The following is a 72,089-nucleotide window of genomic DNA, read 5'->3' as shown; positions in this document are numbered from 1 at the left end:
CTTTTGTCAAGGTTCACAAAGATGTTCTCATATGTTAAAAGTCACAAATGAGGGTATTTAGCCATGAGCAAGACTTAGAAATTTGAAAACAAAATGGCACATGTATTTTCTATTAGTTAGCCAATCCTTCTCTCCTATTCTCTACTCCCAAGTTTTGCATTTTCAAAAGATTCTTTACTTGTACGAGCAGTGCGGTCAGGGCAGGTGTGGTGACAGGGAGAGGGAGGTTGTGGTGAGCACACTGGTCTTGATGAAAAGATTTATCATCATTAGTCTGTACAGGTCACTTACTCTTTCTGGACTTCACTAATATATATTTTACAAGGCTGTTATAATGTGGATACATTAAATATAGAAGTATTTTTTCATCAGTCTTTTGCTGTGAATTTTTGGTGCAGTAAGCAACAAAACCCTAGGAACTTTTAGAAATGTTTACTTCTAAATAAGTCTGACAGGTTGACTCTGGTCTTGGCTGGCCTCAGTTGGCCTAGGCTAGACTCCAAGGTTTAGGAACTAAAAGAGTAATAGCTACCTGGGCAGCTCTTCTCATGACTGAAGGCAGAAGCTCCAAGAGAGTGAGTAGAAGTTACCAAACTCCAAAAGTCTTACCTTCCATCCACATTCTATTAAGCAAAGCGATATGCACAAGATCAAAGTCAACAGCAGATGAAAGACACACATGCAAATAACTCAATCTAACAGCAGCTAAAATATTTTAGCTTATTTTCAGTTTATTAGGTGTTTAGATTTCTTTTTTTAATATTAAAAAATAATAATGTTTATTTATTTTTGAGAGAAAGAACACGAGCAGGGGAGGTACAGAGAGAGAAGAAGACACAGAATCTGAAGCAGGCTCCAGGCTGAGCTGTCAGCACAGAACCTGATGCAGGACTTGAACTAACAAGCCATGAGATCATGACTTGAGCTGAAAGCAGACACTTAACTGACTGAGCCACCCAGGTGCCCCTATGTGTTTAGATTTCTAAGTATTTCTCTTAAATAAAAGAGTTTATATTTTAAAGATTCTAGTATTTAGATCACCAGTGTAATGAACCCTTCCACTTAAAAATAGGGCCCCTTTCAGTTCTTAAAAAAACATGTTCTTACCATTGAAATTGGTTTTCCTTCAATGTTTTCAGATATACAAAGATTTTAGATTATAGACAGAATACTTTCATATGAGGACAATCAGGACAATGTTTGAGATGAAACATTGAAAGGGGCAGAAATATCCAATGCATCAATGAAGAACGTTATGATTTGGGGAAGAATTTGGGCAAGGGGCGCACAGACAGGAATATTTAGGAGGCAGGGAGACGCCAAGAATGAGTCCTCAAGTTAAAGGCACAGCATGAAGCAAGACAAGGACAGAAGCAAAAGTGTCTTTGTGTAAATGCAGTTACATGATACTGAGGTTATGAATGCCAGATTTATTTGTGAAAGCTGTTATTTCAGCATGTTTTTTACTTGCCCATGTGCTGTTTATTATTTGTCAGGTTATTATTTACCAAAGACTTATTTTGTTGTAATTTCAATTGTTTTAGACCAAAGCATTTATAAAATCTGTATTCACTCTTAGGTTTATGCTCAGGAGAATAGCCAGAAATAAAATACAACAAATGAAACACTGCACATTTTCTTCCATTATTTCTAGTATTTTCCCTTACAACTTATCTACTTAAAATGAAATTTTCTTAATTTCTCCTATTATCTAGCAATATAATGTGTTTAACCTTCAGATACTATATACACATATGCAAACACATACTTTATATATAATTTTTAATTGTTGAGATATGTATTTGCAGAAGACACCAGAGATTTTAATTATTTCACTTTTGTTAAATGCGAGTCTTCAAAATTACCATTGAAGTGGATTGCAGGGTTTTTGTTAACTAACGATACTGCAGAAAGTTTTCATTGTCCATATATTAGGACGAAAACCCTGTCTCTCACATTAGTTCTGTAGATGAAAGGGTGAATATTTTTCCTTTTATAGTACTCACCTTTCAACAGTCCCTTCTGGTAAACCTGAAAGACAACTTCTAACCCAGGCTCATTGTGAAGCACTTCTGCAGACCTAGAAGGAAAAGTGATTATTAAAACATGAAGCTGCATCCATTTGTATCAATATTTTTGGGTAAAAACCTAGTAGTGCGATGGCTGGGTTGTAGGGTAGTTCTACAATAGCCAAATTACGGGAACAGTTCAAGTGCCCATCAACTGATGGATGGATAAAGAAAAGGTGACATCAGTATATATATATGAATAATATATATGAAATATGAGTGAAAAACTATATGAATATTACTCAGCCATAAAAAAGAATGAAATCTTGCCATTTGCAACGATGTGGATGAAGCTAGAGAGTATAGTGCTAAGTAAAATAAGTCAGCCAGAGAAAGACAAATGCTATATGATTTCACTCATATGCCAAATTTAAGAAACAAAACAAATGAACAGAGGGGGAAAAAACAGAGAGAGAGAGAGAGAAGCCAAGAAACAGACTCTTAGCTATAGAGAACAAACTGATGGTTACCAGAGGGGAGGCAGATGGGGAGATGGGTAAAATAGGTGATGGGAGTTAAGGGGGGCACTTGTTCGGACGGCCATCGGGTGTTGTATGGAAGTGTTGAATCACTCTCTGGTACACCTGAAACTAATATTACACTGTATATTAACTAACTGTAATTTAAATAAAAACTTAAAAAGATGATGCTGCAGCCTGATTTCTTAGGCCAGCCTAAATGTACTTCAGAAACAGTCCTTGAATTTTCAAAGTTTTTAGCATCACTTACTGTCCTGGATATTCTAATTTAAAGAAATTAAAATATAGTGTTTCAACCAGACTGGACAGTTTTATACCAATAAATAGCTCTTTTAGTGTCTCATCTCTGGCTCCTGCTGCAATTTACAATGTTGCAGATGCCAACATCATACAGGTGCCAGGTCTTCACATAAGTTGTAAAGGGACCCATGGGATTGTAAGCAAGATGTCAACAGGCAATATACATAGTAGGACATCAGCCAAGTAGTACATCGTTCTGAAATATAATTTTTAATAAATATTTGGCCTTTCTCTCTTTCCTTTAGTCAACATCATTTTCCTATGAATGTGTCGAAATGATATATTGAAAAGAATGCATGGCTTAAAAGTGGATTGGATTCTGATTCTTCTTTTTTTTTTTTTTAAGTTTGCCATGCTTGGTTTTCATTTTAAAATTAATCTGAATTGCCCATCTGCTTTGTAATTTGTTTATGACACAGACAGGTGTTTCAATATGCTTTCCCTCAAAAAAAAAAAAAAAAAGAAAAGAAAGCTTTAAATGAAAATTGTCTCTAGCATAATGTGCTTTGTTTTGTGGATTCTCGTTTTCCTGCCCACAGGTTTGTACATCCAGGCACATGTGTCCTTTTCTGTGAAATACTGACTTTTCCAAAATCTCAGCTCATTTATTTATTTAACATAAATGTAAGTAATACAAAGGTCACATACACATGGTCTCTTTTCTCTAGGAGCTCTTAGTATTGTTGGAGAGATAAGGCAAGTACACCAATAGCTATAATTTATACAATAGATATTGATAAGAGTTAGAGGAAAATGAAATAACAGATAATGGTTGGCTGGATCAGTTAAAATCTTTGTGAAGAGGAATGGTTAGAGAGTGGGTATTTAGAGTAGATGGAGAAGACTTCAAGCACTGAAAACAGGATCAAGAAAGGCACAGAAGCATGTATGGAAATAATTGAAATTTTGTTGTTTTTTTCGGATAATAGGAGAGCACTTCTATCTTATATATAGAAGAAGTTATCTTAAAAACTAATTACTGTAGTTAGTGATTGTAGATCAGTCAGATTTCAAATGGATGACAAAATAGGTTCTCTAACAATCTAATAATAAGCTTAAAATAATTACTTTTTTTAGACATTAAGAAACAGGTTAAAGGGTTTTCAGGCTATGGCATCGATATGGGTCTCAGTGTTTGTTTTAAATATTATGATTGAAGCATTAAAATGACTCTAGATTTCAAACACAATGACATTTTTCTATCTTTTCATTCTGAAATTAATACTTTTTTCAGAACAAATTCATAATTTTAAAGTGATAACTATAAGCAACACAGACTTTCAGTATAAACATTGCATTCTTTCTTAAAAATAACTATTCTCTTGACATAGCATAACAGAAAAACCCTTTATAGATGGGTCAAAGACCTGATTGTAAAGTGTAAAATAATAAAGGCAGAAGATAACATAGAACTTTCTTCATGGCTTTGGGATAATAAATATTTCTCCCACAGGTCACACACATCATTTACCAAAAGGAAAAGACTGATAAAATGAATGTCATTAAAATTAGGACATGTTCATCAAGTGAAAAGGCAATGAAAGGAGAGAAATAAGAAATGTTTAATATATTTTATGTCTAAAAAAGACACATGCCCAACACAAAAGATTCCTGCACGCCAAGAATAAAAAGGTATATAATCCAGTTTATCTAACAGAATTGTGCACACGTATACATTAGGACATAGCATTCTACTCTTAGACATATAGCCAATAAAAAAGTATAAATATGTGCACAAAAAAACATGTACAGGAATGTTCTTAGCAGCATTAGTTTAACCCTAGTAAACTGGAAACAACTCTAATATTCATCAACAGAATAGGTTGTGGTATGTTCACCAAAGAAAAAGAACAAATTGCTCCTATATACAAAATGGATGACTTTTGCAGCCACACTGAATCTGAAAGAAACAAAACATAAAAGATTCCAAGCGATGGAATAATCCACTGTATGTTTCCATTTATGTCAAGATTAAAAACAGGTAAAGCTAATTTTATTTATTTTTTTTAAATATTTTTATTTATTTCTAGGAGAGAGAGGGAGAGACAGACAGCGTGAGCAGGGGAGGGTCAGAGAGAGAGAGAGGGAGACACAGACTCTGAAATAGGCTCCAGGCTCTGAGCTGGCAGTCAGCACAGAGCCCGACGCGGGGCTCGAACCCACGAACTGAGAGATCATGACCTAAGCGAAAGTCGGACACTTAACCGACTAAGCCACTCAGGCGCCCCAGGTAAAGCTAATTTTAGATAAAAAGTCAGAATATTTGTTATCTTTGGGGAGGATGTAACAGGAAAGAAGCACAAAATAGACTTCTAGAGGATGGTTATGTTCTCTGTCTGGATCTGAGTGATTTTCACACAGGTGCAAAAGCTTATCAAGCTGCACACTTAAGATGTTTGCATTTTAATGCATGTATATTACATTTCAATAATCAAGATTTAATAACAGATTACAAGCCCACAGTTAGAGTAGAAAGATTGTATGTCATTCACTAAAAGTCTGTCATATATATGAAATACATACATATATATATACATACACACACATATACATACACACACACACACACACATATATATTTTAAGATGTTATGCAGGGACAAAGGGCTGCTTTGAGTAAGAATGGAAAATGTTTCCTATGGTAAGCTGAATTAAATACTATTCAGCAGTGAGTAGACAATTGACTACACATTGCCAGAAATACCATAGATTGCTTTCATCAGGTCTATAACCAGTTATTTGTTTTTTATTTAAAAGTTAAGCTTTTAAACTTCACAGTACTTTGATTAAATCCCATTGAATTTATAAAAAAGCATATATAGAGCCTCTAGTTCAGTTCTTATAATGATATTTAACTCTTGGTGAGTACTTTCTACTTATTTGTTGCTGTTTTAAGTGCTCACATGTATTAACTCACCTTATTACACAAAGTCACAATGTTTAAGATAGCTACTTTTATTATTTCCTTTTAAAGAGGATCAAGGGCTCATATATGCCATGTGGCATGGACTAGTAACATATTGTGGAACTCCAGCACCTTAATTTAAAATTTCATGCTTTAAAACATTGCACTACCCTGAGGCACCTGGGTGGCTCAGTTGATTAAGCATCCGACTTCAGCTCATGTCATGATCTCGCGGTTCAAGGGTTTGAGCCCCAAATACAGCTCTGTACTGATAGCTCAGAGCATGGGGCCTGCTTCAGATTCTGTGCCTTCCTCTCTGTCCATCCCCTGTTCACACTCTGTTTCCCTCAAAAAAACAAAACAAAACAAAACAAAAAGAACAAAAACAAATAAACAAAAAAAATTGCACTACCTTGACTCCACCCCTAAAAACAAGACAAAGAATTCTATTCTTGTATTGTCTACTGGAGGATGGGTTTATCAACGAAGTCCTAACAGAATAGCCAGTGCTTTGGCTTGAGATTTAGGTTTGAGGGTCATGAAACTATACAGTCAATGAATTACCCACAGATAAATATATATACACATGAATATATAAAGATATATCTCATTTTACTGTGTTTCATTTTATTGCAGATATAAAATTTGCAGATGCTGCATATTTACACATACTGCATTTTTTACAAATTGAAGTTTTGTGGCAACCCTGTGTCAAGCAAGCTATTGTGTCATTCTTCCAATAGCCTTTGCTCACTTCCTGTCTCTATGTCACCTTTTGGTAATTCTCAAAACATTCCAAACTATTGCTTTGCTTTACATTTGTTATGATGATCTGACACCAGTGATCTTTGATGTTACTACTACAATTTTTTGGGGAATCATGGTGCTATGGAACGATGCCCATAGAAGACTGTGAATTTAATGTATGTTGTGTGTTCTGACTGCTCCACTAACCAGCCATTGTTTGGTCTCTTTCCCTCTTATTGAGCCTCCTTATTTCATGAGACACAACAATGTGAAAATTAGACTAATTAATAATGGCCTCTAAGTATAGATGGCCTCTAAGGACGAATCACCATCTCTCACTTTAAATAAAAGACTAGAGATTATTAAGCTTATTACGCTGTTTTATACCAAAAAACAGAGATAGGCTGAAATCTAGGCCTCTTGTACCAGTTAACCAAGCTGTGAATACAAAAGAAATGTTCTTGAAGGAAATTAAACTTGCTGCTCCAGTGAACACACAAATGATTTTAAAGCAAACAGCTCCATTGCTGATATGGAGAACGTATTAATCGTCTATATAGAGGACCAAATAAGCCACAGCTCTCTGTTAAGCATAAGCCTCATTTTGAGCAAGGCCTCTACTCTCTTAAATTCTGAATGCTGAGAGAGGTAAGGAAGCTGCAGAAGAAAATTTTGAAGCTAGAAGAGATGGGTTTATGCGGTTTATAGAAGAAGCTGTATCCATAACATCAAAGTGCAAGGTGAAACAGCAAATGCTGATGTAGAAGCTGCAGCAAGTTATCCAGAGGATCCAGATAAGATAATTAATGAAGGTGGTGACACTAAACATCGCATTTTCAATGTAGACTAATCAGCCTTCTAAGTAGAAAAAGATGCCATCTAGGACTGTCATAGCCAGAGAGGAGAAGTCATCACCTGGCTTCAAAGTGTCAAAGGACAGGGTGACCCTCTTGTCAGGGGTTAATGCAACTGATGAGTTTAATTCAGAGCCTCTGCTCATTTACCATTCTGAAAATCCTAGGGTTCTTAGGAATTATGCTAAGTCTACTCCCTTGAATTGGAAGCCAATCCAGCAATGCCTGAATGATAGCACATCTGTTTACAACATGGTTTACTGAACATTCTTAGCCCACTGTTATGACCTATTGCTCAGAAAAAAGATTCCTTACAAAATATTACTGCTCATTGACAAGCATCTAGTCACCCAAGAACTCTGGTGGAGATGTACAATGAGATTAATGTTGTTTTCATGCTTGCTAACACAACATCCATTCCTCAGCCTCTGGTTCAAGGAGTAATTTTGACTTTCAAATCTTATTTAAAAATACATTTCATAAGGTTATAGCTGCCATAGATAATGGTTCTTCTGATGGGGAACTGGGCAAAGTAAACTGAAAACCTTTGGAAAGTTTTCACCGTTCTAGATGCCATTAAGAACATGTGTGATTCATAGGGAAAGGTCAAAATGTCAATATCAATAGGAGTTTGGAACATGTGGATTCCAATCCTCATGGATGACTTTGAGGGTTCAAAACTTCAGTGGAGGAAGTAACTGCAGATGTGGTGGAAACAGAAAGAGAACTAGAATTAGAAGTGGGCCTGAAGATGTGATTGAATTGCTGCCCTCTCATGTTAAAACTTGAGTGGATCAGGAATTTCATCTTATGGATGAGCAAACGAAGTGGTTTCTTGGTGAAGATGCTGTGAAGTTTTTTTAATGACAATAAAGGATTTACAATATTACACAAACTTAGTGATAAAGCAGCAGCAGAGTTTGAGACGACTGACTCCCATTTTGAAAGAAGTTCTACTGTGGGTCAACTGTTATCAAATAGCATCACATGCTACAGAGAAATCGTTCATGAAAGAGTCAATCAATGTGGCAAACTTCTTTGTTGTTTGAGGAGATTGCCACAGCGACCCAACCTTTAGCAACCACCACCCTGATGTGTCAGCAGCTATCAACACTGAGGCAAGATCCTTCACCAGCAAAATAAATCATGACTCCCTAAAAGCTCAGATGATGGTTAGCATTATTTAGAAATACTTTTTAATTAAGGTATGTACATTGTTTCTTTAGACATAAGGCTATTGCACACTTAATAGACTATATTATAGTAGAAACCTAACTTTTATATCCACTGGGAAATAAAAAACTCATTTGACATGCTTTATTATGATATTGGCTTTATTGCAATGGTTTGGCAATTAAACCACAAAATCTCTGAGGTATGCCCGTTCCTACTTTTGGAAGTGCAGGGATATAAAAACACATACACATATATTTAAAGATAGTACCTAAGTATGCACATTAGCATAAAATGATAGCAGCATGGAGAAAGTGACATTGCCAGAGGAAAGTATCTTCTTTGTTGAACATGTCTATTAGAATACTCTGAGCTACAAGTAACTGAATATGCAAGTCAACATGGTTTAAGAAATACATTTATTATCTCTTGTAGGCAGAAAAATGGAGACTAGGTATTCATGGTCAGGTCAATGGCAGAGAGACTCAGACACATCTGTCTTTCCATTCTGCCCAGTTGGTAGTTTTCTGCTCTCAGCTCTGCCCATCTTCTTTGTACAAGAACAGCTGCATCTTTACATTTCACAAACTTATCAGCACCTGTAGGGGCATTTTCTCTTTCTGCATCTCTTTTTAACACAAAAGAAAGCCTTGCCAGCCCTCTTCCTCATACCTAAGCAGATTTTCTCCATCCTTTTAATAGCCACTGTTGCCTATACATCCAGGCTAACTCAATCACTCCTAGCAGGGATAAATTGTGTCCATTGGCTTTAACCAATCAACATTCACCTCCTAAGGATACCAGTTTGACAGCATGTGAGAGGGTGACCATTGCAGTATACTGGAGGCTTGTTAAAAAGGGGTTGAAGGCTGGTTGTTGGTTAGGTAATCAATAGTGTCTGCCACAAGAAAGCAGTAATCATAAATATAAACATGGCTTTCCAAGTAACATCCTTAGCCACAAACAAATGTGTCATTTTCACATGAATTCAGTGTGGAGATGTTTACTCTCCCTACATGTAGATTTCTTAAAAAACAAATAAAAATGTGAAGTGTATCATGTTTAAGTATTCAAGAATACTATGTTTCATTTTGCTCTTCAAAATATTTCCAGCACATATATTAAATCATATATGACCAGATGTACCATCAAAACATTAATATTTAATACAATGATTGTTTGAATTACTCTTTTACATAAAAATATGAACGGCAGCACCAAATTGGAAGCCAATTTAAATGTTGAGCCAAGGAATATAAACTTTTTTCCTTGTCTGGAGAGTTTGGAATTAAAACCTTAGAATCAAATCTTATTTTCTTTAATCTAAGCCTTTAGCCACCTGATTTGTACATTGTGTGGAAAAGTTTTTAATGGATGCATTCAAATATCAACATATTTAACTTCAGGTCCTTATCATCTTAACTTCCTTCTTCCCAATTTAAATTCACTTTTAAAATGTTTTAAGTAATGGGGCGCCTGGATGGCTCTGTTGGTTAAGTGTCTGACACTCGATATCTGACTCAGGTCATGATCTCATGGTTCATGAGACCGAGCCCAGCATTGGGCTTTGTGCTGACAGTGCGGAGCCTGCTTGGGATTCTCTGTCTTCCTCTTTCTCTACCCCTTTCCCACTCTCTGTCTTGTGTTCTGTCTCTCTCTCTCTCTCTTAAAATAAACAAATAAGCATTTAAAAAATTCAAGTAATGCTATTACTTTTAAGATTTTTAAAATTTTATTTTTATTTGTTTTTTTTTTAAAGTGTATTTATTTATTTATTTTTTTTGAGACAGAGAGTATGAACAAAGGAGGAGTAGGGGAGAAGAAGAGAGTATCCCAAGCAGGCTCCATGCTGTCAGCACAGAGCCCCATGCGGCTTGATCCCACAAACCATGAGATTACCACCTGAGCCAAAATCAAGAGTTGGACATTTAACCTACTGAGCTACCCAGGCTTCTCGCTTTTAAGATTTTTTATTTGATATTCCGTATGCTTTTCAATACCACATTAAAACTGTAGTTTCCAGGAGGGAAAGCCAGTTTTCTGAACCCTGAGCAGAAGAGTTATAAATAATTTTGAAAAGTATAAAGCAACAGTCTTTTCGTGCTTAAACTGCTACAAAGTTGCAAAATTACACCTTCTGTGAAAGTCCTATGCGCACCAAAATCTTTCACCTTCTGTGCCCTTGATAGGCAATGCTTCCCTATCCCTATTGTGAGAAGAAGCAAGGTCTCATGTTCAACTAGAGGCTTAAATCTCAGTTTTTAGGCTTGAGAAAGTATACTAGTATGGTGGAAAGAGACAGATAGCAGTTTGGGATGATTTGGTAGTTACTATCAAATGTTTTACTTCCTTTGATCATGGCTCACTATAGAAGGGAAGCAAAGGTAAATGAATTAGACAAATGCTTCCTAAAAAACAACAAAAAACAAAACAAAACAAAACAAACTTCTTGTAGAAGGAGCACCACATTCAGAAGGGTGAGTCTCCGTGAATTTAAAGTTAGTAATTTTACTACTCCAGATTATAACCCTCACAACAGGGAAACTGATACTCATTTCTCTATCAGTTCAAGGGCTGGGTTTTACGGGTTTTTAAAATTTTTTTTAAATGTTTATTCACTTTTGAGAGACAGAGAGAGAAAGAGTGCAAGAGTAGGGGAGGGGCAGAAAGAGAGAGGGAGACACGGAATGTGTACCAGGCTCCAGGCTGTCAGCACAGAGCCCGCTGCGGGGCTTGAACTCATGGACCACTTGATCCTGACCTGAGCCCAAGTCCCGACCTGAGCCTAAGTCAGACGTTTAACCAACTGAGCCACCCAGGCGCGGGTTTTGAATTCCTGTTAGGATAGCACTGATAAATTAATTGAGGCTAGTACCCTTTATATGTCAACTCCAAAAATATCTACATTCCTAGAAAGGAAAAAAAAAGTGGTCACCTTGGGAAATCAATGTCCCATAGCTTATGGAGGACGAAGCGGGACTCTCCACTGTCAGGCAATCCCAAGTGACAGATCGTAACATCATTCTATGAAACCCCTTCCCCATCTGGTCATCCTAAAGTGTTAATGGAGCCAAGAATAACAACATCTCTATTCTAGAACTGGGTCCTGGAAAACAGAAGTGATCAGGAGAACGTAAAGGAAAAAGCCTTTCTCACCTCCCCCCCCCCCCCCCCCCCCGGTACCTCTTCTGCATCTCCAAAGTCTAAGGTGTTAACCCATCCCCACGCCCGCCGGCTCTCTGGGGCGCCTCCTTTTCTTCAGCATCTGAGGAANCGGTACCTCTTCTGCATCTCCAAAGTCTAAGGTGTTAACCCATCCCCACGCCCGCCGGCTCTCTGGGGCGCCTCCTTTTCTTCAGCATCTGAGGAAGGAAGTGGGAAGAAGACCTCGGAGAGCCGAGGCGCTGGGAGGGGCGGGAGGAGCGGGGGCCCTCCGTGCTAACGCCTCCCACACGGTCCAGACCTGCATTCGGGGCCTCTGAGTCCCACAGCACGCCCGCGAAGGCCAAGCGTCCAGGCTTCGCTGGGCCGGGGGAGAAACAGGGCGGCTGCTCCACGCTCCACAGCGGGCAGCTGGCCAGGCCGGGTGGAGGAGGGGGGAGGGGGGGGCGAGGAGCGGCGCTCACGTCACGTGCGCGCGCAGGGACCGCAATAAATGCCCGGGAGCTCGCGCGAGCGGCGGAAGCGCTCGGCGCCCGGCTCTGCGCAGCGCGGCGGCTGCGAGCGCGAGCGCGAGCGCGAGGTCGCCGCCAGCCTGCGCCTCCCAGCCGCGCTCCTGTCCCCGCCCCTTGCTCCTGCGGAGACCGCTCGGAGAAGCCCGGGCGCCCGCCCCGGCTAGCTCACCGGGCGCCTCCCTTTCGGCCCCAATTTCGGGCTCTAACTTTGGAGCGCTTCGCCTGCTCCAGGTCCTGCTGCAGGAGCCGAGGAGGCCCGGGCTCCAGGCCACCGCAGTCGGCGCCCTCGTCGCCCCCGGACGCGCCGCGCGCGGGTCCGTCCCGACCCGGCTGTCTGTGTGTGTGTGTGTGTGTGTGTGTGTGTGTGTGTGTGTGTGTGTGTGCAGTCGTGTGCGCGGGCTGGGGCGGCTGCGGGAGGCTAGCCGTCGTGTTGGGCCCCGCGCTCGTGGGGGACTTCACGCTGGAGAGGTAAAGGCATTTCTGAAACGCTTTGCTGAGTCGTCAGGCTCCACCTTTTCCTACCTTTTTTCTTCTAAAGCTCCGCTTAACCAAAAAAAAAAAAAAAAAAAAAAAAAGCCGGCTTGTAGAAAATGGGCGGACTCGGAATGGGGGTGTGCTACTTGGAAAGCTGCAGCGATGAGATTTGTGGGACCTCGTTCTTGCAAGTGACTTTGTGGGCTTGTCCGCCTTGTGTCGCGCGCTTTCCGTTTGGGTTAAGTGGAGAGTGTGCGCCCGCGGCGCGTGGGAGGAAAAGCTGAAGTTGTCGACGGACTGTTGGCTTTTTGGGGTGCAGGCCACAGGTTGGGCGCACACTTTCCAGGAAATAATGATGGAATTCTTCTTGCCCCGCGCCTGGTTCAGAGGAGTCTTCTTTCCTCTGAAGGACAGAGGAGTCCTTCAGAGGACCCTTTCTTTCCTGTTAGTTCCGTGGGCCCTCTAGATGTACCCGTGGATATATGTGTGGATGACATTTTGTCCTTCTTTAAAACATTCACGACTTCAGAATGTGATGGACATTCTGAGTATCTGCGAACTGGAGCTAGGACACTGGTAGAAAATAATACCTTACAACAGAGAGAAACGTGGGCCTCTCGATTGATAGAAAACACTGTAATAGATAACACGCTTTGCAGGCTGTATGTGATACATACACAGAGCTCTTTAAAGCTTTTCAATTCAGGAATTAATTTGAAGCTTTGACTCTTTTTGCCGTTTGTTTGGTTCTCGTGCATGTTATTTTGGTAAATATAGTTGTCTATTTTGTGAAAACAATGCATTATGAAAAATCCTCGGGGGGGGGAGAAAAATGGATTGGAGTTATTTCAAAAAGTGCATGGCCATTTGTTGGCATTGTATAAGCAAATCAAACTGGCACACTGCCTTTGTTACTGTTATTTTTCTTTTGTTATTAGAAAATTAACATCTGCCTAGATTTTCACCTTAATCACACTGCATGTCGTTATAGCCAAAAGGAGTGGAAGAGCCTGTCTTGGAGATTTTCCCGGGGAAATCCTGAGATCATTCATTATGAAGTGTACCGCGCAGGAGTGGCTCAGAGTAACCGCAGTGCTATTCATGGCTAGAGCAATCCCAGCCATGGTAGTTCCTAATGCTACTTTATTGGAGAAACTTTTGGAAAAGTACATGGATGAGGATGGTGAGTGGTGGATGGCCAAGCAAAGAGGGAAAAGGGCCATCACAGACAATGACATGCAGAGTATCTTGGACCTTCATAATAAATTACGAAGTCAAGTGTATCCAACAGCATCTAATATGCAGTATATGGTAAGGAAATTTTTCAAATGGTATGTACAAAAAATGTTTATTAAGGCTTTTAGTCTTCCTGGTAAAATTCCCTCATGCTATTATTTAATTTTTACCTTATGTCTTGTATGAAATTAAACAAAAATTTTTCTTTGGGAGTATATTCCTCTGCATATTCTTTTATTAGTATTCTTTTTATTCTAAGAGCCCTTTGAATTTCATAGTAGAATTAAATACCATTAGATACAGTGTTTCTACTAAAAGCCCCACATTCTATTCTTACCAGGAAGATTCCTGTGCTGAAAATCCTGAACAGCTGATGCATTTGCTTTTAAGTGATTTAGTCGAACAGTTGCTTCCTAATTCCTAACTGATGGAACTTTCTTATAAATGGTGGATCTGAGAAATCAAGGACGAGTAATCTGAAGTAGTTTTCTGGATTGTCGATAACTTTATCAATGAGTCCTTGCTTACTAACAGTATGTAAATGACATATTGTAAAGGGTTTATTTCTGTGGTTGCTTTATGCTATGTGTACTTTGGCAATGACTTTTTTTTCTTCTGGATTTATTTGTGCACTTTGACATGTGAAAATAAGCCTGGACAAAGATTAAAAAAAAAATACCTGTGACATCCTTAATAACCTCATAATTATTTTTAGAAATAAGTACCAAGTTTGGGATACAAACTTACTTTTTTTTTTTTAAATGTTTTATTTCTAGGAGAGAGAGAGACAGCGTGAGCAGGGGAGGGTCAGAGAGAGAGGGAGTCACAGACTGAAACAGGCTCAAGGCTCTGAGCTGGCAGTCAGCACAGAGCCCGACGCGGGGCTCGAACCCACGAACCACGAGATCATGACCTAAGCGAAAGTCGGATGCTTAACCGACTAAGCCACCCAGGCGCCCCATACAAACTTACTTTTTAAAGGCTATTAATCTATAACTTATTAATGTACTACTCTACCTGAAATATTTAGAAAAATTTTCAAAATATCTATTATACTAAAATTAGGAAGGTGCTAGCAAAAACTGAGAATAATCATTGGTGATACCAATGCTTATGCAGGGTGCAGTTAATTTTAATGCATTCTAGTTTTTCTTTCTGCATTCACATTAGTGCTGATGGGTATTTCCTACTTAGGCAACTTTCATGCTATATGGAAGTTGAAATAAGTTCATATTACCCATTACAAAATATAGCATTATATTATTTTAATTTTCACCAGAAAAATAAATTTACCCTGAAGAAAATGGGTGGCACTCTAGAACTCATCAGAGGTTAAGAATCAGGGCCTGGCAATCAAGTGGTCTGGGCTTGAAGTCTGGCACTGATAACCCAGTAGGTGTATGACTTAGGGCAACTTAATTTCTCTCTACTTCAGTCTCCTTATGGTCAGCATGTGTACTCACCTCAGAGGGTTGTGGAGTACTGAGGAGATAACCTACGTAAAGTTTAGTTCATTATCAGGCATATTGCAAGATTTCAGTAAGCATTACTATGACATACAGCTAATGTGTCTCCCCATACTGCTTCAGTAAAGTGCCTAAGAAAATCATTAGCTCTTTGCAAAAATCTATGCAGGATATGACATCTGTAATGTCTCACATTTCTGCTTTTTGTGTATCTTAAAGTGTTTGTCCAAAGTAAAAATTCTATGACTTCTTCATTTGTGAGCTTTCAAACAGAAAGAGCCAGTTACAGAACCTTTGCAAGTAGGCCACCGTATGCTTTTTCCATGTGCATAGGGATTCCATTGCTTTGTATTTAAAATCAGGAAGAACTTGGGAATTCAAACCCACAAAAAGAAACCTGAAAATATTTGTGTGTGTTTTACGTTATATGGAAATAATGAAAGAACAGTTCTGTAATTCGTTTTCATGTCTCACTTCCAAAACAAATAACTACCTATTGTATGATGTCTGGTCCGGGCTGTTTCTATGAGTTTCTTTTTAGTTTCGGTGGTTTCATTCTACCCTTGAAATGCAGATTTAGAAACCAGCCAGGGTTTATGTTGTGTTGCCCTTAGATACTATTAGCCCTGGAACTGTGTCTTGGCCATTAATGGGCTGCAGAGGACCTCACTGTCCAACTGTAATACTGGAACACATTTTCTAGAATACACATTTAAGGGAAGTCTAAAAGAATAACACTACTTTTTTTGAAATGTTCATTTATGTATTACATAACAATGTAAGTACATACATTGATCAACCTTGTGAGAATATTACTTACTCTCTATTATTCAAGTAGTCATTTAAAGTGTATTTATTAAAATTTGGCTTTAAGAGCTGTTTCCTGTAAAATCTGCAATACCCTATAGGTGCCACTGCTTTGTTTATTTGTATGCTGTATGTCATATCACATTAAAAATGTGAATAGCCGGTGACCTTACTTATACTTGGTGCTTATTTAGTCTTCTCTTTGTCCTTGAATTTATGGCAGTCAAGCCACATCCTCATTTATTAACATCCCATCCCTATCTCTGTTCAAATCCTCATTTAACTAATAGGGTTAAAAATTGAATCTGGAAAGCCACATCTTCCGTTGAATAGCTTATAGGCTGATTGAGAAGAAAGAGTAGACACATTTGAAAATGTTCGAGTAGGGGCCCCTGGGTGGCTCAGTCAGTTAAGCGTCTGATTTTGGCTCAGGTCATCATCTCCCAGTTCAGTGAGTTCGAGCCCAGTGTCGGGCTCTGTGCTGACAAACAGCTCAGAGCCTGGAGCCTGCTTCTGATTCTGTGTCTCCCTCTCTCTCTGACCCTCCCCTGCTCACGCTGTCTCTCTCTCTCTCTCTCTCAGAAAAAAAGAAAAGAAAATATTTGAGTAGAGAAGGACACAAAATTCTCTGTTCTTGTGTGTGAATAAATGTCAAGAGAGCAGAGGTTAATGGAATATTCCTCACGGTGGGAGTTAATTAGTGGGAAAGATGAGTTTTATGGTGTTCCTGGAAGGTGGTCAGGACCCTGAATTGTTACAAAGAGGGGAGGGCATATCTCAACTGAAGGAGAGAAACAGACACATGCTGGATCCAGGGAGATTTCTAGAAGAAGAGCAGGTGGAAGAAAGCACAGACCTGTGGCAGAATTAGTACGGGGAGAGAGAGATGAATTATTGATTATAGAAACTAGTGATGCTTGGAAAGGTTCCATAATTGGCTTTCTCTTTGAAAGCTCATATATAAGAAGTCATACAGTTTTTTACTTTAGACAGACATTTTACAGAGAGAGATTACCCATGTTTAATTTAGGGTAAATTGAGAAACTAGAGCTTTTAGGTCATCAAATGAAACTGTTGCTGAAGAGGCAATGAGTTTTAAAGGGAAAATACTAGTTTTGTACCTAGATAGCAACAGGTTCACGTTCGCCTCTGCTGCTCACTGGTGTGTGAACCCTGGCAGTCAGCAACCACTCTGGGCATTGCTTTTCTCAATGGTAAAATTGATGTAAAGAGGGGAGCCTGGGTGGCTTAGTCGGTTGAGCATCCGACTGGCTCAGGTCGGGATTTCATGGTTTGTGGGTTCAAGCCCCACCTTGGGCTCTGTGCTGATAGCTCAGAGCCTGGAGCCTGCTTTGAATTCTGTGTCTCCTTCTCTCTGCTCCCCCACTCCCCTAATTTTCTCTCAAAAATAAATAAACATAAAATTTTTAAAAAATTGGTGTAAAGAATAAAACCACAAGCTGTAATGAGATAACACATTTGATACAGTTGTGCATACTGTTTTCAAGCCTTTCCTTTCCATGGGTTTTAACCTTATCATTTGGTCTTTTACTTTTCTGGTTATTTCATCAACATATTCTTGTTTCCTAATGGTCTCATAAACTTTGTTTCTTAGGTTTTTCCTTTTGGCTTTCTCCCTTCCTACGACATTATCTATTCCTTTGGCTTAAAAAAATTTTTTTCTTTAAGTTTATTTTTTAGAGAGAGAGAGACTGAGAGAGTGCACAGGTGGAAAGGGGAGGGGCAGAGAGAGAGAGGGAGAATCCCAAGCAGGCTCAGCACTGTCAATGTAGAGCCTGATGTAGGACTCAAACTCATGAACTGTGGGATCATGACCTGTACTCACACATTTAACCAGCTGAGCCACTCAGGCACCCCCTTACTCCTTTGACTTTCAATACCATCCATATATTGACAGTGTTTAGTATGTGGCATAGTCTTTATCTCTATCTAACAATCATCTCTTTGAGCTTAATTTACATATTTCCTTCTGCCTTCTGGGTCATCTCCGTGTGGTATTACTCCACAGTTACTTCGAGCTTCAGATGTCTGAAAAGAAAATGAACTGCCTTACTTTTTTCCCACTACCCTTGCCTGCAATCCTACTTCCTTTCCTGGATTCTTTCTTAGTGGATCTCATTAACATCTACTCAGTCCTCTGTAAACAAACAAAATACCCCACAAAACAGAAAATTAGGCCCATCCCCAGCTCTTGCCATGCTCTCGTTCTTTCTCCCCACTTTCACATAACATACACATGCAAACATGAGTACACAATTACTTGCCAAATTCTGTAGATTCTGACTCAGAAATGTTTTCTGAATTCATCTCTTCCATCTCATCCTAACCTTTGCTCAGTATCTTGCCTGCAGATTGGTACCACAGCTTCTCACCCAATAGACTCTACCAGTCTGTTCCTACTTTATTTTTACTTTAGTCCACCTTCCTCACTGTTACTAAGTCTGTCTTTTTTTTTTTTTTTACAAATAGTTTATTGTCAAATTAGTTTCCACATAACACTCAGTGCTCATCCCCACAAGTGCCCTCCTCCATGCTCATCCCTCCTCCCCCCCACATCCATCAGTCCTCAGTTTTTGTCAGCATTCCAGAGTCTCTCATGGTTTGCCTCTCTCCCTTTCCCCCACCATTTCCCCCATTCTTCTCCCCCTTGTTCCTCTGTCAAGTTCTTCCTAATCCTCCTATACGTGGAAACATATGGTATTTGTCCTTCTCTGCCTTATTTCGCTCAGCATAAACCCCTCAAGGTCCATCCATGTTGCTACACATGGCCAGATTTCATTGTTTCTCATTGCCATGTAGTATTCCATGGTATAGATAAACCACATCTTCTTTATCCATTCATCTGTTGATGGACACGTAGGCTCTTTCCATGTTTTAGCTATTGTGGAGAGTGCTGCTATGAACATTGGGGTGCATGTGCTCCTATGCATCAGCACTTCTGTATCCCTTGGGTCAATTCCTAGCAGTGCTATTGCTGGGTCCTAGGGGAGTTCTATTGTTAATTTTTTGAGGAACCTCCACACTGTTTTCCGGAGGGGCTGTACCAGTTTACATTCCCACCAGCAGTGTAGGAGGGTGCCCGTTTCTCCACATCCTCGCCAGCATCTCGAGTTCTCTGATTTGCTCATTTTAGCCACTCTGACTGGCGTGATGTGGTATCTCAGTGTGGTTTTGATTTGTATTTCCCTGATGAGGAGGGATGCTGAGCATCGTTTCATGTATCTGTTGGTCATCTGGATGTCCTCTTTGGAGTATTAAGTCTGTCTTTTAACTCAAACAAATCTGCTGTGGTTAGTCAGCTGCACAAAACTTCTGTTAACTTCTGGATGCTCACAAGTTAAAGCTCACCTTGATAAATGCATAAAAGGAGGCAGAGCCTATCAATTCTGCCCCATGGCCCTCAACTCGCTTGTGTATACCTGAATCTGTGTTCACACTGAACTATTCACTGTTCTTAAAGGTGGTTGTGCTTCCTCATGTCTCTTCGCCTCTCTGCTAACCATTTCTTCTGTGAGCAGAATGTCTGTGCTTCCCGTCTCCTTCTGACAATCTCTTACTCAAGACTAAGTTAAGATGTTGTCTTTCTGAAAGCTTTCTCTGGGACACCCATTCCTTGGCCTTACTCCTGCTGTGCTCCTAAAATATTTTATTCAAACCTATTTATAGTGTGAAAATTTTGTTGCAGTTAATATTCACAGGTATGATTTCCTTTCTAAGACTTTACATTCCTTGAAGGGTAAGCATCGTGCCTTATTTATGTTCTGGCATGATGCACAGAAGTACTCAGTAAATATTTGCTGATTGAATATTGTTGGTTGTTTAGTAAATATGTGTTGAATGACAGGATGGATAGAAGAATAGGTAAGATTATGTATGAGGTAAATATTAATATGAGGACAGGTAAGAAAGAGGAATTAAAATAAGAGTTCTGAGAGTCAGAATATCAGTAGCACCAGAGATACTGACATAGAAAATGAAAATACTAAACACAAAGGTAAAACTGTTTCAAATAATTCAATATTTTAAATATTTATTATATACTAAAGATTATCCTGTAATATAGAGCACCTGAGATAATAGTAAATATATTCAAATGTTCTGGAATTCAAATAATAAAATGAGTTAATGGGTATTTACCTCTTGCTTCAAAATTTTACCTGGAACATTATAAAGTGACCGAAATCTGAAATAGTTCACTGGGATGCAAAGTGTACCAAACTCTAGAGAGTGCCTTAACAACCACAAATTTTACCTAAAAAAGGTTCTATGGGCCCATTATGTAAGCCATTTTCTACTATGATACTATTTCTACATCTTTTAGGCACCTGTTGACAGTCACTCAGTTGGGAGGGTTGATGGCTGTGCCTGTTTGTTCTTACCTCATATATGGACGAAACTATGGGTAGAGCCTTGGCATAGCATGTTTCCAAATGTAGAGCAGGTGCATCTGGATACCAGTCCTTCTGCGAGGCAGCCAGTGTTCGCTGAGCCAAACAACCAGCCGTTCTTTTGGTCCCTGGAGCATGTTGCAATGACATGGTTCCAGCTTGTCACTTAGTTTCTTTCTAAGGCCACATTTAACATGGGAAGTTGGGTTATGCTGTTATTGTTCATGTTTTTTCACGTACTTTAACATAGCAGATGATCCCAGAAACTAGACATGAGGCAACCTAGTTTGCCATATTTTTAAGATAGGAAAAATGTACACAGATCAGCTTTTTTTCTTTTTTTTTTTTTGGTAGTCTGGGTTCTGCTCTATTTCTGTCTATAGCCCGAATCCAAGCCTGAAGTAGTGATCTTTGTCTTGTGAGTTGCTCTGTTTACTCTCATAAATCCATGTTATGACATTATTTACCACCTGTTACATATACTCAGAATATGATGGCCTCGTAAGTTATTTGGCCAAAGCTCCACGTTTACACATTTTTTATCTTGCTCAAAGTGGCAGGAATTTACATCAATTAAGATTTTTGTTACAACTCTTGATTCCCCAAATGGTAATTTTCTCCTTGTATATTGATGTTTGTCTGGTAATTTTCAAAAATTAAATGTTCGCATCTTTTATTGACATACAATATAATCTACATTAACTTAAAAGTACGTGAAATATCTTTCTTGATTCAAAAAATGTTATCATTATTTAAAGTTAAGATGTTTTACTCTGTATTTAAATTAGCTTATTTAGTTTTCCTAAAGTGTTTTTACTTTATCTTAATAAGATTGTTTACATACAATAAAGTTATGTTTTATTTTCAGTATCTTAGTCTACAGAAGTTAAAAATTTACAAAACCTTTATTTGAGTAGTTGTTTTTTAAAGACATTGGCACTTGGAATTAATGTATTTTTTTCTTTTCAAAAGTTGCATTGTCAATGATAATACCTGTAGGAAGAAAGTGACATTACAGCCCTGCTTTATATAATTTAATAATTACCCTGGAATTTTAGGAGATTAAAGATACCTCCTTAATCAGCAAATCTAGGGTCTTAAAAAGGAAAGAGAAGATAAGTAGATTCAGTAGGAGATGGAACACTCAAAGCCAGAGAAAAATGCCACAAATTTTTGAAATTGTTGTTTATTCCTTTAATCGGCAGGTATTAGAGGTTTACGATTATGGCAGGCACCATCTAGGGCCCAGCAGTAACCATAACAAACATTCTTCCTTGCCTGGAATAGGTATGAAGTCCCTGAATCTCCATACTTAGCAGAGGGCCCGTGTGGTTGACACAGAGTGAGGGGAGAAGGAAAGTAATGTAGGAAATGAGACTAGGACAGATAAAAATCATTTCAAAAACTCACTTTCAGTCTGAGTGGTAAGAAGCCATTTGAACTGTTTGAACAGAGGAACAGTATGATCTTATACTTCTCTGGCTTTATTGAGAACAGAAGTTAGATGGTGGTAGGTGGGGCAAGAGTGTGAGCAGGGAGATGAAGCTATTGCAGTAATCCGTCTAACACTAGAGTGGGTTGGAAGCCATGAAGGTGGTGAAAGGTGGCAAGAGTGTAAACACACACTAAAACCCCTTTGTAATCATAACATCAATCTGGAGATTTTCAAGGAAGTCTTGTTGCAAGACCAATGAATTTGCCTGGTGAGCCAGACAGCAGCAGGCTGGGAGTTTCAGCATCTGGTGCAATTTTGAAATCCACTCAGTACCTGGCTGTGGATTTTAAAAACTGGTGGCAGTTTCCATTCTGGTTTAAAGATCAATGGGGAAGATCCTATATCTTTCAACTGATAGTGGTTCCTAGAATGGTTTTACAGATCCTAGAAATCACCCAGTTACTAGATACACACTTTGCCAACTGAAATTTAAGAGATTAGAGGAAGTAGAACCAGTCTCTGCTGCCTGCTTTCCAGGATAAGGATGCCTCCTGTTTTCCCACATGGTTTGCTCTCCTCTCCCACTCTCCCAAAATCCAGTCTACTTTCTCACTCCCTCCATGAATGGTAGAAGATGAGAACTTTAGCTTGAGAAGCAGAACAGGACGTTGTAATCATCAGATTTCATCCCATTGCTGATGGTTTGGTTGATAGCTTTAATGTGAGGGTGAAGAATATGGAGGAATCTGGGATGTTATTAGGTTTTACCTAAGCACATGGGTAGATGGACAGTTTTTAAATCAATCTTCAGGAAATTAAGGATAGCAAATATTGTTCATGGAAAAGCAGTTAGGTATGATTTTGGGAATAGGAATAAGGGTGCTTTAGCCCAACACTGCTAAGACTCTAATGTGCATCATTCATAATCATAATCATATGAATCCCCTGGACATCTTGTTAAAAATACAGATTTTAATGCAGTAAGTCTATGTGGGCCTCAGTATTATGCAAGCTCCCAGGTGACATGGCTACTGTCTGGGAACCCCACTTTGAATAGACTTTAGGCTCCCAGGGGGACATGAAATATTGAGTCTGGAATTCAAATTCTTTATTTTTTCCCTCCTCAACTATCACATTCACCTTCTCCCTTTTTATAAGGTAGTGGCTGTCACCACTAATGGCAGACAATAGAAATTCCTTTTCACTCTTTCAAGAAGTACTTAGAAACCAAAAAGATGAAGACATTTGAGTGATACAATCCCCCAATGCCTAATGTTTAAATCAGTCTAACTGGAGGAGAAATGGAAAATGAAATCTTAAAATTAGTGAATGGCACAGCTCTGTGGGATAGTGAAAAGTGAGGTGTAGTCAATGATAGGATGAACGATAAAGGCCATATGGGTGAAGAGGGAGGAAGTAGAATTTCAAATTGGGCAAGTATTGAGGCACAACTAGATTAGACCTAGAATGAGCATGAGAGTTCCTGTTCAGAGACTTCCTCATGTGTGTTGTTGTACCTCAGACAATAGAAAATAATTCTGCAAATGGGGCAAGTCAGTGTTCAGTCAGGTGTTCAGAGTAAAACATAAAACTATATCCTATATTTCCTTCAGACATGGCAAATCCATACCTGAAATACTGAATGGTTGGCTGTATATTGTGAGATCAGACATTGTCCAGAGAAGGGAAACCAAAGTTCTAGGAGTATTGGGGGAGGCGTGGCTCTGGATTGAGATGGAATAAGAGCATCAAAATTCCTGCCTAGAAAGAAAGGGCAAGAGGTCTGTTCACCAAAAGTTCTGTGAACATAGAAAACTAAACAAATAAAAAGAAATCAGTATTTCACAAGAGCACCTGTGCCATTATTCCACATACCTTGTTTTTTTCGATGCTGTTTTCAATGTCTTGCCAAGCCTGCTTACCTTTGCACATGTTAGAACTCCCTCCTTGTCTTCTCTGCAATGAATTTCTCCTCTTAAGAATTGGCTTTTGTCTAAACCCTTCCATACAGAGTTAGGTTCACTCCCACTCACTTCCCTGGCTTCTGTAGCATTTCATATTTGCCTGTGCCCTGATATTTGCATCCTGTCTCTTTCTCTAACCTTCCATTCCTTTATGGAAAGGGGCTGTGCTTTAGTAATTTTTGTATTCTCCAGCTAAGTTGCTGACAGATGCTTTAAGCTCAATTCATGCTAGTTGGAAGGGGAAAAAAATGGAATGAATAAATGAAAAATGAAAAGATGACTAGATTTCCAACAATAGTTTTAAATTTTATTTAAAAAAATTTTTTTAAATGTTTTTATTTGTGTGTGTGTGTGTGTGTGTGTGTGAGAGAGAGAGAGAGAGAGAGAGAGAGACAGCATGAGCAGGGGAGGGTCAGAGAGAGAGGGAGATACAGAATCTGCAGCAGGCTCCAACGCTCTGAGCTAGCTGTCAGCACAGAGGCTGACGTGGGGCTCGAACCCACAAACTGTGAGATCATGACCTGAGCCAAAGTTGGATGCTTAACCAACTGAGCCACCCAGGCACCCCTCAACAATAGTTTTAAAATGGGTAGAATGCAAAATAATTTCATTAATTCTGTTCTGATGACAAAATGATCTTAAAAATGGCAAAAGCATTCTTTTCAGTGAAGTATAGTGTTATGTTTTACTTAATTTTATGTATTGGTTAGGCATATTTTTTTGCATTTTGGTTAAGTAAAATCATTCTTTAGTAATTATGACAGGTGGCTAATGTGGCATTGGATTTCAGTGACTTTCAGAGTTATAATGGTTTATGTCTCATGAAGTGAGGATGGCTAGACCCCTCAGCAAGTAGGGAGACTCAGGAGATAGAGGGATCAGAATGCTAATAAGGCTTTTGCTGGAGAACTGCTTTTAAAATGTAAATCACAAGGTGGTAATAAGTACAAATTAATATATTTTAAAGCGCATATAAATGTTAAAGAATTTCAGAGTAAAGTAGCAATCAGGAAAGGCTTCTTGGAAGAGGTATGTTTTGAAATAGTATTTGTAAGAAGTTGTAATCATTGTGTGGTGGGGAGTCTGGAAGAGAGCATTTGGATGATGAGAACCTTCTGAGTAAAGGCGTGGATATGAAAATATATGTACAGTTGATTTGAAGGCAAGGATGTGGCAGCCACAATTTGTTAGAACTGATCCAAGCCTCTATTATGGAGATATTTGGGACATTTTTTTTTTTTATATGATGAAAAGAATCTTATTCAAGTGTGTATTATGACAGCCTGGAGCTGCCTAACCCTACTCATCTTTCTATTCATATCTAAAAGGAAAAAAAAAAAAGAAATCTGTCTTTTGACATAATTTGGCAGTATTCATTTGATTTTTGTAAGTGAAAGTGATTATAATGGATTTCTAAGCTTGGTGTTTATGAACACTTTTTAAATTATTCCTGTATGTATTTATGTGTGTGTATCTTGTATATATATCATCTTACCTAAACTTTGGAGGTACTTGGGAGCTTCACTGGATATATCATCTTAGAAATTTATTCTGGGTGCCTGGGTGGTTCAGTCAGTTAAGCATCTGGCTTAGGCTCAGGTCATGATTTTACAGCTTGTGAGTTCAAGCCCCAGGTCTGTCTGGCTCTGTGCTGACAGCTCAGAGCCTGGAGCCTGCTTCAGATCTGTGTTTCCCCCTCTCTCTGCCCCTCCCCCACTCATGCTCTGTCTCTCTCTGTCTCTCTCTATCTCTCAAAAATAAATAAACATTAATAAAATTTTTAAAAAATTAATAGGAACAAAGGTCTTAAGTTCAAACGTTTATTGCTAATAGACTGAAAGCAAAGCTAGGAATAACTTACTCTTGTATGTAAAAACAACAGTCTGTTGAATTTGAGTTATAGGATTGTTTACTTTTTCACTAGGACTTTAGGTGGCAATGATTATCTTGTTTTTCAATTATTCAAAATCTTGGATTTGAATTTCTTCCTTAGTCACATAAATATCAGTAATGTTCCCTTGAAAGGCTATGAGAATCACAGTAGATTAAGCAGATCCTTAAAGGAACAAGGGAAGAAGAGAACATTCATTAAGATCTCATAGGTTAGCAGGTAATATGGTAAGCAGTTTGCTAATATAAATTCTGTGAGATTGTTTTATTTTCAAATATTATTTTTTAGCAGGAAACAATGCCACAATAACAAGGGTTCACTAGAAAAAAAAGGGCTATACGCAGAGTTGTGGACAGGGCCAACGTGAGCCCTAAGGGATGGGGGGTGCATCCAGGCTTGAACGGTGATGTCACACCCTGGTGAGGACTGGCATCTGGAAGCAGGCTGTGTGATTGGACACTGTTGCCATCAGAGTGAGGCAGAGGATTGAAAGGCGATGAGTAGCGTTGGTGTTGGTGAGGGGGTAATGCATACCTAAATTCACTTCCCACCCTCTGACTTCCTGTTTGTGTCCTCCATTAGCCAAATCCAATTGGAATCCAGGGGCAAGAGAACCTAAAGTAAGTTAATATGTAGATTAAGTCTTTTGAGACATAGAGAATGATACTTAGGGACTGAGAATGGCTTTGTGGAAACAAATGAAGACTAGTTAACATAATACTCTTTCTCACATTTTCAAATAAGGAACTTTGTTAAGCCATATTTCTTAAAATATTCATCTTAATCATTGTTTAATTATTGAAGAAGACAGACCTAAAGGCATAGTCCTAAAGGGCATCTAACAACATGATTGCTTTGATTATTAAACTTGCTTTGAGTTTCCTCATAGCAGCCAAGTAAAACTGGAAACTATGTTTAAGGAGCTCCTGTTGACTGCTTGGAAGCATAACAATTCATCATTCTTGAAATGGGAGTTCTTAGTGAAAAGTTAACGCAGAATTCTCACTATAGGAACAATGAGAAACTAATTATAGCAGTTTCATTAAAACTATGTCATTTAAATGTTTCTTATATTAACATTCGGTTTAAATTGAAGTTATACTGTTCAATTTTAGGCTTTGGTTTCTATGTGTCCATCAACGTTTTCTTTTCCTAGTTTGCCTAAGAAGTGTTTTATTTGTTAATCCCTCTCTTTCTTTCTGAAAACTGGAAAAGCATCCCTAGGTACAATAAATAAAAGCAATTAATATTTTATTTACTTACAAAACCCAAGTTATATTCAAATATTGAAATAGAAAATTATTAACTAATACATAAGTAGATACTATGGAGTGATTTATTATGAAAGTTTATATTTCCTATCATATATTTTTCCAGGCTTGACTTATTGATCAATATTCCATCTCTCTAAACTCTATGAGCTATAAATAAAATAAAACACAGGTGTTAATTCTTATAAATTTATACGGTGCCATAAATCAAGGCTTATATAACTGATAGATGGTACTTTTTAAGTTACTAAAAGATTTCCTTAAATACTGAAGACTCCTCAAACATCTAGAACATAGTCTCGAAGATTATTAACTACTACTCTCATAAATGACAATAAAAATAATGAAGGCATCATAGCCTTGGATTAATCACAAAGTCAGTACAAAGGTATGACACTTACAAAGCATGGGCACATTATAAATACCCTTCCATCTGAGTTTATATCACACATGTATGTTTGAGGCAGAGAACTTTGGTCCTGGATCTTTGATCTAAGTTATTGCCCATTTCCATGCCAGCTGTAAGACAAGAGATAATTGATGGGTACATACCGGCAATGTATAATATGCCATGCTTTATATTAGGTGCCATGGAACACACACACAAAGAAGTGTGAGACAAAGTCTTTATTTTAAATTCTAGCATGGGTATAAAGACCCAAAACAATGGAGACAGATCAAGAGGAACATATAATAATTGGTAAAGTACATGTTTAAGAAGGTTCAGAGAAGAGTATGATAAATGGAGTGTCATAGTTGGAATGACTTCCAAAAGGGGAGAGATTATGAACAGGACTTTGGTGAAAGGATGAAGTCTAATAACTAAGTAGTAGAGCAGAGAAATAGCAGTTCCTTTTGGGGAAAATATCTAATGGATTCAGTTGGCCAAGAAAATAGACAGGTGCTAGAAGCTTGCAACTCTGAGTGTAATTATTCCTTGTATGGTCTTAGTACCAGGTCTTACAAATGTTACAGCTTAGAGCTGTCTCCTAGCCTACAAAATCGGAATCTGCATTTTATTATTTATTTAACATTTGTTTATTTTTGAGAGAGAGAGAGAGAGAAAGAGAAAGATAGCACAAGTGGGAGAGGAACAGACAGGAGAGGGAGGTACAGAATCTGAAGCAGGCTCCAGGCTCTGAGCTGTCAGCACAGCCCGATGTGGGGCTCAAACCACAAGCTTAGAGATCATGACCTGACCCCAAGTAGGCTGCTTGACCGAATGAACCACCCAAGCACCTCTGGAATCTGTATTTTAAAAAGATTTTCTGGTGATTTATAACCTCTTTAATGTTTCAGAGAGTCACTATTGAGGGCCCCTGCCGAATAGGGGTAGGATACAAGTAATGTAGTTATGGCTGGACTGGGGAAGACCTTGGGAGTGAGATGAGATGAGATGAGATGAGTCAGGTGTTTTGTAGAAATGTAAGGATTATGTCAATCTGATGGCTCTTCTTTCTCACAAGGACAATCTCCCCTACATCATGCATTCAGTCTCTCTGTATAATACCGAAACTGTGGGTTTAATTGAAATCATCTGTGTTTTATTCCCATACATTAAATTACCATTTAAAAAATATTTCAGTTTTAATGAAGTGAAGAGACAAATCCCTAAATTACGGGTTGCTGCTTTCTAAGGTTTTAAGGCTTCGTTTTAAAGTGGAATTTAAGTGAAATACTACCACATCTGCCTCTTACCTCTGTAACTTCCAGGAGCCCCTCAGAAGTGCGTTGCCCAGAGGTGATGCTGCTTTCTCAGTACCTGGCCTCTGTGCATTATGACACAGATGTTCCCTTTGAAATCTGAGCCTCGTACATTTTCCCTGTCACTACAAAGTCTTATCACAACAGGTGAAGCACAGTAGTTAAACACCTGGGGTAATTTCCGAGTTGTAGTTACTGCGGTTTCCCTTAGTGCTTTTCATACCAGCTGACTTTATCACAAAAAACATCATACACTCCTTCAGCATAGATTGGTTTGCTAATTAATTTATTTCCTTGACGTCAGTTTCTTCACTGTAATTCTGATAATACCACAAACAGGGAGCAAAATAAAGTGACTTCAAAAATTTTATACTAAGGCTTATATTTGGAATTGAAATCTGAAATCTTGTGAACTATCAAATGTGTGACTTTCATAGAAGAACAGATTCTTTCTTGGAGGTCAAGTTATTGCTGTTGAGAGGATCATGTTGACAACCTAGCCTGTCAGATTTTTGGATTACACTTTCTGATTATATAGGAGAATGCAAAAGTGATCTGGGGAGGGATTTAGTTTTGACATATGATGAATAGTTTATAAACCTGTTTTTTCAGAAGTGGTGGCACAGCAAGAATTATCTTGTAAAGATGGTATTTAGAAAGACATACCTCTATATGTCTTTGATTTTCTTCAACCACTTCTACATTCAGGAGCTGGCTGAAACATCCTTGTTCTTTTTAGCTGTGCAGAAAAATTTCATGTAGATCATGTGTATTTCTATCTTGGAAATCCATAAAATTATATCAGTTTTACAAAATGGTATGAGCTGGCTGAAGAATCCTTGTTCCTTTTAGCTGTGCAAAAAAATTACATGTCTATGTCTTATTTCAGAGATCTTACCCTTATGTTTTCGGGATTAAGCTGATGGGGTCCTGGTTTTAACTTCTTACTGAGAATATATTCTTTTCATATTCATTGAAGTTTCAGTTCATTTATCTGTTTTGGACAATATTAAAACTTTCTCATCTCAACAGAGATTGATTCAGAAACAATAGAGCTCTTCTCTAGACTCGTAAATAGAAAATCTGAAACCTTTCTGGTTTTGTAATCTTTTAAGTCACAATATGGCTTTAATTTTTTAAAAATTTAAGTATACCTGGTATACAATGTTATATTAGTTTCAGGTACACAACAAAGTGATCTGACAATTCTACAAATTACAGCTTGACAATTGTGTATATTATGCAATGTTCACCATGATAAGTACAGTTATCATCTGTCACTACACAAAATTATTATGGTATTATTAGATGTATTCTCTATGCTTTACTTTTCATGTCAAAACTTTTTTTTTTTTAAATTTATAACTGGAAGTTTATACCTCTGAGTTTGGTTCACTCATCCCCCTACCATTTCACTCATCCCCCTACCTACCTCCTCTGTCAACCTCCAGTTGCTCTCTGTATTTATGAGTATGTTACTGTTTCTATTTTGTTTAGATTCCATATATAAGTGAAATCAAATGGTATTTCCTTTCTTTGACTGAGTTATTTCACTTAGCATAATTGCCTCTAGGTCTATCCATGCATGTTGTTGCAAAATGCAAGATCTCGTTCTTTGTTATGGCTGAGTAATATTCCATTGTATTCCAATAACGTATCTTCTTTACCCATTCATTTTTTGATAGATTTTTGGATTTTTTCCATATCTTGGCTATTGTAGATAATGCCACAGTGATCGTAGGAGTAGATATATCTTTTCAAATTAGTGATTTCATTTTCTTTGTTTAAATACTCAGCAGTGGAATTACTAGATTGTATGGTATTTGTATTTTTATTGTTTTTGAGGAAACTCATTGTTTTCCACAGTGGCTGCACCAATTTGTATTCCCACTAATAGTGCAAGAGGGTTCCTTTTTTCCACATCCTCTATAACACTTGTTCTTTTTTTATTCTAACCATTCTGATTGGTGTGAGGTGATATCTCATTGTTTTGATTTGTATTCCCTGATGGGTAGTGATGTTAAGCATCTTTTCATGTTCCTGTTCCTCATCTGTATGTCTTCTTTGGGGAAAAAAAAATGTCTATTCAAGTCCTCTGCTCATTTTTAAATCACAAAACAGCTTTTACTTCTTAGTTAGAAATGCCATTAATTGTCATCAGAAGTTTTACAAATTTTACAGTTTGTAAGTTTTTATGGGGTTCTGTAAACAATACAGAGCATTCTATAAGAGATGATACATGCAGAATAATAGGATTTTAAATCTGAAAGCAGTTGAAGAAACTTATACCAACTTCCTATTGTTATAGATAAGGAAACAGACACCAAACGACATAATCAAGAGATAGGTTTTAAAATACGTAATTTAGATAGGAAAGAAAACTCTTCCAGGGTGTATCTATGTTTTAATTATGCACTGAAATACTTTGAACAAGCACAAGCTTATTTTTACTCTATAAATGAAAATGAGAGGAAAATTTATGACTAATAACCTTACTTGCATATCCAGAAGATGTAGCAGTAGGGAAAGAGTGTTTTTAATACAACTGAAAGCCAGCACTGTCATTACTTCTGATGGACATTGACTGCTCAGAACTGAGGTAGGCTTACAGATATAAGGGTGGTATTCTGAATTAAGTAAGCAGATATATATGTGTCAAAACAAGAGTGTTTGTGAAATTCCTTTTGTCAAGATTTATTTCAAATGCCGATAGTTTTAAAAAATAATTTTATACTATTTATGGTTTTCAGTGATGGAAAGTAGACTAGAACTTCTAACCTAGACTGGACTTCCAACATAATTGCCTTTTCAACACCATTGGGTTTTCATAATTTTACTACTTTGCCAGAAAGCAATGCATATTTTAAAAGTCCATATTAAACTGCAAATTGTATCATAGACTGATGTTTGCATTTGATTAGGCTACCTAATAGTATGATAGTCAAAGACCAATTTTGTCTTTGGCATTTACCTTGGAAATCCATTAAAACATCAGTTTGGCAAAAAGGTATAATGGATTGGAACATTATTTCTGTATTAGATACTCTTTTGATTTGTTGGATAATTAATTACATTAATTATATTTTCCAATTGTTTTGGAAAAAGTTTAGTTTTACTATTTAAAGACACTTTTCTCAGCGTGTCTTTGAAAAGACCTATTGTAGCTTATCCACTTAGGTGGGGTTTTGTGAAATGGTAGAAAATCTTGCAATCCTATTTCTCCCTACTTAGAATGACATTTGATAATTTTGAAATTACATGAGAGTTTCTATCCAGTAGATTATTTCTTGTGCATTTATGTTTCACACGATTTAAAATTGGACTTTTTCCTATTAAAAATGTCTTTATTTGTTTACATATTTTCTTTACTGGAGAATCTAACTCTGTAAAATAAACTACTTCTGTGTCAACTAGTTTTTTTGTAGACTGATTATCATACCTTTATTAATAAGTGCATGCAAGTAATTTTGTAGGTTGATTGATGCCCATTTTGTCCACCCCTATCACTAATCTCTGGAGTAATTTATGTAGCGTCTTAATTAAACGAATTTCCATCAAACAGATAATCTCACAAAATTTTACTCCATGTTCTTTAATATCATCTAAAGTGAAAATGATTAAAAAGTCCTTTAACATTAGATATTCTGTGGGAAATTGTTTGATTTTTATTTATTTGAAAAATAGTCTACATTTCACTTGAGTTTTTTAAAATAACAGTTTTGAATCCTCAATTATAAGCAAATGTTCATCTTCAGAAAAATTCTTAGTGATTAACTTTGGCCTTTAACTCATTTGATGTATTATAATAATAATTTTGAATCTATAAAGATTAAACAATTCCCAGGACATGAATTTTCAAATTATATTTATCTGGAAAGAGCTATGAAGTTACTGTGGTCAAGAAGATATATTTGAAAATAATTGTTTTCAAGAGACAAAATTAGTCTCAGTATCAAAGAGAAAGGAAAAGTAATATCACTAATGACTATTTTTGTCTAATGGACAGTGATACAGCTTAGTGGTAACTTACCTATATTAACTCTGTTAAAACTACACATATTCTTGTGTGATTTCTAGCTGTCATCACCTATTATTAGAGTAGGATAGCAGATATTCTGGTAGGAATATAGAATTGTATATGTTCACTCATGTTTCATTGAGGATATTATAATAATGGAATTTTCTGTACATGTCTAGATAACTATATACTCTCCAATTTCTACCAGTATGATATTTTAGTAGTAAAATCACTTTGTATTTCTAGATTTCTTTTGGAAGTCCTTTGTTAACATTTAGGATTTCTCATACAGGTACATACATACACAAGAGGAAATAATAAAACCTCCATGTTAAACCAGCTTTAAAAATATCATTGGAGACTAATAATTCAGTAGTTTTCTAAATGTTTTAGTACCAAAACTTCACTGAACATTTCACTGTGCTCTAAGAAGGAGCAGCTTGGAGATGTAATTGGAAAATAGAGTGGTTTTCATTTCTACACACCTCAAATACCCATTTTTTAAAGAAATGGTAATTTTAAATGTGGTTTGGGTTTATATTAGTGCTGGGTGAATAGTTCAGAGGAAAAAAAAAAGGTCTGTCAGGCCATCTTGATTTTATTTACAAACCTGAATTTAAATAGAAATGTGTAAAGACTAACTTGCATTTAAATGGGATGGGTATGAATTATTGGTGGTCTTGAAACATGTAATGTTATGTTGTGGCATAAAAATAAACATTCTATGCTGTTTTCACAATAACATTTCTTCCAGGCAGCTATATTTTCATTAAGTTTTTTTTAAAGAATCATCTTGATATTCATTACTGAACTTTACCTAACCACCTATGCTTGACTAGATTCTTTAAAATCATCACTTTAAAAATTGTCACTAATTAATTGTTAAATATTAATAGGAAATTTTAGTTGTATGTTCCTCTGCCTTGGTTTTCATAGTAAAATAATGTGTCCCTATTTCAGCATAATTACAGTTGACTTGATATGCATCCCCCAACCTTATTTTTAGTGGATTACATAGAAAACCCATGACACCTTAAATTTTTTTAAGGATTTATTTATTTTTGAGAGAGAGAGAGAGAGAGAGAGAGAAAGATAGAGGAGAGACAGAAAGTGTGAGAAGGGGAGGGTCAGAGAGAGAGAGAAACACACAGAACCTAAGCAGGCTCCAGGCTCTGAGCTGTTGGCACAGAGCCTGATGCGGGGCTTGAACCCAGGAACCATGAGAGCATGACCTGAGCCAAAGTTGGACACTTAACAGACTGAGCCACCCAGGCACTCCCCCATGACACCTTAAAAAACAGCTTATGCATAGTATAGACTCAATAATTTTTTTATACTCAATAGTTGAATTTTCGTCCTCGAAGGGACCTTAGTTATCTTCTGTTTCACATTTTGCCAGTAAGAAAACCTAGCCTAAAGCATTTGAATGATATATTTTAGATTTTCTTTCAATTTCTTTACAATTGAAACAAAGAGTAAACAAACTTTTGCAATATAACATATTTGTGAATCTGGAGCCAGTTGTTTACCTCTATTAAAAAAGCATCCATCTTCAATTCCATCAGAAAAACTGACATCTGAGATTGTAGTCTCAAATATAAAACAAGAGTCGATTGACCTTGAAGAAGTTTCCTATGGTCTCTCTTAAGGGCTCAGCTGAGTAGTTCCTACTCAGGGTCTCTTACGTGTTTGTTTGCAGTGATCTAAACTTGCAAACTGACTCATGCCTGGGCAAGGAAAACTCAAACAATGGAAACTCCTTCTGCATCCCTCGGTCTCTGTGTGATCACTCCACGTTCTCTTGCCAGCCATGTCTTCAGGGTAGCCCTCTAATTGTTGGAGCAGGTCTGTCAAGATGTGTGTCTTAAAAGAGAAAGAACTGGATAGAGGCTGTATTTCTTAACCCAGTCTGAGAAGTCTAACAGTCTCTTTCTGTGTATTAGAAGGGAGCCACAATCCGGCTCAAATTGAAGGGATGGGGAGGAAATTCAGTACCACCTTTGTGGGAGTTGTGGGGAAGAGTGTTTTAAAATCATCACAGTGACTTCAAGGCTTTTGTGTGTGTATGTTTCTTTCTCCCCTACTGTGCTTTCCCATGGCCTACAGTCATGACTGGGTTTCTTCTTCCCTTAAAAATGAAGACCAGCAAACAAATTCTCCCTGAGAACCTGGCATGTAACTTTTCTTTAGGTTCTGCCCATCTCTCTTCCTCCTTTCTTTTTAAAGTATTAACAGAGTAACCCACACGTGGTTTCCCCACTTTCTCCTTTCAGTCACATATGTGCCCTTGTGTTCTGATTTTCTCCCAAGAATTGTTCTGAATTCACTCTTGATCATGAATTAGTGCTTAGTAGCTCTTGTCTTTCTGGAATTTTCCATGACATTTGATCTTCTTGCCCACTCTCTACTCCTCCAATCCTTGTCCCATTGTTTCTATAACTTATCCCTCTTTTAGTGTTCCCTTAACCTTTTCGATCCCATTTTCCCTGGTTTATATTACTGATTTGTTTTTTTCCACTCCCTTTCAATTTTGATAGCCCCAGAATTTTCTTTTCCTTCCTCTTTTCATTCTGTACCATCTTTCTGAAGAAAGTCTTCTCTGGGTAATAATTCTGAATTCATGTCTTCAGCACAGATTTCTTTTCCCGGAACCCCAGGCATGTATTTCCACTCTCTACTTGGCATACATACTGCATGAATCACAGATATCACCCTAGAAATTTGCATTGAAATACGTTAGACATATTTCCATGATAACAATCTATTTCCTTCTGTATTTTCTTTCTTCTGATTTGGTAACCTTCATTGTCCTCATCCCCACCTCCCCCTTCACCACCTTCCTTCAGTCATCTATCAACTTCTAGGAATTTAAATTCTGCAACATGATTTCAGTCTGTCCGCTCTTTTCCAGTCTCATTGCTATCACCTTAGGTTGTGTCCTTATGTTCCAATTCCAGAATTATTTTTCTGTTTTCTTAACATGTCCAGAGTTCTGTTACCGTGCCAAGGTTGAACCCAGCTCTGTTTTTACCATCACATTTACTAAACACTACCAGTTTTTCAAATCAGCTAGTTCAATATTAAACCCAAGACATAGAAAATAATTCAGTAGTAATTTTGAATATTTCTTTGTAAATTATTTTAAAAGTACAGATTAATCACCCTCATTGAATGTTGTATATAATGATGCATATATATTTTATAGGAATCAGGTTCATTATTCATGTACTTAGTAAACATTTATTAATCACCTTGTCTATAAGACAGACACAAAACACACACACACACACACACACAAATAGGCCAAAGATACCGGCATCAGTTAAACGATTGCCTCTCAGGAACTCATAGTCTTGTGAGAGAGACAGACATGTAGACAAATACTAACTCTGCATTGTAATAGCTGCTAAATGAAGAAGTATTACAAAGTTTTAAGAGCCACAAAAAAAAAAAGAAAAGAGCTGAGAAAATTGAAAAGCTATCTAGAATATATTATCTAAAGCCAGATTGTGAAGAAAGAATAAGGGTCTGTCTGACTAATTGGGAGAAGAATGTTTTAAAAAAAGGAAACAGTGCCAGCAAGAGCAAAGAACAGCATGTTTTATAAGGAACTGTGTGACCAAGGATCTTGAACTTTATGTACATGGGAGTTTGTTGTATGTGTTTGGATAGAGGATCAGTTAAGCATATTTGTGCTCACTTAGGTAATTCCAAAAATTTGTGGGGCATGTTGTAGGGATAAGAGATGGAGGCAGGGAGACTAATTAGAAGGCTAGTGTAAAAATCTAGGTGAAAGATGGTGATAACCCAGACTGAGATGTTGACTTTGCAAAGCAGTAAAAAGGAGGAGAACAGAAGAACTGAGTAGAACCACATTATAGTCTGAAGAAAAGCCTGAATTCTACATGTATATAATATGTGTGTATCTGTATTTTGTTTCTGTTTTGAACTATAGACGTGGGATGTAGAGCTGGAAAGATCTGCAGAATCCTGGGCTGAAACTTGTCTGTGGGAACATGGACCTGCAAGCTTGCTTCCATCAATTGGGCAGAATTTGGGAGCCCACTGGGGAAGGTAGTGTAAATATAACTTCTTTGTTTTTGAAAATGTAAGTGATTGAAATTCTTATTAATTCATCAATGGAAAATTTTCTAAGGCTTAAAGCTAAAAAGAAACAATCAACCAATACAAATACAAGTCATAGAAGAATAACCAGCAATATATAAGACTTATATTTTGTTTTAAACCATTGATGTATTAGTAATGTAAAGGATTCATAAGGGTTTAAGATTAATAACTTATAAGAATATCTCTCTATTAGACTTTATCAATCCATTTTGCAATATTTGATTTTACACTTTCTCCAACTTTACTTACTCTTTATGGTTATTTTCTTTCAAATAGATACAGACCCCCAACATTTCATGTACAAGCATGGTATGATGAAGTGAGAGACTTTAGCTACCCGTACGAACATGAATGCAACCCGTATTGTCCATTCAGATGTTCCGGTCCTGTGTGTACTCATTATACACAGGTATGTCTTGGGTATATTATGCCTCATTTTTCTGAGTTTGTGTAACTGTGGCAGAATTTACACAACTGAATTTATATACTGAACACGTATGTCTTTCTTGTGAATTTGGTATGGTTATTGAAAAATCCTATTGATATATGTAGAATAGGTTTTTCAGTTTCTATAAAAAATAAAAGTAGGGAAAGTCCAAGCATCACTTTTAAAAAGTTACTATCTCAGGACACCTGGATGGCTCAGTCTGTTGAGCAACCAACTTCGACTCAGCTCATGATCTCGTGGTTTGTGAGTTCAAGCCCCATGTAGAGCTTGCTGCTGGCAGTGCAGAGCTTGCTTCTGATCCTTTGTCCCCTTCTCTCTCCTCCTCACCCCTCCTTACAAAAATAAATACACATTAAAAAAAGACATTATTTTAATGATTTTACAGGTAAAACATTTTTAGTCTGGCCTCAGGAAATGCAAATGGGAAGGAATTTATTGTCTTCATTATTTTTTATTTTCCATAGAATAAAAATATACTTTTATTTACCATGACAGTCAATATTGACATGTGTGCAGCATTTACTTTTTTTTTTTAATTCAGTGTTCACAATTGGTATTGACTAAATTCTAAACCTCTAAATTGAGCAGTGAAAGATAGATTCAACTAGATAACACTCACCACCAACATGAGTTACTAGCATTTCTATGGCTGATTATTAATGAATATAAAGCAAATTGTTCTGTCTATTTTTGCATATGACAAGATTAAGATAAGCACTGAATTCCATAATAAGCGGTGGTGCTATGAAAAATACAGATCATATTAGAACTTTAGCCTCTAAATGTTTGTTTTACTAGAGTTTAAGATGTAAAATTCTGTTCCTTTGTTAGGTAAGCTTTTTCATGGAAGCATTAACATAGCATTTAGGTTTGTGAGGATGTAATTTTTGAACTGTTTAGTAAATGTGTATTTTGAAGATGCTTACATTTTATAGCTAGAGTTATTTACTTGTAGCACTCTTCTTTAAGTTGAGTTAAACCCTGCCCAAAGCCTCAGGACAAATATCCTTTTGACATTGCCTTATTTCATGTTGAATGATAAAGGTTCATTACTCAAGTTCAGTTTTATGCATTTCTCTCTGGTATATGTTGTTGTCTTCATCTCAGCCTACTTTTTCTTAGCCTTTCTTTTTTATTTTTTTTCAATTTAAATTCAGGTTAATATACAGTATAGTCTTGGCTTTAGGAGTAGAATCCAGTGATTCATCTCTTGCATATAACATCCATTGCTGTCCCAAAAAGTGTCCTCCTTAATTCCCATCATCCATTTAACCCATTCCTCCACCCATCACTCCTCCAAGAAACCCTAAGTTTGTTCTGTTTTTAAGAGCCTCTTCTGGTTTGCCTCCCTCTATGTTTTTATCTTATTTTTCTTTCCCTTCCTCTATGGTCATCTGTTGAGTTTCTAAAATTCCACAGATGAGTGAAATCATATGATATTTGTCTTTCTTTGACTCACTTATTTTTCTTAGCATACCCTCTAGTTCCATCCACATTGTTGTAAATGGCAAGATTTCATTCTTTTTCATCACTGAGTAGTATTCTTTTTTTCTATTTTCTTTTTTCTAACGTAGGTGGTGTGGGCAACAAGTAACAGAATAGGCTGTGCTATTAATTTGTGTCATAACATGAACATCTGGGGGCAAATATGGCCTAAAGCTGTCTACTTGGTGTGCAACTATTCCCCAAAGTAAGTAGACAAAGCATTACTTTTATATGTATATTTTTCTTTATATATATTTGTGTGTGTGTGTGTGTGTATACATATATATACTTATTGAGTAAAGTGTATTGTTTTAACTCAGTTTACTTAATATGGCAACAATTATGGTTGCCTGATGCATAATATCAATGCTTAAAGGGAATATGAAAATTGAAAATATGAATTTGTCAAGACAGGGATTACATTTTTACTTATTAGATTATTATATTCCATAGATATTTGTGATAATTTGGATTTCTTAGAGAAGAGCAACTGTAGATTAACTGAGAAATATATTTTCACCTGTATAAAGACCAGTGAATGATTATGTTGAAAATATTACAGCTGTACTTAGGGTCAAATCTAAGTCTAAAGTCTGTCTATTAAAACAAATGGAATATAGATGAGTATCCCATAATAGAGTTTGGTGTTCTGTAAAAGTTTAATTTTGTAATTTTTAACAAAATACATATCAAATTACTTGAATATTTTCAAAAGAATGAGGCAGCAGTATAAACCTAGTAGCCAAAGGGTGATGAAAGATACGTTTTAAATATGCATACCAAAGTCATTATTTAGAAGATAGTAATATTTTATAGAGTCTTATAAATAATGCTATTAGACTACCTCTTACTAGAGTGGATCATCTCTTTAAGGGGAAATTGGTGGGGCCATGCCCCCTATAAACATGGACGGCCCTGTTCTGCTTGCCCACCTAGTTTTGGAGGAGGCTGTAGAGAAAATCTATGCTACAAAGGTATGTGCTGTTATGTCATAGTATTCAGTTTCATTTATGTTGTAATCCAATGTCTGCATTAATTTGTACTTAAAGGGAAAAAAGCATATTTAATTATTACTTTAAAAGTTCCCAGAACTCTATTTAAAATATTTTAAGTCATTAAAAATAATTTAAAAATATAATATTAATAAGTCTATAATAGCAAATATGTGTTTAAAAGAAAGTTCATCATTATTCCAGTAACCACTTCTAATTCTACTCTAAAGTATCCCAGAGTGACGAGTATATTTGCATTTTTAAAACCCATCTTGATATATTATTGACTAGAGTTGTTTTCATAAGTGTCTTCATTTTTAAAGGATTTACAATCTAACACAATTTATTTTTAACACTTTAAAAGTTTTTGCCCAAATACCTATCCTTGAATCTTACTGAATGATGGTCAGTGAATTACACTAACTCTCTGCTTCTTGCTGCAGAATATATCATCTCTTATGGCCAACATAACAAATAAAAGAGATAAAATAGTATTGTAAATTAATTGTTAAAAGTAGTGCTCTGAAAGGCATTTAATGTCCTAAAATGTGCATATAAATATGGTGTCCTGTTTACAGAACATGAAGAGAAAACTTAGATGATAAAACTTTGTGAAAAATCCCCTTCTTGTTGAGCATCTGAGTGAACGTTTCTACTCCCTCGTACTTTTTTTCATCATGATGATCAGACGAAGCTTAATGTAGACTAAGTGTTTTAGAAAACATGAATAAATGCAGCTCTTTTTCAGTATTCATAAAAAGACGTGTCTTTTTTTCCTTGATGACTGAATGCTCATTAGTATAATGAGCAGACAAGAAGTAACAGGATAGTATTTCACTGTTATATGAGCCATTTTTCATTCCTGGAAGCATTTTTTCATTATGTGTGGATCTGTTTTCCATTTTTTGCCATTCCTAAATCTCCAACCTACTTGTGCCTTCACCAATGGCCACTATTTTACTTAAAACTTACTTTCTTCTGAATTCATGCTTCCTTTTTCTGGGTTCTGAGTTCTTGGACATACATGAAAATAACACACCTTTCCAAATTGAGCCACTGTTAAGCCCTTGATATAAGTACCTGGAAAAAATTAAACTCAAAAGTTTGCATATTCTCCATTACTAAGTCTCAATTTCTGCATGTTGAATTTCCTTCTAAAAGAGAAAAACCTTTCCCATGGAAACTGATATTGTAGTAAATTAGAAGAGCATGTCATTCCTTCTTAAAACTGAATTTCCTATTGGGAGAATTTTATATGTGACCCTTTTGGAAATTTTAAATGTGATTCACCTAAAAATATGATTTCATGTGGGAAAACAAATTCAACTACACTAAGCCCTGACTTTGTCAGATCACTGTGTAGACTTCATGATGTCATTATGAAAAGCAGTCACTGATAACCACACTCAAATATAAAGCAAAGTTTAGAAATGACTCCATTTAATATTAGCCAAATATTTTTCTTTTTTTAATGTTTTATTTATTTCTGAGAGAGAGAGACAGCGTGAGCAGGGGTGGGTCAGAGAGAGAGGGAGATACAGAATCTGAAGCAGCCTCCAGGCTCTGAGCTAGCTGTCAGCACAGAGCCAGATGTGGGGCTCGAATCCATGAACTGTGAGATCATGACCTGAGCCGAAGTGGGATGCTTAACTGACTGAGCCACCCAGGCGTCCCTAGCCAAATATTTTTCATTTATTAAGCATAAATGAGTCAAGAGCTCAAAGGCTTATCCCTGTATCTTATTTACTCCAGTGCAGTACATAGATCACCACCTCAGCCCAAACTCTGTGCCAAAAAACTACTGATTTTTCTGGTTTTAAATGTTACACAAACATATAAAGGTGTATCATTATTTGATAATTTGTGCACATTTAAGGTGGATTCATATTTCTTAAACCCATTCTCTCTAACAGAAGGATCAGACAGGTATTACCCTCCTCAAGAAGAAGAAACAAATGAAATTGAACGGCAGCAGTCACAAGTCCGGGACACCCACGTCCAGACAAGGGCAGATGACAGTAACAGGAATGAAGTCATAAGCACACAGCAAATGTGTAAGAGCTCTGCATTAGTCACAAAAATGTTAAAGTTTACGTAGATGGCAAATGCAACTACATTAATTTGGACATTTTTAGAATGGCAAAAGCTTGATGAATTACAGTGACTTTTACGTTATCTAAATTATTTTGGTATTTTTTTATTTTTTAGCCCAAATTATTTCTTGTGAAGTAAGATTAAGAGATCAGTGCAAGGGAACAACCTGCAATAGGTAATGTTTATTGTTGTTTTCAAAATTACCTGACAAAATACAAGTAATATTTTCATTTTATACTAACATTCAGAGAAACTAAATTTTATTCCCAATTTTTTTCATTTAGATATGAATGCCCTGCTGGCTGTTTGGATAGTAAAGCTAAAGTTATTGGCAGTGTACATTATGAAATGGTAAGTATTATAAATATACTGATGTGAGAACAGGATTTTTTATGTAACATTTGATTTTTTTAATGCAAACATAATGATTTATATGAAGTATAGATATTTTGCTTATATATGTTTGTTTAATTTAAAGTCATTTAAGTAGTAACTAGTCACGTCCCATGTAGCAATCTTAGTGTTTTAATATTCTTTTCTCTCTTCCTTTTTCTCTAAGCAATCCAGCATTTGTAGAGCAGCAATTCATTACGGCATAATAGACAATGATGGTGGTTGGGTAGATATCACTAGACAAGGAAGAAAACACTATTTCATCAAATCCAATAGAAATGGTGTTCAAACAATTGGGTAAGTACCCAAATGACCTTTTGGATGAGATGATTTTAAATTGTAATAATGAGTTGACAAATTCTTTTAGAACAAAGCATAGAGGAATTTATAGAGAAATTGGTAATTGTCATTTCAGCTGTGTAATTTCAAAGACAAAAAGGAGCCAAAGTTTCTAAATTCAAAGTTGAACACCTTTCGCTTATAAAGAACATGCTAAAGCTTTACATTTTCTGGAATTTCATTGAAAATGTATAAATTTACAGTTATTTCTGACATGAAGCGACATATCTTTCAGCCATAAAAGAAAATAGCCCAGAGAAGGCCAATTAATTTGCATATTCTCCTGCCCTGTTTATGGAAAATGGATTATTTCATGCAACAGTAACTTTGTTAATAAGATAAACTATATAAATATGTAAAAGAACATTTTGAATAGTTCTCTGAATATGTAATATACTATGTACCTTTTGTCCATCTAAATGTATTTTAACTCAACATAAAAACATTAACTTTTGAAATATGTCTCATATTAAATATATGAATATATTATTGTAGAGCATTATATATTTTGATATGAACTCTATAGAAGTTAGAAAAATGTGGCCTCTTAAAATAACTTTGTAGTGTGTTTCTTCTGTGTAAAAAATAAACATTGAACCTCATATGGAATGCCTTTTCTTAGGATATATAACATAGTTTTTCCCTTTGTTAACCATACAATTGCATGAAACTCCACAGTAGAGGATTCATAATGATAAGAAAGAATTTATTAAAAACACTCGCAGATTTGGTGGAATGACATTCTGTGTAGACATTTTTGTTCAAAGGCTTTATGGATGGTTTTTAGTCCTCAGCAATTACTCTCTTAAGTAAAAGCTCTATAGAAGCATTTATTGATTAGCTTATTAATTCAGCAAAATTTATTAATTACTTTCAATGAATAATAAAAGTTTATGAGCTTTAGTAAGCCAAACACTGGGTTTTGGATTCAAGAAAATTTATCCTATTTACTTTTTTCGTTTGAACTTAGTTTTTGATTATGTTTATTACAGAAACTCTTGAAACATGAAGGGTGTGTCCTATTAAATACTATCACAAATAAGCTTTATCTTTTGTAATAGATATTTTTCTGAAAATCTGTGTATAATTAAACCAATTAAAATTTTGGTATATAATGGAATACCTATTCTTCTATCCTGTTTTTTACTGATGTGTATAATAAGAAAGAGTTCATTAATTGTTGACATTTTATTAGGCATGGGGGGAACAAAAAAAATGGATAACACACTCCTTTTAGATACTTATGATCTAGTAGTCTTTTTGCAACACTACCTTGTATTTACTATTGTGAGAGTTTAAATGGTTCTGTTCTATGGTGATAGGGTATTAGTATATTTAGAGTTTTAATTTTAATAGGAAACACATATGTAGATATAAAGCTATGTAGTTTTACACCATTACCTATATGTTTTTGAGATTAATCATGACAAGAGACCATCCTCTGTTATCAAGAATGATTAATTTGTTTGGTATTGATTTGGTTCATACTTGAAGTTAATATGGACTTAACATAAAATAGATAATGTATTCTTACACTACAGCTTATTTACATATTTAAGTAAGAATGTTTAAGAAGAAACAAAGTATTCATAGACCAAAACAATATCAGAAATTATGTTGATGATGATTCATCTGAAAAGTGATTGATATTTTTGTGTTTTTATTTTCAGCAAATATCAGTCTGCTAATTCCTTCACAGTCTCTAAAGTAACAGGTTAGCGCTTTTTAAAATCTTATTTTCTTACCATTATGTTGCATGTTATTGTTGCCAAAAAATTGCTTATTGTCTTGTGTTTTAATTCTTCAGTTCAGGCTGTCACTTGTGAAACGACGGTGGAACAGCTCTGTCCCTTTCATAAGCCTGCTTCACATTGCCCAAGGTAATGTTTTATAAATTGTCTCATTCTTCTTGACCAGTGAACATACGTGGACTGGGCTTTTACTCTGTGATAATGATTTTTGCCTGGAATTCTGCCTTCTCCAGCATTTGAAGGATGTATGGTCTTGTGGTCTTGAACTGCGAAGCAGAAGGGAGCAGTGGGTCATCATGAACTCCTGGTCTCCAGGCAATCCTAGTGTACTTTCTCCAAATGCCAGAGTGCTTTTGTCTGTTCCATAATACCAGGGCAGTGGGTGTACTCTGTATTTTCACATATGCAAGAAGACTTCTGTCTCCGTCTGCTCAGGCTGCTATAACAAGATACCATAGGCTGGGGTGCTATAAAAAATAGAGATTTATTTTCACATAATTCTGGAAACAGGAAGACTAGATCAAGGTTTTGGTTTCTTCTGAAGCCTCTTTCCTTGTTAGAAGATGGTACCTTCTCTCCATGTCCTCACAAGGAAGGGGAGGAAGGGAGAGAGAGACGTAGAGAATCAGAGAGAAGACTCTCCTTTCCTGGGATCGAGGCCCAACCCTGATGATCTCATTTAACCTTAATTAACTCCATAAAGGCCCAACTCCAAATACAGTCACATTTGGGAGTTAGGATTCAACATATGATTTTGGGGGGGACACAAACATTCAGTCTACAACAGTTATTACCACCGAAACTATAATGATATACATATGTTCAAGTATTTCCATCCACTTCCTAGATTAGATAAATCTAATTGCAATTGGTAAGTCAAAAAGCCCATCTTCTACCTTTCTTTCATTTTTGTTTTGTATACTGTCTTTTTAAAAATTATAATGGAGTTTCATTACTATACAGTAATGAAAGAGTGCTTCATTTATCTTGACCACACTAAGGTGAAAATTGTTAGAAGTATTATGGCCGTAAGTAATAACCATACATAGGAAAAAATGAAGATCTTTTCATATCCAGTTTTACTTTCACCCACACTTCCTCCATTAATACAAAGAAATCACATATTAATTCCAAGAACCAATAATGAGACTTAGAGATAGAATTGTAATTGATAAACTATAGTTACTAAAACACTGAGGGAGCTCACTTTTTATGGAAAAGTTTATTTTGGAAATGCTTCATTTCTTAGCCTTTTATTTTGTTCTTTAAAATTTTTTTAGATCTTTATTTTTGAGAGAGAGAGAACATGCATGAGTGGGGGAAGGGCAGAGAGCGAAGAAGACACAGAATCCGAAGGAGGCTCCAGACTCTGAGGTGTTAGCACAGTGTTACGGGGCTCGAACTCACAGACAGTGAGATTATGACCTGAGCTGAAGTCTGACATGTAACTGACTGAGCCACCCAGGCACCCATTCACTTAGCCTTTTAAAATTAAGGACATATTTTACTTAAGAATAAGATTGGTTATTCACATGGCAATAAAAGACTGTGATGATGTAACAAGTAGATACTTCTTGGGGCACCTTGGAGCCTGGAGCCTCCTTCTCTCCTTCTCCTCCTGTCTCTCCTTCTCTCTCTCCCCCTCCCCGACTCATGCTGTCTCTATCTTTCATAAATAATTTAGAATTATCCATATATAAATACTTACGAAATGATTACTGTATATAGTATAATGGTAGGCCTTCTCACCCATGTGACTAGTCCTCTGAGGACCAAATAGTAAGGATAATCTCAGTGAAGCATTCCAGCATAAAGTCTTCCTCTAGTAGATGCTAAGTAAATGGTAATTTTAATATCTATAGAATAAATTTATAGCAATATTGTTCCAAAAGAAAAAAAAATTACTCAAGTAGAGTATTAATAAGTTTTTCATGTTTTGTTGGTTATTCCAGGAAGAGAAATATTCCTCCAAAAGAAAAATTCTTCTGGTTAAATTTTATGTTTTATGGCTACCAACATAGCAAATTGGTAGAAGTAATGATTTATACATAATTTTGACTTTAAGTAGTCTGGAAATTCACCCTTCTGTTTTCTTTTAGAGACTAGTGAAACAAAGGGTTGTCTTTTCTATTCTTATATAAAAATTTTGATAGTTTCATAACTTATGACATATTAATTTAAATGACAGTTTATAACTTTTAGGGATCATGTGGTTGGTACATCTGTTTCAGAATTTCATATAACTTAAATAAGTTGAGTCATAAATCTATTGGGGAGAAAATGCCGAGGGCAAATAAATGAAAGGAAATTAACTCAAGATGAGCATGAAGAAACAATATTTACCTGTACAGTTGTGTCCTTGAGAGGTTCCATACCTGATAGAATGGACCCAAATCATCATAATCTCTATGATTCAGTACCATAACCTTATAAGTATCATGTGTTTGTGTGTGGTATTAAAAAAATTTTTTTTTCTGGCCTGGGGATGTGACTTGGAGGAGGAGGGCAGAAATCATAGTATGATTAACAAGTATCTATGAATAAATAGATATTTGAAACCTATTGAACGTCCAAGATGTAAAAGCAGGTATCACTAAAATGTTGACATTTTTATTCAAAGCTTATAAGTAAACTGTATATAGAACAATGTTTCAGGTCACATCTACATTCTCAGTAATGCATAACAAGGTGTTAAAACCAGAGATTAGACAAGTAAAAACCTCCTTCAGTCTATTTTTGACCTGAACTTGCCCAAGTAAAAACTATCTCAGTTTGGAGCTACTGACCTTGGCCTTCCACAAACCACGTGCCAGATATGGTCAAGGTAGAGCGAGCACAGTGCTATCCTAAGGGCTGAGCAGATGATACTACTAGCATAGATGAGCATTGAATGCCCAACTGTTCTCAGACACACAGAGAAAATTTCACAGTCAATGGGGACAACTTTCCTCCTATAGGCACCCCCAACAGTATCTTCTATAAAAATAAATTCTTTAAAGATATAAAAACTCAGACTCATTTATTTATATTTAAATGCTTCTGGTTTAGATGCTAGAAGAAGTAAATATATTCTAAAGTAAACAGTGTTATACAGATTTTAGAAATAAGAAACGCAGCTATTTCTTAAAAGCTGTCTTAAGAAGGAGTTGCTTTAATTGGTAAAGGAAATTATAACTGAAGTATTTTTAGAATACTTTTAGGAAGGGGCACCTGGGTGGCTCAGTGGGTTGAGCTTCTGACTTCAGCTCAGGTCATGATCTCACAGTTTGTGAGTTTGAGCCCTGCGTCAGGCTCTGTGCTGACAGTTCAGAGCCTGGAGCCTGCTTCAGATTGTGTCTCCCTCTCTCTCTGCCCTTCCCCTGCTCACACTCTGTCTCTCTCTCAAAAATAAATAAACATTTTTAAAAAAGTTTAGAATGCTTTTGGGGAAATCATTTATTCCTTCATCAGACAATGATTTTCATGTAATCATTTTGTTGAGACTCTGATTTATTTACTAAAAGAATCCTCTCTTTTCCAAATGTAGTTTTTAATGTCCTTTTAGTGCATTAGTGTTTGTGTGTGTGTGTGTGTGTGAATCAAAGAGCCCACTGATTAAAAAAAAAAAAAAAAAGTGCCGCTTGATAGTTTCTTAAACTCTCAGAGTGGAGATTTTAATCATGTGATTGATTGAATAGTGATAATTGGATGCTATGTTTAAATAAAAGCTTTTGGAAATGTTATTTTTTAAAAAAATTTTTTAATGTTTGAAAGACAGAGAGAGAGAAAGAGAGAGAGGGAGCGAGAGCATGAGCAGGGGAGGGGCAGAGAAAGGGAGACACAGAATTTGAAGCAGTCTCCAGGCTCCAAGCTGACAGCAGCAAAAGCCTGATACAGGGCTTGAACTCATGCGCCTGGAGATCATGACCTGAACTGAAGTTGAAAGCTTCACCAACTGAGCCACCCAGGTGCCCCTTAGAAATGTTATTTAAATCAGCTAAGCCAATCAGATATCAGTAAGGTAATAGGATATCTGGAGAAAGAATGTTCCATGTGCAGAGAAAGATAAGTACAAAGGCCCTGAGAAAGAGCCTATTTTTGTACGTTTGAGAAGTAACTGTTAGGCCAGTATGACTGGATCTGGGGGAAGAAGTGGAAGAGGAGGAAGATATAAGGTCAGAAAGATAATGGAGGGAAAGGACATGCAGGACTTACTGGCCATTGTAAGGATTTTGTCACTTGTTCTGAATAAGGTGGAAAACCACTAGAGTATTTAGAGCAAAGGGATGATATGATTGGTCTTGTATGCTTTAATATAAGTGGGGAAAAAACCAGTGGAGAGGGCAAGGTTAGAAGCAGGGAGATCATAGGAGAGCCTATAGCAGTAAGCTAGACACCAGATGAGGAGTCTGGTGTCTGTAACTCAGTCTTGAGTATGATAACTGAGGTGTTTAGGATGCTCTGATTTTATTTTAATGGGTGGCTAATAAAAATTGCTGGTAGACTGAATGTCAGGCATGAGATAAAAAGCTATTGAAGCTAGAATAAAGTTTTTGACCTGAGCGTCTGGAATAATGGAGTTGCCATTTACTGTAAGAAGCCTACATAAGGAACAGATTTGGGAACTGGAGGAAGAGATTAGGAATTTGGTTTTAACCCCGCTCAGTTTGAAATCGTTATTAGATTTAAGTGGAGATATTGAATAAGCCATAGGACATACAAATTTGGAATTAAGAGGTCCCAAGTGGAGATATAAATTTGGAAATCAGCAATTTATAATCATAATTAAAACCATGAAATTGAAGGATATACCAAAGATGTGATGTGTGAGTCAGACAATGAGTCAGTTTTTCAAGTTACATGCTTATTAAATTCTATAGAAACATTGGGTACCAATTCCCAGATACTGAGAGATGCACCCTGAGGTTTCTTTCTGGGGAAACATTTAACCCCTAAATTAGAAAGAAAAGAAACACATTCGTCCCAAAATCTGAAAGTGGCTAAATTAAGCAGAAGCAATTGCATCTACTGCCTGACTTGTACAGTTGACCTATTTCAAAAGAAAAAAAAAAAATTGAATAGGGTGAGAATGTTGTTATCTCTTGTGTATGCATGTCTGTGGTCTTATGGTTAAGGATGGCTGAAGAAACCAGCTACTTAATATTTGTATATATATATTTTTCAGAGTCTACTGTCCTCGTAACTGTATGCAAGCAAATCCACATGCTCGTGTAATTGGAACTCGAGTTTATTCTGATGTAAGTATCTTAATATATGCAGCTCTCAGGATTCAGGTATATATGTGTTTATACAATATTTAAATGTATGTATGTACGTTTATGTATAGAATAAGGAAACAAATTTCTATGTTGGTATACATATTCTTAGAGAAGCTAATCAATAATAACACTGAAAAACAACTATCCTCATGCAAATATGAGTGCATAATAATTTATTTTCACCAAATTTTTCTTTATATCCTATCCATATACCTTAGATACTTTTGAAATAGACCAGAAGCATCCTTCTGATGGAAAATTCATTTTGTATTTTTATTATTTTCTATTTTTTAAAGTTTATTCTGAGAGAGAGAGAGAGCGAGAGAGCATGAGAGCATGAGCGGGAGAGTGGCAGAGGGTGGGGAGAGAGAATCCCAAGGAGGCTCCACAGTGTTAGCATATGGGGCTCGATCTTAGGAATCACAAGATCATGATCTGAGCCAAGATCAAGAGTCCAACACTTAACTAACTGAGCCACTCAGGCACCGCTCACTTTGTTTTTTAATTCTTCCTTTTGGTTCTTTAGTATTTGTACTGTAAACTGGATAATTAAGAGATTGTCAAATGTATGAAAATATCTTATACTTCCAAAGGAGCATTTTTTCTTTTATTTAAAAAAATATTCTTTTTTTTTTTTTTTACCAATTTTTTAAATTTAAATTTTAGTTAACATATAGTACAATAATGGTTTCAGGAGTAGAGTTCAGTGATTCATCACTTACAAACAACCCCAGTGCACATCACAAAAAGTGCCCTCCTTAGTGTCCATTACCCATCTCGCCCGTCCCCCCCCCACCTCTCTCCGTCAACCTATGGTTTATTTTCTATCATTGAGTCTCTTTTGGTTTGTTTCCCTCTCTATACTCTTTTTTAATCCATTCCTGTGTGTTTCGTTTATTAAATTCCACATATGAGTGAAATCATATGGTATTTGTCTTTCTCTGACTTATTTCGCTTAGCATCCTACACTCTAGCTCCATCCATATGGTTGCAAATGGCAAGATTTAAAGAGCACCATAAAATCAAGAACAGATAATATGTTAAAATACATACAAAATGAAACCATTTGAGGGGATGTTATAGTAGACAGCATTACTGGGTTGGACAGGGACTATTAGCTGGGAGGGCTTCAATATGGACAAGTGCTTTTGAGCCAGGTTTCAAGTGTGGGTTGGGGAATTGGATTAGGGACACATTCTAGGTGGGATGAACAGCATCTAACAAAAACAGAGAGATGACAGCAGGTGAGATGCATGCGTAACACATAGGTTTGCTTATGTTTGAGCAGGTGAGCATTGAATCTAAAAGTGGCTGTAGCCAGTTTTTTGTGAGGGGTTGGGGGACTCAGCTCTTGAAACATGTAAATGGAGAGTCTGAATGCATGCTGAGGAGCTTAGATTTTATGTGGCAGACATTTGCAAACCATCACAAATTTCTAAGCCAGAGAGTTGCAAAAACAAATTCAGGAAATATACTCTTAAAGTACGTATTCAATAAAATACATGGAAATAGGTTTGTAAAAAGAGGCCTGAAATATTATTTACCACCTTATTTCCGTTGGTGAGTTCGTTGAAGTCCGTGGTTTTTTTGTTTGTTTAGTTGGTTTTTGTTTTGTTCTTTTTTTAAGTTCAGCTTTACCTTTGCAGTTATTCTCCACATCGGAGTCCGTCCCTGTCAGGCTTCAACTTTGCCCTGTACTTATCTGCAGCTTAAATGTCCCGTTGGTATCATAATTTATTAGTCTTCATGCTTTACTTATCTTCCTGTCTTCATATCCTAATTTATTGCCACTTTCTCTGTGGAGTATTCACTGGATGTCCTAATACATGTATAACATAGCCCTTCTTTCAGCCCCTAGAACTTTATTTTTTTACTTTTATCACTTACCTGATTCTGTTAGTGTTATGATTATTTCTCTGTCTCTTTGATTATTTTAAAGTTCCATGAGGGCAGCAGCCAGGGAATTGGAGCATCATTTTTTCATTAACAATTTGATGTTTGCCAACCTATGAACAAGACCGAATTACATCCTGCCTTAACGAACTTAGAGCACACAGTGACATCAGAAATTTAGCAAATACCTTGCCCATAAATATTTGTTGAAGAAATAAATCCATAAATGTACATGAATAAGCCTATCTAGAACCTTCAAAGGGTTCAGAAGAAATTATTCTTTTTAGATTGTCCCTTTAAACACCAAACTTTTAATTTTAATCATACCTGACAAAAAATTTTCATGGTACCCTATACACTTTTTTAAAAAACTTTTTATAGTTTATTTTTGAGACAGAGAGAGAGAGACAGAGCATGAGTGGGGGAGGGACAGAGAGAGAGGGAGACACAGAATCTGAAACAGGCTCCAGGCTCTGAGCTGCCAGCACAGAACCCAACATGGGACTTGAACCCACAAACTGTGAGATCATGACCTGAGCTGAAGTCAGATGCTTAACTGACTGAGCCACCCAGGCGCCCCTATGGTATCCTATACACTCTTATACCTATAAGCAGTCTCTTTTTCTAGAGTTAAGGTTTTGTTAGACTTTGTATCAAGATCATTTTATCTTCCTACCTTACTGGATTGAATAGGCATTTACGTATAGGAGATGACTGTATAGATCGTTTTAAGAGTGAGTTGGAAATACTGGGACCACTGTTATGTGGTCAGTGCAGAGTCAGAGATTCAAGCATTAACTGTCAAGCTTCCCACCCCCTACAAAATACATGATCTCTTTAAATACAAGATATGGAAAGATAATCTTCTCTCTCCCTCCCCTCCCTTCACCTTTCTTTCTCTCTTTCTTTCCATTACTACTTGTATATTTTATGGCTTTGAACTTTTCTTGTTTGTTACATATAAAGTTAATTTCTGCTTTAATTAAAAATGTTCCACTGTTTGCTGGATAAATTATTTTTTTTCATGATACGTTAATTCTTACAAAGTATGGGTATAAAAAGAAAATCTCTTCTGACCTTTGAACTCAAATAGGAATGCTTGCTGACTGCATAGTTATGGGCAAAACAATAGTTTCAAAACATATTAAGTGCTTGGATTTAGTGAATGTTATATGTAAGCACTTTTATGCCTTGGGGAAAATGCTGATAATACTCTTTTAAGAGAGCAAGATAAATACTGAAACGTGTACAGAATTATTTTTAATTTTATCTGTTATGAACCATATTGGACACAAATATTAATTCAGTGGGGAACTTTAAACTGAATGAAATCCCTCTTCAGAGTAACGATGAGAAGTTTTAGATATATGGTATTTTTTGATATAGCAAAAGCATGAAAAGGATTAAGCAGCTTGGCATTCAGGCTCTCTGATCTAATAAGTTCTGACTGATGCCACAAAGTTCAGAGCACAGTAATAAAGCAAGGTCATGTAAGATGCACATGCTTATGTGAACTTAAAAAAGCACATTAAGTCACTCACATGTGGATAGAGAGAAAAAAAAGAACACACCCGTGTGATCAGAAAAGACCCCAGAAACAGTTCAAGTGTTTCATTTTGTGGCATTTCCTCAGCTATTGGCAAATTTTGGTAGAACATTAGAATTAAAGCAAATGTTAAGATCTGGAGAAGACTTTAATGGGGCAAAAGAAAAGAGTCAACTTCTGGAAAGCCATAGGTAACAGCTTTAAAAACATGGACTTGAAACAATAATTTTCTCTTCCATAGAACTCCAATTCAATTAAGATTATATAATTGATACAATATAATCATAGTACCTCATGTCAGACCATTCAAACCAAGGTGATAGATATTGCAGATATCGGTTAGAAGCTGTGATTGTTCTTTATATTCTTCTTGGTTAAATTTTCTCTGCATAGACCATTTTATTTAATAGAAGAAAATCCCCCATTTAATACACACCTGTATTTTGGAAAAGGGACTGTAAAGATATACAGAACTATTATCTGTTAATAAATCAAAACTGAACATAAACCAAGTACAGATAATACAATCTGTTAACATGTGGTCAGAGTTACTAGCAAAGTAAGAGATAAAAGGAGCAGGGGTGCCCGGTGGCTCAGTTGGGTAAGCTTCTGACTTCTGCTTAGGTCATGATCTCAGTTTGTTTGAGCCCTGCGTTGGGCTCTGTGCTGACAGCTCAGAGCCTGGAGCTGCTTTGAATTCTGTCTGTCTCTCTCTCAAAAATAGATAAACATAAAAAAAGAGATAAAAGAATAAATTTGTATCTGATTACTTCTACTGTAGAAAAAACCTGCTGTTTGGAAAGACGAGTGTTTGTTAGATTAAATGGTGAAGGGATTTTACCATTGTGGCCACCCTAAGATTTGCCTTCAGACTTGTTCAGAATTGGCTTTAACTTTGTGACTTTTGAAACATTCCTTTATACACAAAACATCAACCCGTAACTGCTGACTATCTATACAGAGGCAGGTGCCAGCAACTTTGGTCTAATAGAAGAGTAGGCTGGACAAGTTCAGCAGGAATTTCTTAATAACAGTGGGTTTTTCTTTGTTGCCTCAGCTGTCCAGTATCTGCAGAGCAGCAGTACATGCTGGGGTGGTTCGAAATCACGGTGGTTATGTTGACGTCATGCCTGTGGACAAAAGAAAGACTTATACTGCGTCTTTTCAGAATGGAATCTTCTCAGAAAGGTAAATTTAAAAATATGTATACATATATATTTTGTATTTTATATACTGATAGTCTTTCTCCCTCTCTCCTCCTGTGTCTCTCTCTCTTTCTCTACATATACATACACGCACCTTTATGCTTGTTTTACAACCAACTCACTTCAGTATGGTTTGGAGTTATGTGGCTACACCAGCATGTTTCCTTTGCACTGAAATAATCAGTCTTCCAGGGATGGGAGAAGCTGAAGTACTCGAGGTGCCTGTCTCCTCCGGGCTTATAAAAATCAACATGAAAATCGGATTATGAGTCAGAACCACTCTTTTGTTAATTGTTAATAAGGAAATTTCTTTCATCCTCCTTTGGATTTTCTAGATTAGTTTTTATATGTAATTCTTTGTAGGTGAGCGAGGCACTGAATATTTTTCTAATACAGTTATATATGGACAAAGTCTTTGACAAAGAACGAATGAGTCTGATTTACCCCAGAACCAAATTCACTTTTTGATTGGAAGTTGGATATCTAGTATAATGAATGCTTTCTGGTCATCTCATACTATTTGGTCCATTAGTATTATATATTATATATTTTATTGGTTTGGGAAAATTCAGATGACTTACTTATTCAAGTATTAAAAAAAGTTAAGAGCACAGAACCTATAGAGATTTTTCAAATCATTTGTATTTGTGGAAGTAATATTAGCTCTCATGTATATTGTATGGCTACAGAAAAATCTCTAACTTTTAGACATTTATTGGGTTGTTCAAAATTGCCAATGGAGGTTCAACATCTACAGTAAAGTTTCTGTAAAGGACATGAAAGGATGTGCCATACTGGGTATCTAGATTGACTTCCACATAACCATCTGAGTGCCATCCTTATAAGAAGACAGCTTTGCATTTACCATCTATTTTCAGCAGATTTTTATCAAGAAGCCGTTATTAAGAAGGTGACTTCTTTATAATCTGACTCATGTGGTTCATAGCAATACTCTAGAGCACTAACTTATTATTTCCTAAATTGGATAAAATTTAAATTGTATTGCTATCATACTTATATTTTTAACATCTATGGTTTCAAGAAAAAAATTAAGTTTATTTAGAGGGAGAGAGAGAGAGCATTCAGGTGAGCTAGGAAAGGGCAGAGAGAAAGAGGGAGAGAGAGAATCCCAAGCAGGTCCTGCACTGATAGTGAAGAGCCCGATATGGGGCTTGAATTCATAAACTGTGAGATGATGACTTGAGCTAAAGTCAAGAGTCCGACGCTCAACCTACTGAGCCACCCAGGTGCCCTGATTTCAAGAAAAATTTTAGTGAGGAGATTTAATGGTCAAATCTGAAACAGCCTAGGAATTTCTTCAGTGAAATGGAAACACACACATACACAGCACTTAATATATATATATATATATATATATACACACACACACAGTTATATAATTATATATTTATATAAATTATATAAATATATAATTATAGATATAATTGTATATAATATATACATATATACAATATAAATATATTATATTGTATGATATGTAAAATAGATATGTATAAAATACATTTTTTATGTATAAAATACATTTTTTAGTTGTAGAGTCTCATATATAATTTAATAAGCTAAACTAAGTGGTGTTTCATTTACCTGTCATATTTCTTATATTTATTCTAAAACTATGATATCCTGAGAAAACTGAGAATAATAATTATTTCTGAACACCTACTATGAATTTCCCAGATGCTGCCGACCACTTTAAGTATAGTAGCTCAGCTCCACCTACAGCCCTGTAAAGTCAATTCTGTAAACCCTGATTTAAAAAAATTTTTTTTAATGTCTTATTTATTTCTGAGAGAGACAGTGAGAGACAATGTGAGCAGGGGAGGGTCAGAGAGAGAGGATGATACAGAATCTGAAACAGGCTCCAGGTTCTGAGCTGGTAGTCAGCACAGAGCCCGATACAGAACTCGAACCCACGAACCGTGAGATCATGACCTGAACTGATCTCAGGTTTACCTCTGTAAACCCTGATTTCATAGATTTGTTCACTTAGGCTCAGAAAGGTTAAATGATGTGCCCAAGCTCTTCTAACTAGTTAGTCTCAGAGATTGGTTTCAGCGGAAGGTCTGTAGACTCAGAAATACGCATTTTTCCCATTGTATCACTGTGTACGAAGAGTAAATACACCAAACACATTCACTCTCTAGGACACTGTCAACCTGTTTCCTATAAATAAAGATGGCTTTTCATTGTCCATCTGCTTGTACGTAAAACCTGGTGTGTCTGTGTTTATTGAACATGTTTATGTGCACTTTTGTGATCTCATACTTTTTCAGTCTAAAAACTCTCCCCTTTCTTTTCTTGTTTGTAAATATATATGTAAAAGGAATTGCACTTTGTCTTACTCTTAGCACTTACTGTGATTCTCTCTAAAGGTCCCTTTTTATTGCTAAGAAAAACTTCATGCAAAAATGTAAAGACTTTAAAAGTTTATATTTGATTAGAATAAATAACAACTAATGATATTATCAGTGTTTTACCTTTTAAGCATTAAAATGAAACATAACTGATATTGCCAAATAAAATATAAGTAATTTAAGAAAGAATTAACTATGATTCTTACTGCTTTTAACTTGTGTTTTAATATATGTTGTGTTTAAAGTGAGATTGAGTGCTTATATGCGTGTTTCCATTTCAGTGAAGAAATTCTTAGGACCTTTCAGATTTGACCACTAAATTCCTCACCAAGACTTTTCTTGAAACTATAGATGTAAAATATGAATAAGAATGGTGGCAAATGTTTTAAATTTCACCAGACTTAAAAAATACTAAGTTAGTATTCTAGAGTATTGCTTAATTATCACTGTCTTCTCAACTTGCAGTTAACTTTTAACCATATCAGTCAGTTGTAAACCTGGATCTCAATATTCCTCCAGTAAAATGGAAAAACACCTGCCTAATTCTGCTTTATTAGAAGCAAAGGTTGTAATATAGGAAAACATGATCTGGAATTTGTTAAGTTCTATATAAAATACTATTATTACTGTGCACCTTAAGTTTTAGTAAACTTGCAGCCCAGCATACAACCAAGATTTAAAGAATTATGTCATCCTCACTCAGGCTTTCAAATAGATATAAATTATAGTAGCCTAAAGAAAGCTGGCCATCTGGATTCATAGAACTGCTTTCTTGACTGTCATAGGTAAGCATGATTTATTTGGAGGATTATATGCGGAGATGACATCAATATAATTTTTGTATTTTTTTACAGTTTACAGAATCCTCCAGGAGGAAAGGCATTCAGAGTATTTGCTGTTGTGTGAAATGGAACACTTGGAAAAGGATCGTAAAGACTATTCCAAATGCCATATTTCTGAAGTTTGTATAAAATTGTAACATTACTGTACAGAAGTTATCAACTATTTTCAGCCCCCAAAAAAGTGCCAAATGCATATAAATCTTGATAGACAAATTCTGTAAAAATAAAACATGGGACATTATTAGCTTTGCGAAAAGTAATGAATATGTAATGGTTTTAGAAATCCTGTGTTAAATATTGCTATATTTTCTTAGCAGTTATTTCTATAGTTAATTACATAGTCATGATTGTTCTACATTTCACATGTACTTTTATATGGTGCTTTGAATATGCCACTAACAAAATGAATCTAAACATTGAATGTGAATGGCCCTCAGAAAATCATCTGGTGCATTTAAGAATAATGAACTCTCAAAAAATGAAAGGAACCATATTACCACATTTTTCCCAGTTCAATACTATGCCATTACCTACTCCAAATAATCAGAAATTGTTTTCCTCTTAATACCTGTATAGTTTTTCTTTTCTGTTACGTTTAGGCATATAGAATATTATGTCCTGATATTGCACTTCTTATTTTGTATAAAGTAATTCCTTAATTTCCAAATGAATCTATTAAAATGTTTGATTCCTTGGGAATGGCTTTAATAGTAAGTGGAATGAACTATTTATTCCATAGTAGAGTAGTGGTATGAAAACATTCCTAGTGATAATATAGTGAATATAGGGTTAAGCACAGGCAGCCAGAACTTTCTATATGTTGTTCAAACTGAGGTCACACATTTTTCTTTTGTATCCTGGCAAATACTCCTGCAGGCCAGGAAGTATAATAGCACAAATTTTAACAAAGATAAACTAATGTATTGCATCACCATTGCCACTGATTTTATTAATGGTAAATGGCCTTGTGTATAAATGTTTCCGTATTATGGTACCTATCATGGTGTTATATTTGTTTCTATGAAAAAATGTATTGTGCTTTGAGACTAAAAATCTGTAAAATGTTAATTTTGGTATTTTTTTTCCTGCTGGTGAATTTACTCTTTCCTTGTAAACATATTAAAATTAATCATGTTTCAAAATATTATTTTTAGTCTAATTTCTTCCTTATTTTGATTTAGAAATCACTTTAATTAACACAACTTTTGCAAGTCTTTTAAACTTGGGTTGTTGAATTAATATAAATAACATCCATAATACCAGAAGTCTGTAAAGTCAATTTGATTATTTAGGTATTTGTATATGAAAGCAAAGACAATCATATATTTAGAAGCATCGTATCAAAGGAAAATTTGAATAAAATGAGGAAAGAATATGAAAGATATAAAATAATTATTAAACATTGACCAGACAGTAAATACTTCATACATTTTCAGAAAATAAGTGACTATATATTCAGGAGCAGAAAAAAGGGAGATAAATCACATGCAGAATCTGGGAAAGCAAGACAGCTGGATAATAGACAAACAAGAATAGAGACGCTCACATAGACTGCTGCCGGAGAACAAATGGTAAAGAAAATAATGTCATGATCACTTATCAAGCACTGGCAAGAAATTTGGTGGTTCAAAATATAAGTAGTCAAAACTTAAGCATTTCTAAGTTTAAAAATATCAAAATTTAAAGCAGATTTGTGGGAACATTTTCCCCCAAAAGACATATATTCTTAAATAAATGATTGAAATGTAAACTTTACCCAGATTCATCTTTTGCTCCCCATTCTACCCCCCCTCCAAATAGGGAAGCCCCATCGATTCTTGTCAGTATAAGGAATCTCATATTTGTCCGAATCTAGATATTCATCATCAGTTTCCCATACTATTTCAGTGGCTCCAACTGGAAACTCATTTTGTTCCTCTCCATTCCTCTTCGATCCATCCTCAAATTTTTCACTGGAATTACTCTCTTCCATAAGTTTGCATTATTTAAGAAAACCAACTCATTTTATAAAAACATTTAAGGACCTCTATAGTCTTGGGGTGCCTGGGTGGCTCAATTGGTTAAGCGTCCAACTTCAACTAAGGTCATGATCTCACGATTTAGGAGTTCGAGCCCTGCGTTGGGTCCTCTGGTGACGGTTCAGAGCCTAGAGCTTGCCTCATATTCTCTGTCTCCCTCTCTCTCTGCCCCTCCTCCACTCATGCTCTGTCTCTGTCTCTCAAAAATTAATAAACATTGAAAAAAAAAAAAGAACCTCCATAGTCATGCTCCATATTGCTTACCTATGCTTTTCTACACAAGGTGTGGCCTTGAATAAGTTACTTAATTTTCTTCACCTTACCTCTAATAAAATAGGATAAATAATACCTATGGGGATTGCTCTAAGAATTAATTGAGGTATTTTGTATAGTGTACTTAACATCAAACATATACTATGTGATCAGTTTATGTTAATCGTTATTAATTATAATCAGTTCTGTTATTTTCCTTGGGAAACTATGCATCTATCATGCTATACTACCTATCTGTCAGCACTTAAAGTGAAATCCTCTAGGAATTTTCCTTCAATTCTCCTGGTAAAAAGTAAGTAATGCCCTTTTAATTTGACCATACTGATTTTTAGATTTTGCCTTGTATTATATTTAAGGATAAGCTCCTTGAGAATTGCAACATTCTTATCTCTTTACCCAAGAGATATACAGTGATTTTTACATTCTATAAATGGTTGGTCACTATGGCTAAGTGGATATTTCACAATTTAAATTCCTTAAAAATTGTAACATTCTCATCTCTTTATCCCAGAAACACAGTGACTTTTTACATTCTTTAAGTTGTTAGTCAATATTGCTAAGTGGATATTCTAATAATCCCTAATTTCATTCCTCACATAAGTGAATATTGTTGCATATTATCACAGCATATTATAGCTAATGGAAATAGTTCATTGATAAACATTCTAAATGTGGGTTTAAGACAGGTCAATGCTTATAAAATAGTATTGATATTATTTCATCTTTTAAAGTTTACCAGACCATGTGTTTCCTTAATGTTCTGTATGTTTAATAAAAGTGATCTGTGTATTTAAAGCAAAGCAGAATTCTCCAAAAAGATTTCTCTCCTAGTCTGTTAATTGGCTCATTATAATGTATGCTTTCATATTCAATATTATATTTTTTAAATATTGACTTCTCTAGCATTACTAAAATGTTTCAAAAAGAACTGTACACTCTTGAAGAACATAGTAAGCTAAAAAAACAGAGCCATCATTTCTGCAAACATCAAACTGAAGATTTAGAGTTTAAACTAATTTATTGCACGAAGAATGAGATTGTTTAGGTTGATTTAAAACACTTATCTGAAGTGATATTTCAACAGTGGCACCATAATTTTCAGGAGCTGAAAAAATAGTTTAGCCAAATAATGTGATCCTCTTTCACTAATTTGTTAGAATTAAAGGCTAAATTATATCAGTTTGAGTTTTTAAAGGCTCTAGGGGATACCCTCTCTCCCGTGGATTCATAATCTGGAAAAATGATTACATCATACTTCGTTTAATCCTGCTGATTTGCCACCTATCGAGCAATTGTAATTCCCTGGTGCCTCCCATCATCTCTGGCCCAGGTCAGGCTCACAGGCCTTCTGAGATCCCGGGTGGTTTGGTTTCGAGGTATCAGGAGATCGGGCTTTCTCAGCATTAGCAATTCTGTTGTGGAGCAAAAGGGACTCTGCTCGCTCGGAGTTTTCTGGCGAGGTCTGCACCTTGGGTCTGTCTTAGCTCTGCGGATCCAATTCATGGAAGATCCCAAGAAGGCTGGATGCTAAGCAGAAACCTTGCATACACGGTTCTCTCGCTATCCCTGCGCCTTCCCCCACCTGTCCTGGAACTCTAGGCCTGCGTTAACAGGGGTCGCCCCAGCCCAGCCCACCATCTACCTAGGGCCGGGGGTTCCTCCCACGGCCTTCACCTGCCGAGTGTGGAAGGTCACATGGGCCAGAGGTGCGTGGCGGACGCACAGGTCGTCTGTGGAAGTCAAATCTCCCAGGTGCCTGCCTCTTATCAGACTTAGCTGACCAGGCTGCGGGGGAATAGACGTCTCTCGGGGCGTTCTGGACCTCGGCAGCTCAGTGTGTACCCCAGAAGTCCAAGTCTATGGCCTGGTCTGTCCTCCACTGCCCAGACCCAGTTGCGGGGCAGGCTAGATCTTACAGTAATAGAAATAAGCCATATCCTGTAGTCGCAGTTAGCTAAGAGGTGAGTGTTCATTTATAGCTGTTAAGTACAAATGATCTTTAAGTCAAAGCATTCCACCAGAAGTGTTTGATCGACTTGAGTTATCATACATTAGAGGAAGAAAAGAATTAGAGACTGTTGTTGCTGCCTAATAATAAGATTTTTGCTCCTACTTGGCTCGTTGCTTTGGTACTGCTGAGATGTTCAATGGAAGGAAATAATTATGGTAATATTATCCAGAACAGATGTGCTGGAAAATGTCCCATAACTTTGATATGGTTTTAATCGACAAAACAAAACAAAGTATCTTGGGCTCTGTTGAGAACTGTAGTTGGACAACCTCCGCTTGTCTTGTGTGTGAGTTTATGTGTGTGTATAAATTTACATTTGTCACAGATTGATGCTGTGTTAGAGAAATGTCTTAGAGTTCATCTAACTACCATTTATTCTCTCAGTTTGCTGATGGAAAAAAAATGAACATGTACTACCTTGGCTAAAGTCACATAGAGCTGTGACTAATTTCAAATAAATTCTTTATATTTCCAAGCATATTTTCTATATTTCCCTGAGATACAGCCAGGAATAAGAGCACAAACCAAAAGTTAGAGTCCTGGTGCCTAAATACTTTGAATAGGTTCTCACAAACTTCAGAAAGTATCAAAAGTTAGTATAATGTAATCAAATTCTTTCCATGTAAGGGTGATTGCCACACTAATAAGAAATAAACCTAATTAGGTAGTTAAATGTGTCAGTAAGGAAATATTGCTTCACTGCATCTGAACTTATTTTTAAGAAGTAAAATACATCTTTTACCACATATATGCTCTCCAAAGATATTATAAAGCAATCACACAACTAGTATTTCTGTGTGAAATAGAAGCCTATCAAATGCTTGCTATAAATAGTACTAATAGCCATTTTTACATAGTGCTTATTTGTGCCAGGCACTGTCCTAAGCAGTTTATACCTAAACTCACACAATCGACACTACAATCCAGTGAGGAGAGTACTATTATTATCACATTCATTTTATAGATGACAAGAGGGGTTCAGTAACTTCCTCAAAAATCACCCAAGAAATAAATATGGGAGCCATGATTTGAGCTGTTAAAATAATGGCTCTGGATTCTGTACTCTAATTAGTTATTTCCCCTCCCATTACCAGCATCTTTTATAGTAAGTATATAGACAGTCTAACCTCTGTATTTAAACATCTTTTTCAGAATAGGTACAAAGCCTGAAGATACTTTTGTCATAAAAAGTTGCCCTGAAGAAGTCATTTACTACAGAGGAAGTATCCAGTAACCAAACATGCTCCCCACTGGGCTCCTAAGGGACATCGCTTAGACATGTAAATCCCTTAGGTGATTCCCTGGCCCCTTGATTATATTCCCGTGTCTTTTCACCCTCCACCCCTTTGCTCCTGATCAGCCTCATGTTGTGAGGGCTGTCTCTCCTCATGCAAACCTATCAAAGCATTCCCCAATAAAGTTTGTGTATGCTCCTTACACCTCTGGTTATATATTTTTCCTTAGTCAGCTCTGAAAGATATTTCACCCCTATGGTTAGTATATATTTTCCATTTGCACATCTGTTTTTATTCCTTTGTTTCTCCTTTTTTGGTCTACTTTTGGGTGATTACGTTTAATTTAATTATGCTGTTAATCTTAAAAATACAACTGTCAGTTATTTTACCAGGAAAAAAATAGATCTATTTTGGGAATAGCAGAGAATTGCCAGCTGGGATGAGTAAGCTACAGCAAAACTATCTATAGGCAAGTTGGGAGAACAGAGGGAGGAGCATTTTCATAGAGGAAAGGGAGAAATTGGTAGGGCTGTTATAAGTAAAAAGTCCACTGGAGGAAATTGGGAGTTCAGACTATGTGGTTTTTCATTGGCTGAGTCGATACTGTCTCTCATTGGCTGGACTATGGTAGAGAGGAGAGAAGAATCTTTTCCTACTGCTGGTGTAGTGAAATAGTAGCTACCATCCTAGGATGGACATGCAAGGTATATCTTTTCCTGTTGGGTTTGCAATTGATGAATAGTGGTGCAAGAGAGCTCCCTGCTGGTCTCTTGACTCCCTTCTAAAGGTTTTTTAAAATTGATTTTCACAGCTCCATTTTTTCCTTCTCCATTAACTGTTTAGCTCTGTTATTTTTCTTACACTGGTAATTTCTAGAGAATTTACTATTCATGTTTTTATGAATAGTGCTACCTTAATTTAGCACATTTGTCACTTCTCCATGCAGGCACTTTCAAACAATTAACTCTGCCCCACTCCTGCCTTTTGTGCTTTTATTGTCCTAAATTTTACTTCTACATTTGTGATCTGCCTTACAAGATACTATTACTGTTCACTGGCGTAGTCAGTATTCACTTACATTTACCTTTTCCAGTGTTTGTCTTTATTACTGACATTCTTTGTTTCCATAGTGTCATATTTATTCAGTATGAGGAACTCTCTTATAATATACTGTAGTGAAGCCTACTGATTGTGTATTTGCTCAGTTTTTATTTAGCTGACACATCTTTACTTCACTTTCATTTTTGAAGGATATTTTTGCTAGAGAGAATTCTAGGTGAATTGTCTTTTTCTTTTAGATCACTTTAAAGATATCCCATTGTTTTCTGCCTTCCATATCTATGATGATCCTTAAGCTGTTAAGTTTTAATATTTTTTTTCTTTCTGGTTCTCCTTTGAAGGCAAAGTGTGATTTTCCTTGGCTGCTCTTAAAATTTTCTCTTTCTCCTTATTTTTTGGAAGCCTAACTAATAACCAAAAAGTAACTAAAATATCTAAATCACCTCTTTCTTTAGTTATTATTTTTGTTTGATTTTTGGTCATTTGTTTATTTTCTTTTTGCATGCCTCATGTTTGGACTGGATCAAAATTGTAGAAATTCCAAATGATGTTATCTTCCTCCAGGTGGGCTAAATTTTCTTTTGGAAAACAGCCAGAGCCCTAGTGGATCACCTTGGTCCTATTAAGACTTGGTTTCAGTCTTTGTTAGGGCTATTGTATTTTTGTCTTTATTCCCAAGGTGTAGCCCTTAATATTAGAGCATAGCCCTTCTGGGGTCTCAGATTTAAGCCTTGGGAACTTACCAAAGCCATTACACCTTGGCAGGATTTGAATTCCAGCTATTCTCTCCCAACACCGTGTGCCTGCTGCGATCTCTGCTTAAGCATTTTAACCTCCCATATGCTGTCTTTACTAAGACTTAAAAAAAAAAGTTTTGTGGAGTCTTAATCTCTGAGTGCAGTTTAGAAGTCAGCCGGTGACTTAGAGGAGATTTGTATACAAAGTTTTGAACTCTTATCTCTGGAGTTTCCTTCTCCCCTGGCATTTGCCCTTTAAATGGCAGTCAGTATGGCAGCCCCAAAATCTGCCCTCAGTCTTCTCAGTGCAGCAAGACTTGCATTTCCTGCCTAGCTGTTTCCATTGTCTGATATTTGGAAAATGACTTTAGTGAAAAAGGCCAGATGGAATATGAATCTCACATTATACATTCCCTTCTCTCAAGGAGGTTAGGCCTTCAAGACCTTTCTATATTGGATGCTTTCCAAAACCTTCAAATCCATGTTTTATAAATTTCTCTAGCTTTTATAGTTGTTTTGTGCTGGATGATCAGGCCAAAGCAAGCTATTCTACTGCAGCTGAAGCCAGAAGGTCACAAATGTTTATTTTTATAAATTGTATTTTATTCAGAAGAAGCAGTGTAACCCATCATGACAATTAAAAAGAATATACAAATTCAAAAAATATATGATGGAAAGTTTATTATTCTAACCCCTAGTTTCCCTTTATGAATTTAACTAAGCTTCATATACATTTACAATCACAGATATGCATGTCTTTGAATGTATTTGTGAATTTGTGCATATACGCATGTGAACTCTTAACCATTATGCTACTCTAATTAAGCAACTAAAACTTCCTGGGGCGCCTGGGTAGCTCGGTTGAGCATCCAATTTCGGCTCAGATCGTGATCTCACAGTGCCTGAGTTCCAGCTCCATGTTGGGCTCTGTGATGACAGCTCAGAGCCTGGAGCCTGCTTCAGAGTTTGTGTCTCCCTCTCTCTCTGCTTTCTTCCTGCTTATTTATTCTCAAGAATAAATAAACATTAGAAAAATAAAGAAAGAAATTAACATTTCCTTATTAATTTCAACCACTTTTGCCAGTCAATTTTCTTCACATTTTTAAAAGTTTGTATGTTGTTAAATTTATCAAATCTTGGGGTGCCTGGGTGGCTCAGTGGTTAAGCATCTGACTTCAGCTCAGGATATGATCTCACGGTTTGTGGGTTCAAGCCCCATGTTGAGCTCTGTGCTGACAGCTAGCTCAGAGCCTGGAGTCTGCTTCAGATTCTGTATCTCCCTCTCTCTCTCTCTCTCTCTCTGACCCTCCCCTGCTCATGCTGTCTCTCTCTCTCTCTCTGAAATAAATAAAACTTTTAAAAAAATTATCATATATTTTTCTTTTTTTAAACATTTATTTATTTTGAGAGAGAGACAGAGAGACAGAGCATGAGCAGGGGAGGGACAGAGAGAGAGACACACACACAGAATCCAAAGCAGGCTTCAGGCTCTGAGCTGTTAGCACAGAGCCTGATGCAAGGCTCGACCCGTGAGTGAGATCATAACCTGAGCCAAAGTTGGATACTCAACCAACTGAGCCACCCAGGCACCCTAATCAAATCTTTTTCTTATTTCTGAATTTTGTGTTATCTAAGTGCTTAGAAGGGTCATTCTTACTCCAAGCATATGTTAAAAAATCTCCAGTTTTTTCTACAAGTACTTTAAAGTTTTCACTTATTATGTTTAAATGCTGCATCAATCTCAAATTTATTTTGGTATAAGGACTGAGGGAAGGAGAAATCCAAGTATAGTTTTCCAAATGGCTATCCATTTTTCCTAACACTGTTTTAATTTGTCTTTCCTACCTAAATTTGAAAATGTTACTATATTTGAACTAATTTCTGTAAATATTGGATATAATTATTGGCTTTATCTTCTGATATGTTGCTCTCTTTTCTGATTGTCTAGCCGTCAGCCACTACTAACATGGTTTATTAATTTGCTTTGTAATATGTTTTAATGTTTGGTATGGCTTACAACTCATGTTTTAAAATTTTCCTAACTAGTCTCACATCTTTTTTCACTCACATTTTCAGTGTAAAAAGTCATTTTTTCATTCAGTAGTCTAGTTTGAGAAACACAGGCATAATATTGAACACCCTATGCTTTTGCTTTTGGTCATAATTGTGTTTCCTGCTATTTTCTTTTATTTGTTTGTTTGTTTATTTTAAATTCGTTAGTTAACATACAATATAATCTTGGCTTCAGGAGCAGAACCCAGTGGTTCGTCTCTCGTATGACACCCAGTGCTCGTTGTAGCTCTAGAGCTGATGACCTGAGGTCACACATGATGTGCAGTCTGTGACATCATGGGATGTCCCTGATCCCTCCATGCACATCATCAGTAACAGCCCCTTGAGAGCTCCTTTTCTTTTTCTATCTCCTGGTACAAAACTAACTGTAGTTCATCTAAATACACTTTAATGACATAAATGTATGAAACATACCACAGGGGCGCCTGGGTGACTCAGTTGATTAAGTATTGACTCTTGCTTTAGGCTCAGGTCATGATCTCATGGTTCGCATCGGGCTGCACGCTGACAGTTTGGAGTCTGCTTGGGATTCTCTCTTTCTCTCTCTCTGCCCCTCCCCAGCTCATGTTCTTTCTCCCTCTCTCTCTCAAAATAAATAAATAAACTTAAAAAAATGCCACAAAGAAGTACTGGATATAAATAGGCAACAAGTTGTAGTGAGTACCAAGAAGAATAACATAGCAAATTCTGTGTTTCAACATTGAGCTGTGCATTGAACTCAGATAATATTCTCACTTACTTCCTATGCAACAAATATTCATTACATTGTTGTAAACAGCAATTCTTCATACAATGCTAAATATACTCAAATTCTAAAATTTTAAATTATTATTTAAAACTTTATGATTCCAATCTATATTTTATGAAAGCAAAAATCACTATAAAACTCTTTTAATATTAACACAAGCTTTGGTTACACCTTTTAATAGAAGAAAATTATATTAATATTTGTTATGCTGATGAAAATGTCACATAAGTCATGATATTCCATTAATGTCTTAAAATTTACAAACTTTTTGGTCATATAGTATTTAATTTGAGTTTGGTAAAAACTCCAGAAAGTAGATGCTTATATTTTCATTTTACAACTGAGGAAAGCAAAATGCAGGAATGTTGAATGATTTCAGACTCAAACTCTGTTCACTTCACACCAAAAAGTATTGAAGACAAAGGCCTCTTGGTTTATTTGTTTTTGTCAGCGTAAACAGATTTATATTAGAGACTATTTTAAATACTTATCTATACTTGGAGAATAATTCTTCATTCATTAATAGAGTAAAACAAACATAAAAGAAAAATAAGAACAGCAGAATGCAGAAGATATTAAGCATCTGGATTGGTTATTTTGTCTGTGATGTCAAAAAGAAGCATATTAGGTGTTCATGTATGTCTGGCACATATTATTCTAGGAGAGTTCATCACTCTCCTAGAAGAGTGATTTCCTTTGTTGAAATAGTGTAGTCAATTGAAATATCTGACCTACTAACTTTTATATAAAAAAGCAGTAGTAATGCATATGACCTGGTATGGACCCACCTATGATTATCCTAGGGAATGTTAGTCCATTGCAGTGCAATGTCTACTTTGAATGTATACAGCCATTAGGAGGCTTATTATAATACAAATTAGGGCTTCTTTGGCTATTGCCATATTTTAATACTTTAAAAATATTTTTGGGGTGTGCCTGGGTGGCTCAGTCAGTTAAGCATCTGACTCTTGGTTTCAGCTCAGGTCATGATCTCATAGTTTCATGGGTTCGATTGAGCCCCATATTGGGCTCTGTGCTGGCAGTGTGGTGCCTGCTTGGGACTCTCTCTCTCCTTCTATCTTTTCCCATACCCCACTCGTTCTCTCTCTGCCTCTCAAAATAAATAAATAAACTAAAAAAAAACCTCATTTTTTATTCATTGGATAGTATCCATAAATATTTACACGTTAAGAATTTGTGTGCAAGCATATACATATTAACCATTTAAATAGAAACACAAGACAAATTTATTACATATGCATTCCTTCTTCTTATCTGTATACACTCTATTGCCTCATAACACCACAGATGATAAAGTATTGAAACTTGGCATGCAATACAATAAATATGAGGATTTTATAAACATTTGAAAATGAAGATATGAATAAGAAATCCTTTATGTGATCTTTAACAGGTATTAATAAATATAAACTTTATTGCCTATGTTGAATTGTCTTTCTTTCTTTCTTTCTTTCTTTCTTTCTTTCTTTCTTTCTCTTTCTTTCTTTCTTTCTCTTTCTTTCTTTCTTTCTTTCTTTCTTTCTTTCTTTCTTTCTTTCTATGAGTCATCTTGTTTAAGCCATTTAAGCAATTTACTTGTATCAGTTGAGGATCTATCACAATCCTGAAAGGAAAAAAGGAATGTTCCTCCAGTTAAAAAAAAAAAAAAATTATACCAAGCCACAGGTAATTTCTGCTGGTTCTAATGGCTCTTCTCCAGCTCTTTTGGTCAATATGATGTTCTATTTGACAGTAGCTATTAGTGTAGCACTGCCAGAAAAAGCTAGCTTGTGCATGCACCAGCCAGTATTCCTCCACATCCTCACATGTGGAGTAAATCTTTGCTTACTGGCAGCCATGCCCACTGGTTGGAGCACTTGACTGGAAAGGAGAAACAGATATAAATGTGAAAACTTGGGCCGAAAGAAAGAGGATACATGGAAAAGTTCAGAGAAAAAAAAAGGGGAAAGGATTTGAGAAATCTTTTCCTTAAAAGTAAAAAAAATAAAAATTTTAGAATGATGAATTAAAGTAGAAAATCTTCACGTATAATTCATAGCCAACTAACCATTGTTTGCACAGATTTTTTTTTATTTTTTTATTATTTTTTTTTTGCACGGATTTTTTAAAACAACACAATACAATGAAAAAAGTGTTTAGATAAAAGTATCAAGAGTATTGACTTATTACAAGTTCTTTACACTTAGAAGAAACAGAATTCTTGCCAGAGCAAGATGAAAGTTTACTTCCAGGGAAACATGCCACCATAATCGACAAGGAAATGCTGTCTTTGTTCTCAATTTTTTTTAAAAAAAGAACATTTAATGTATATTTATTTTTGAGACACAGAGACAGAGCATGAAGTGGGGGAAGGGCAGAGAGAATGGGAAACACAGAATCTGAAGCAGGCTTCAGGCTCTGAGCTGTCAGCCCAGAACCCGATGGGAGGCTTGAACTCACAAACCATGAGATCATGACCTGAGGTGAAGTCAGACGCTTAACCAACTGAGCCACCCAGGTGCCCCTCTTCTCAATTTTTTGAGCCCAAATTTAGCCAATATCTTCTCATTCTTTGAGTCTTTTTAAGATGTCTACAGAGAAATGTACACTAGCTATCATTTCCATTTATCCCTATACAAGAAAGAAGTAAGTTATTTCATTTAGATAGAAAGTGTCAGATTGAGAGGACTTGATAGTTGAACAGATACTGAAAAATATTTATTTCTATTTCCAAAACCTTAATACAGAATAAATGAAACAAAATTTAAGTATATGTTCATTGAGAAATAAAGATTTATGTTTGTTTGCATTAGGAATTTTTAATCATAGAATAATAACCTAAGTAAAGTATGTGAATTCCTAAAAATAATATAACAGTAACTAACAGCACAAATGTTGTAATAATAAGTAAAACTTGAGTATTTGTTATGTTCTAGGCACTTGTAATTATTCTATACCTTATGTAACAAAATATAACTTAAAAGTTTTCATTGTTGGAAGGATGACAGGAGGATCAAGAAAAAATAATTAAGTTCTTGGAATAAAAATATATTTTCAGAAACACCATTAAATATAACTACAAATAAAGGCTAAGTATTTAAAGTTATTAATGCCATCGCAGCTCCTATTCTGTTATCATTTATAAGCATATCCCTTTTATAGACATAATGTGTACAGGTTAACGTGTGTGAGGAGAGAACAGCAAATGACTTTGTCTTGCGTTATCAACAGTTGAGTAGTCCTCTATGAATGACGAAGATACAAAAACTTGCCAATATCAAACTTTCAGTCAGATTTTTGGGTAAACATATTCAACAGAAGAGAATAGATACATAAAGTTCCATAAGTATCAATTGTTTAAGGAACAGTTTAGATACTGTGGACAAGTTGGATGTGTAATGTAAAAGATTAAGCAAGATAAGATATTAAAAGAACTTAAAATTCAAAGAATAGGCATAAGGTAAAAGAATACCCATGATGTAAGTGTGTTACATTGAAGGCAGGGCAGACATAGAAAGCAAATTAGAATAATGGAAGAGGTATCAAAGGGTTAAAGATTTTGGTTGAGATATGGAGGTTGAGGGGTGCCTGGGTGGCTCAGTCTGTTGAGCATCAAACTTCGGCTCAGGTTGTGATCCCACGGTTTGTGGGTTCGAGCCCCATGTTGGGCTCTGTGCTGACAGCTAGCTCAGAGCCTGGTGCCTGTTTCAGATTCTGTATCTTCCTCTCTCTCTGACCCTCCCCTGCTCACACTGTCTCTCTCTCAGAAATTTAAAAAAAAAAAATTAAAAAAAAAGAGATATGGAGGTTGAGAAATAATGTATCTCTGCACATTCATAATAGAATTGATATAGCTAGAGAATGGATGACTTGAGAGATTGAATTAAATAAGTCTCCCAGAAAGCAGCCAGATAATATAAATTAATACAAAACAGGCAAGAAATGCTAAGAGATAGTGAGACCAGAAATAGAAATATGCAAATCCACAAGAAGCTTTCAGAATAGAGGGGAATGAATGTAGAAAATAGTTGAAGAAACAATTAACCTAAAATTTGCCTGGATTGAAAAAAAAGACAAAAAGCCTGAAGTATTCAGAGTAGAAAACAGGAGAGAAGAAAATGCACACCTAGTGCCATGAATTTTAAGGTGTTAAAGTCAAAGGGAATATTATAAATATTTTTTAACATTTATTTATTTTTGAGAGACACAGAGAGACAGAGCATGAGCAGGGGAGAGGCATAGAGAGAGGGGGAGAGGCATAGAGAGAGAGGGAGACACAGAATCCAAAGCAGGCTCCAGGCTCTGAGCTGT

General features: G+C 36.2%; 1 protein-coding gene across 1 annotated transcript; it reads left to right on the top strand.

Moving 5' to 3' along the window:
* Nucleotides 1-12,583: 12,583 nt before the first annotated feature.
* Nucleotides 12,584-58,665, top strand: CRISPLD1 (cysteine rich secretory protein LCCL domain containing 1). The gene is made up of 15 exons (XM_039256557.1): nucleotides 12,584-12,668; nucleotides 13,666-13,985; nucleotides 36,831-36,949; nucleotides 37,280-37,412; nucleotides 39,026-39,141; nucleotides 39,810-39,910; nucleotides 41,842-41,982; nucleotides 42,137-42,197; nucleotides 42,307-42,373; nucleotides 42,582-42,712; nucleotides 44,425-44,468; nucleotides 44,562-44,634; nucleotides 49,670-49,742; nucleotides 54,260-54,390; nucleotides 57,637-58,665. The coding sequence occupies exons 2-15, from the start codon at nucleotides 13,728-13,730 to the stop codon at nucleotides 57,686-57,688; spliced, it is 1,500 nt and encodes a 499-aa protein (XP_039112488.1). The 5' UTR covers nucleotides 12,584-12,668; nucleotides 13,666-13,727; the 3' UTR covers nucleotides 57,689-58,665.
* The last annotated feature ends 13,424 nt before the right edge of the window (nucleotides 58,666-72,089 follow it).

This window comes from Hyaena hyaena, unplaced genomic scaffold (assembly GCF_003009895.1).
Source record: "Hyaena hyaena isolate Hyena2069 unplaced genomic scaffold, ASM300989v1 scaffold_574, whole genome shotgun sequence".
Taxonomy (NCBI): Eukaryota; Metazoa; Chordata; class Mammalia; order Carnivora; family Hyaenidae; genus Hyaena; species Hyaena hyaena.
This window is presented reverse-complemented; position numbering and strand designations above follow the sequence as displayed.

What these genes read in the sequence shown, in the direction of transcription:
- CRISPLD1 (XM_039256557.1), top strand. Translation starts at nt 13,728, where the DNA reads ATGAAGTGTACCGCGCAGGAGTGGCTCAGAGTAACCGCAGTGCTATTC. An exon ending in TTGGGAGCCCACTGGGGAAG is followed by an intron (nt 36,950 to 37,279) that starts GTAGTGTAAATA and finishes TCTTTCAAATAG; the next exon opens with ATACAGACCCCCAACATTTC. An exon ending in TGTGTACTCATTATACACAG is followed by an intron (nt 37,413 to 39,025) that starts GTATGTCTTGGG and finishes TTTCTAACGTAG; the next exon opens with GTGGTGTGGGCAACAAGTAA.